The sequence below is a fragment of the Tiliqua scincoides genome, chromosome 1 (assembly GCF_035046505.1).
Source record: "Tiliqua scincoides isolate rTilSci1 chromosome 1, rTilSci1.hap2, whole genome shotgun sequence".
Classification (NCBI taxonomy): domain Eukaryota; kingdom Metazoa; phylum Chordata; class Lepidosauria; order Squamata; family Scincidae; genus Tiliqua; species Tiliqua scincoides.
The window spans coordinates 111,379,156-111,451,244 of NC_089821.1; the positions used below are offsets into that span (position 1 = coordinate 111,379,156).

General features: G+C 44.5%; 3 pseudogenes; 2 read left to right on the forward strand and 1 right to left on the reverse strand.

Moving 5' to 3' along the window:
* Positions 1–20,830: 20,830 nt before the first annotated feature.
* LOC136637584 (5S ribosomal RNA) lies at positions 20,831–20,951 on the forward strand (annotated as a pseudogene).
* Positions 20,952–32,803: 11,852 nt separating this feature from the next.
* On the forward strand, positions 32,804–32,920 carry LOC136637503 (5S ribosomal RNA; annotated as a pseudogene).
* A 12,381-nt stretch (positions 32,921–45,301) lies between these two features.
* On the reverse strand, positions 45,302–45,417 carry LOC136637653 (5S ribosomal RNA; annotated as a pseudogene).
* Positions 45,418–72,089: the final 26,672 nt, after the last annotated feature.

Sequence of the window (72,089 nt, forward strand, 5' to 3'; positions counted from 1 at the left end):
TGAGAGGAACCTGCACATATAGTATTTTGTATGCATATCAGAGCCCCAGCTGAGGTTATTATTATGCTGAAACAATTGGAATGTTACCAAGTAAATCCCTTGTAGCATACTGCATCCACATGACTATATCATACTAAAGAATTCTTAAGAGTGAATTCACATGACCATTTTTCCCCAGCAAGGTGAGATCTTGCTCTAAAGACTATCCTGTGAATCCATCTTACAGTGCAAGTCTATGATTGTCTACTCAGAAGTAAGTCCCATTGAGCTTAATGGGACTTTCTCTCAGGTAACCATGTATAGGATTGCAGCATTAAAATGCTGCACAGTGGGAAAATGATGTGATAGACAAATTTTAGACAAATCATGTACTTTTAACTAGTATTTATTCAAGGTGATGAAAGGATATTTACATCCCCATGAAGAGGAAATGGGATGATTAGCCTTTATACAAAATAAAGAATGAGAAATGATTGAAAACAGACAGATGGATAAAAACAGAAATTGAACAATAAAATTGAGCAAAGGAACATCTGGAATATTCTCCTGACAGGGCTACCTGGCTGGGATGTCAAATAGCATTTAAGGGAAGCCTCTGGAAAACCATCACTTTGGCACCTTGAAAACAGCTGTGGACAATGAATTTAAAAAAACCTTTACTATGTGGGCGGGGTAATTCCACATTATTGTGCAAGTTGGAACTGGATAATTTAATTGATGTTCCTTCCATTTCACCCCATCATTTTACAAAGCTGCTGCTTCTGTGGTGGGTTTCATTTGAAGTGAAATAGGATTGCACAGTCTGTTATTGTGTGTGTGCCTAAATATGAACGCTTATGAATTTCTATTTTTCTTCAATCATGCTGTTTTTCCGGCATGAGCAACAGACCGAGGTCTGCAACAGGTTCTGCCAAAAACTCCCCAGGACAAGCCCTCTATCTCAGGGAACATGTCCCTGAAGCTGTCACAAAGGTGACCTGGGCAACCTGACCTTTGGTGGAGAGAGAGGAGTACTCCCGTCCCCAAGAGACCAGCCCTGCAGATCCATTGTGATTGTGTCCACTGCCTGTGAGACTGCAATGAAATGGCTTAGACTGAGAGCAGTGCCAGCACCAGGTTGTTGGAGAACCTGGGGCATAGCCCTGCACCAGGGCACCCCCATGATGACTCCCCAAATAACCTAGTCCCAAATAGTACTACCACTGCCACCAGTATTTAAGTTTCAGGGCCAGTTGAACCCTCTGATGGGAATGGGCCATCCGCAAGTGCCCAACTTGACTGGCCTTTGATATCATCCCTATCAGTGGACTGGGATAGGGACCAGATTCCCACCCACCCCACCACTCACCCCCACATGGTCAGCTGAACCCATCTTCCTTCTGCATTGCTGAAGGTACTGCCTGAAGTTTAAAACTTTTTCCATCTTCTCCTCTATCATTTTACCACTGCTGATTCAGCCTAATTGTCTGCTTTGAGGGCTGGCACTGTTTAGTCTCCTAACCAGCAGAGGTCAGGTGGACTCTAGCCGCTCATGAGTGACTGATGTGATCATTTGCAAAGCTTCAGGGATCTGTGCACTTTTGCTTGGAACACGTGCAAGTCTTCCAGCCCGCTAGTGCTGAGCAGCGGGGGTGCTTGTGCATCTCAAACATTTAGCAGTGGGAGAGAGCCACAATCCTTCTTCATCCCTCTTAGTGACTGTTGCTGGGGTCTCTCTTGTGTCTTTTTTTTAGGTTGTGAGCCTACCTGGGTCAGGAAACCAGGTTTTGCAATAGAAAACTGCTTTTTGATGTTGTTGAATGGGGGTGTAGTCGCTCTGCTGGTAAGGATAAAGGGAGCAGAAGAGCAGGAACGAAGCTGGCAAAGAACTGGAAACCTTGGAACTGAATTTGGCCTGCGACTCCACTGCCTGAGTCCTTTATCTGGTTGATAATATATGCCTCTCAAAAGACTGCAGACAAGTTCTAGGTTAGGAATCATAACAGCTATCTTTTAAAAAATGCAAATGCATCTTCCGTTGCTCGTTATTACTTGCAGTGGCCAGTGACATAATTCAGTACCTTCAGAGTTCCACGTGCCATTATATCTTCTGACTTTCACCTCGATCATCTGAGTTTCTTTATGACTAAAAAGCTGCGGCCACAACGCCGGTTCTAACACACAGTTTTAATGAATGGAAATTTTAGCAGACCAGAAGCACTGAAGAGCTAATGAAAAAGAATCACGTTACCCACTAATCTATGTGCTCCATGACAAAGACCCAGTTTTTGTATCAAAAACCAGCAGGTACCAGACCCTTTGCTAAGTAGATTTCTCTTCTATCTGCCATCCAGTTTCTGGTTGGGTTGGGGTGGTAACAGGTTCATACTTGTAAAAGAGTTTATACTTTACAGAGTTTGTGCCCAAAGGTCCTCAGAAAGCTACTGCCAAAGCTATGACTGCTATTTTTATTTTTAAAAACAAACCCCTGGGGGCCTGTCTGAATGACAAAAGTGCCATCTCTTCCCTCAACAGTAATACTAAGGAAGTTTTTGTTGGGGGGAGGGTCTAAGACATGCTTGCATATGAGCATGGATGTCTTTTAACACTTTTCAAACTACAGTATTGTCCAAACTGTCCCAGGTTTATATTTGGTTTGCTCCTGAAGTTGCAAGACATCTAGTTGGCCACTGCTGGAAACAGCAGGATTAGGTGAGTCTTTAGTCTGACCCAGTAGGGCTGTTATATCTAAGGCCACATAATAAATTCCTATCTGAGATATGATTCAGACCAGGGGCTTGTGGCTTCCATTTGCCACCTGTACTACTCCAAGCATCAGTGCATGAAGGCTAACCGTTAGCTGGTTTCCTTAAGAACATAAGAACATAACAGCCTCACTGGATCAGGCCAAGGCCCATCTAGTCCAGCTTCCTGCATCTCACAGTGGCTCACCAAATGCTCCAGGGAGCACACCAGATAACAAGAGACCTCATCCTGGTGCCCTCCCTTGCATCTGGCATTCTGACATAGCCCATTTCTAAAATCAGGAGGTTGCACATATACATCATGGCTTGTAACCTGTAATGGATTTTTCCTCCAGAAACTTGTCCAATCCCCTTTTAAAGGCATCCAGGCCAGACGCCATCACCACATCCTGTGGCAAGGAGTTCCACAGACCAACCACACACTGAGTAAAGAAATATTTTCTTTTGTCCGTCCTAACTCTCCCAACACTTAGTGGATGTCCCCTGGTTCTGGTGTTATGTGAGAGTGTAAAGAGCATCTCTCTATCCACTTTATCCTTCCCATGCATAATTTTGTATGTCTCAATCATATCCCCCTCAGACGTCTCTTTTCTAGGCTGAAGAGGCCCAAATGCCATAGACATTTCTCATAAGGAAGGTGCCCCAGCCTACTAATCATCTTAGTCGCTCTCTTTTGCACCTTTTCCATTTCCACTATGTCTTTTTTGAGATGTGGCAACCAGAACTGGACGCAATACTCCAGGTGTGGCCTTACCATAGATCTGTACAATGGCATTATAATACTAGCCGTTTTGTTCTCAATACCTTATCTAATGATCCCAAGCATAGAATTGGCCTTCTTCACTGCCGCCGCACATTGGGTCAACACTTTCATCAACCTGTCCACCACCACAAGATCTCTCTCCTGATCTGTCACAGACAGCTCAGAACCCATCAACCTATATGTGAAGTTTTGATTTTTTGCCCCAATGTGCATTACTTTACACTTACTTACGTTGAAAAGCATCTGCAATTTTGCTGCCCATTCTGCCAGTTTGGAGAGATCTTTCTGGAGCTCCTCACAATCACTTCTGGTCTTCACCACTCAGAAAAGTTCGGTGGTGTCTGCAAACTTAGCCACCTCGCTGCTCATCCCTGTCTCCAGGTCATTTATGAAGAGGTTGAAAAGCACCGGTCCCAGGACAGATTCTTGGGGCACACCACTTTCCAGCTCTCTCCATTGTGAAAATTGCCCATTGACACTCACTCTCTGTTTCCTGGTCTTCAACCAGTTCTCAATCCATGAGAGGACCTGCCCTCTAATTCCCTGACGGTGGAGTTTTTTAGTAGCCTTTGGTGAGGAACCATGTTGAACGCCTTGTGAAAGTCCAGATATATAATGTCCACAGGTTCTCCCACATCCACATGCCTGTTGACCTTTTCAAAGAATTCTATAAGGTTCGTGAGGCAAGACTAACTGTTACAGAAGCCATGCTGATTCTCTCTCAGCAAGGCTTGTTCGTCTATGTGTTTTGAGATTCTATCTTTGATGAGGCATTCCACTATCTTACCCAGTATAGATGTTAAGCTGACCGGCCTATAGTTTCCCAGGTCCCCCCTCCTTTTTAAAAATCGGTGTGACATTTGCTATCCTCCAATCTTCTGGCACCGTGGCCGTTTTGAGGGACAAGTTGCATATTTTAGTCAAGAGATCAGCAACTTCATTCTTCAATTCCTTACTAACTCTTGGGTGGATGCCATCAGGGCCCAGTGACTTATTGATCTTTAATTTATCAATGAGGTCTGAAACATCTTCTCTTTTAACCTCTATCTGACTTAATTCCTTGGTCAGGAGGGGCCATTCGGGCAGCGGTATCTGCCCAAGGTCTTCCGCCGTGAAGACAGATGCCAAGAACTCATTTAATTTCTCTGCCATCTCTAAGTCTCCTTTTACTCCCCTTTCTCTCCCTCACCATCCAGAGGGTCAACTGCTTCTCTGGCGGGTTTCCTGCTTCTAACATATTTGAAGAAGCTTTTATTATTCCCCTTAATGCTGCTGGTCATGTGTTCCTCATAGTCTTTCTTGGCCTCCCATATCACCTTCTTACATTTCTTTTGCCACATTTCAATTTCCTTTTTATTCTCCTCATTAGGGCAAGACTTCCATTTATGGAAGGAAGCTTCCTTGCCCTTTACGGCCTCTCTAACTTGGCTGGTTAAACATGCGGGCACCCTCCTGGATTTAGTGGAGCCCTTCTTCCTTTGTGGTATATACCTCTACTGGGCCTCTATTACTGTTGTTTTAAGCAGGCTCCATGCACTCTGGAGAGATTGGACTCTTTTTATCTTTCCTTTCAACCTCCTTCTAACCAGCCTCCTCATTTGAGGGAAGTCCGCTTGTCGGAAGTCAAGGGTTTTTGTGAAAGATTTGCCCGTTATTCTTCCCCCGACATGCATGTCGAAACGGATCGCAGCATGATCACTGTTCCCCAATGGCTCAGTAACATTGACATCTCTAATCAGGTCCTGAGTACAGCACAATATTAAATCCAGAGTCACCTGTCCTCTGGTGGGCTGCATGACTAGCTGCTCTAAGGCACAGTCATTTAGCATGTCAAGGAATCCAGTCCTTTTTGTCACCAGAACACAAATTGACCCAGTTGATGTTCAGATAATTGAAGTCCCCCCTGATTACAACCCTGTCCCTCCTTGTCACCTCCCTGATCTGTTTCCTCATTTCAAGGTCCCCTTCCAGTTTCTGGTCTGGAGAACGATAGTATACCCCCAGTGTTACATCACTCCTCAGACCTGGTAATTTAACCCACAGACATTCTATGGTGGAGTCAGACCCACCTTCAATCTCTACTTTGCTGGATTCTATCCCTTCCTTAACATAAATGGCCACCCCACCTCCAACACGCCCCTCCCTGTCCCTCCTGTAGAGTTTATAGCCCAGGATTGCGGTATCCCACTGATTCTCCGCATTCCACCAGGTTTCCGTTATGCCCACTATATCAATGTTTTCCCTTGTCACCAGACATTCCAGGTCTCCCATCTTTGCTCGGAGACTTCAGGCACTTGCATAAAAGCATTTGTACATGGAATGCCCCAGGATGGGCTGCTTATTAGCTCCTTTATCCCTGCATCTGCTCATTGTGCCAAACCATCTATCACATCCCATCATGCTACCATTCCCAATTTCTTCTCCTACTCTGTCTTTACCTTGTTGTTCTCTAACCTCCCCATCCTCGCCCCATAGGGATGAGGAGTCCCGAACCGGATGCCCCTCGGCTCCTGTTGGCTCTTCCCCAGGGATCAGTTTAAAAGCTGCTCTGCCACCTTTTTAATGTTATGTGCCAGCAGTCTGGTTCCATTCTGGTTCAAGTGAAGCCCGACCCTCTTGTACAGGCCCCGCTTGTCCCAAAACGTTCCCCAGTGCCTAACGAATCTAAAACCTTGCTCTCATCCACGCATTGAGACCCCTGATCTCTGCCTGCCTAGCTGACCCTGTGCATGGAATAGGTAGTACTTCCGAGAACGCTACCTTTGAGGTTCTGGCTTTCAGCTTCATACCTAAAAGCCTAAATTTGGCCTCCAGGATCTCCCGGCTACACTTGCCCACATCGTTGGTGTCAACATGCACCACAACCGCTACCTCCTCCCCAGCACTGTCTACCAACCTGTCTAGACAAGAAGTGATGTCTGCAACCTTCGCACCAGGCAGGCAAGTCACCATGCAGTCCTCACATCCATCGCAAACCCCCCTCTTTATGTTTCTGATAATCTCATCCCCCACTACAAGAAGCCCCCAACCACCCTCCTGCTGAGGAGTATTCTGAGTGCGTTCGGATATGGGCCCGTCCCCTGGAGAAGGGGTCCCCCCTAGGGGATTGTTTCCCTCCTCTCCAGGATGACGTCCTCCAGCCCTGAGACTTCCCACCCAGGCAGCTGAGGAGCTGCACGCCTGAGGGTGGGACGAAGCCTGATCATCCCCGGAAGTCTCCCCATGGTCCTTTTCTGCCTGCCTCTGCTTCTACAGGTTGGCCACCAAGGCTTCAAGGGAGCGGACACGTTTCCTGAGTCCCTGGAGCTCCGGGCACCAGAGGCATATAGTCATACATGTTGCACTCAATGCAAAACACTGGATAGCCCCCACCCTGCAGCTGGCTGTCTGACTGCATAGCTTTTTTTGGTTTGTTTGTTTTTGTTTAGGGGTACTTAAAAACCCTACACTGGTTTGCTGCCCTCTTCTCAAGGGAAGAGAAAGGATGATGTCTGGGGCCCTGGCCCTGCTGCTAAACTTGCACAGATGCTAAACTTGTGGTGCCTTACCTGGCACTTTGTTCCTGAGGCACCTGGTTCCCAGAGGCCACTCGCGCTTCTGCAGAGAGGCTCACACGCTGGCAGGCGCTAGTTTTATACCCCTAGCTAGCTCCTCCTCCCTCCCCTGATTGAAAAGGGTCTGGCCTTCCCAGGTGAGATTTCAAAAGATCAGGAAGACAATAGGCTGCTGATGGGCTTAATCTACTCTGCAGGCTCCTGAATGGGTTGCTTGGATTAGCCTAATGGGGGTTTTATCAACCCCTAAAGGTCAATGACTATGACCTACAGGACAATGACTATGCTAAATTGCCCTGTCTGGTTGGGAACTGGCCCTTCCTAGGTTCTTACCCTCCTAATTCAGTTCTTTTAGGCGGGACTGTTTTTTAACCTCAAGCTAGTTTTTATTTGAGTTTGTTTATTTATTTATTGCTCTCACCTAGATCCTGTGTCCCAATTTACTGAAGCTTTAGATTATGTTCTAACTTAGATCAAATTTAACTTGGGTTAAGTAGAGGGTTGATTTAAACAAAGTAGAAAAACTTGCTTTCCACTTTAGGCTGTTTTATTTATTTTTCCAAATGCCTGACCCTTGGGCTCTTACTCACAAGTAGGACTCTGCTCCTGCTCAGAGCAGACCTATGTACACACTTACGTATTTATTTTTATTGCCCTCACCTAGCTCTTGTGCCCTAACTTGCTGGACCTTAGATTCCCTCCCTCAGGTTAGATTAGGTGCTAACTTAGGTAAAGCTTAGGTCAAGCTAAACTAAAGGTAAAGCTAAATTTCAATGCTGACTTAATTTCAATGCTGTCTTAAGGTTGATTTAAATTTCAATGCTGACTTAAGGTTGATTTCCTTCTTCATCTCATCCTGAGTCATCAAGGATGATTTGCTCCTTGCTTGTACTGCAGGCACCTCTGGCATGATGAACTTGGACCTTTTGGGGCTGCCTGCTTCATTTCTAGTGCTCTATAAACAGGGGTTTATCTGCAAGGAATGTTTAAGTGAGGAGGATCCCACATGCCTCAGTGAAGGGGGACGAGGTGAGATAGTGGAGAATGCTCTCCCTTCCATTCCTGGCAGTTCTCCGCTTCTGTGGAAGAACACAAATCACAGGGCATTTTGAGCACACCAGAGAAGCAGGTTTCCTCCTTCTGAGCATCTGAAAACATAATAGGAGTGGGGTAGGAAAGCAAGGGAAGTGTCGCATCTTTCGATTTTTAAAAGTGTGTTGCAAAGAAGCCACTGCTTGGCAACACGCCCTTTCAGCTTTACTCTCTTCCACTTAGTGAACATTCGAGTGCCATCTCACTAGTACCAGGTGTGCATAAAAGGTGCCTCAGTCAGTCCAGTGAGCAATGTTCAGTGTGTGAGTTCTTCTGGGTCTTCTTTATGCATGGTAGTTTTTGTCACCATTTTTAATCTTAAATTAATTTTTCTGTTTGCTTATTATCAGATATGGATCAGTGGTTGAAAACCAGCTTTTTAATCCCTTTATTGGATTTAGAGTTACAAAATATCAATCTGAAATAACAGCAGCTATATTAATTACAAACATTTTGCTAATATGGAAAGTACAATTCATGGGAATGGGCTGCCAAGTGGTATGCAAACGAACAAAAGGTTGGGAATCACAATGGACAGAAGCTGTCTCAAAAACCAGTGGAGATTTTCTTACAGCTCCCCCCCCTTTCTTACATACATGTGTAAATTAAAGATATTTTTGATGCAGAAATGGTTATTAATATGATCTGTTAGGTTACTTGCTAAGTATCATTACATTGCCCTACTTTGCAAACTAGGTACTATTTACATTGTTACATTCAGATCTGCTACAGAGGATTACTCTGCCCATGCAAGAAGTGTGCGATGTACTTTCAATTATCTGCATTTTTGACCTTGTATTGCACATGGATGTGCCCATGTGAGCACCCACACAGCAACTGAGTGTCCACTTATTCAGCTACTATCACACTGGAAGCATCTATGTCAGTCGCCACTACAACATACACTGTCATAAACCCAGAGAGCATTTCTTTCTCTTTTTTTATGGGTGCAGACGCACTGATTGCACTGCATTTATAGCAGCAATGAATTTAAATCTTGGCACGAGAGGCACTGTGCTTTCCCTATCACCAGATAAAACCCCTGCTTGCTTAACTGTCTGCTGTCTAATTGAAATGGCTGTTCTGCATCCAAAGGCATAGGCAATTACTTTTTAAAACACAGCCTTGCTGGTTGGCATGATGGCTAACAGCTTCAACTGGGAAGCCAAAGAATAAATGACCCTGGGCAGTGGAATGCCCTCTAACAGAAAACGGTGTCTCAAGGTTAAAGAGGTGTGTGCCAGAGGAAGGCTTGCCGAACGCTGGGACCCGATCTGAAAGTTTTGGTTCATGGTTATTTCTTCTGCTATGGGCCATTGTCAAGCTCATCTATGAGGCCAACTGAAGTGATTGCCTCAGGCAACCAATTAGTGGAGGGCCTACTTGCCCTGTTCTCCAACTTGCCACCACTGCTCCTCCTTTTCTTTCCACTCCTTGAACTGGAAAAGGAAGAGGGGACAGAGCGGAAGAGGAAAGGTGGAAGGGAGGGGAGAGCTAGAACATTGGAGAGCAGGAAAGAGTAGAGGCTGTGTACATCCATGGCAGGATCCCACCACCCCCCTGGGGTCTACTGGTGGTCTGGGGTCAACTTGCAATACGCTCCACTTAACACGCTTTAGCAGTAACCACAGGGACCAATGGCTGTCTTGACAAAGCCTGTTTATTCTGGTCAAATGCTTGACATTCATTAGGTCCCAGTTCCTTCACCGGGACCTGGACATTGCTCACAGGCAAGGCACAAACCCAACAGGTAGGGAATACAAAAGTTCACTGGTTATAGGCAAGTCCACAGCCTACAGGTTAAGTCCACAGTCCATAGGTAAGTCCCAGAATCAAGGTTCGACCAAGCAGCCTGAACCACAGTGCAAGCAGAGCCAGGTAAGAAGCTGGGGTTTTAGCAAGACCTTCGGCGTTGCTGCCCAAGGTTTAGGGGGCAACTCTGAGGCTGCTTGGGGGCCAGCCCCCCAGATGGCTGCCAAGGTGCATTGATGGTGCCCCAGCCCAGGTTGCTTGTTTGCTGGACTGGTCCTCCTGGTTGCCGCCACTGCACAGGGGCTATGAGGTATCCCAGGGCCCCTAGGGGGCTCCATTCTCCTTTGGTCCTGTGGGCAGCCCCTTCCCTGAGGATCCTTCCATGAACCTTTGCAAGGTTTGAGTCAACCCTCGAAACAGAGGAGCGACTCCCACCCCTCCTAGGCAAGGGTCCAGTATAGGGAAGGTAATTGGGTTACCTGAGTACTCCCTGGCCAAGCTCGTGCAGCCCAAGCCCCAAGAAAAACAACCTCTCTCTCTGACTGCTGGGCTCCCTAAGAACCCAGCAGCCAACCCAGCTGGTCCTGCCCCTTCTGGCCATGTGATCTCAGGCCCTACTCCCAAGGAGATCTCCTGCCTGGGGGCTGGAGCCAGGTAGTACTCACTCAGCTTCCCTACTCCTGAGGAGCCCCTTGCTCTCAAGAAGGCCTGCGTTGCTGGGGCGGGGGGGGGGCCTGGCCCTGGTGACAGGCTGGCACATCATGGGGTAAGGGAGGGCAACATTTGGCATGTGCCTCAGGTATCAGGAGGTCTTGGGCCAGCCCTGGTCATTGTGAAAGTTTGAGTATGCAGGATTACATCAAATTTAACTAATAACGCTATGAATCCAAAAGCAATGCCCATGATTGTCTTTGAGCTATCTTTGGTTAGCCATTGTCACGCCCCTGACTGGGCTACAATATGTCACAAAAGATATATCCCACAATGTGACGGTCTGGTTCATACTTACAGCAGCTTCCAGTCTATATGAATGTCTCTAGACTGCACAGAGGCCAGTAGGCACTCCTTATGATGCATGTTTGGAGAGAAATAGCACTTCCACCTGTAATTACAGTACTGTGTATGCATAAGCCACTTCAATCACACAAATTATAAGCTGGGCAAAGGTGTTCCTGGCCACTATCAGCAGCTGTACTATATTTCTAAACACAAATGCAGATTAAGGTGCGCACCAAACTGCAAAGCTAATATTATAGGGGGCGTGCAACTTCATACAAATTGAGTTGAACATTTGCAACTACTAGGATTTCCAAACAAGACCTCCATCTTATTTTGTTTTTATTATATTACTGATAGGGAGCTTCCTACTGTGCTGCCAGGGTAACTTGAGAAGCCCAGGTCCATGTGGGAAAATTTCATGCTGTGACATCTCCCCATACTGGTGTTGTCCTTCTTGGACATAAGAACGTAAGAACAGCCCCACTGGATCAGGCCATAGCCCATCTAGTCCAGCTTCCTGTATCTCACAGTGGCCCACCAAATGCCCCAGGGAGCACACCGGATAACAAGAGACCTCATCCTGGTGCCCTCCCTTGCAGCTGGCATTCTGACATAGCCCATTTCTAAAATCAGGAGGTTGCACATACACATCATGGCTTGTACCCCGTAATGGAAACTCACATAAATCTTGACAGGAAAGGAGCAGCAGCATGGACCCCCACCAAAATGGCCCAAGCCTTTTCAGATTACATCAGTAACACAGGAAAAAGCTGGGCTGCAGTGGTTCCATATCTCCAGTGTAATTTAAGAATTGAACTTGGTCATTGCCCACACTATGGTCCACTAGTAATCAGCACCTGGCTCTTATTGACTGCATCCAAACCATCAACAGGTTAAGGCTGCATTTGACCCTTACAGTAATGATGCTTGTTTGATTCTTATCCTAAGGAGCCTTCTGTTAAATCTCACTTAGAATGTGCTTAATCCTCCATATGATTTTGTAACCTAGACTCTGTCTTTCTGGATCCTTTTGAGAAAAGAGGATTTTTTTTTTTCAATCGCTTCAAGAACAGAGGCTTTTTTTGGAGACCTCTGTGTCTAGAAGTTGTCATCTTTCTTGTATTCATTCTAATATTCTCTTTCTGTCTGAGGCCTTTAATCTCTAAAAAATCTCATTTGGCATCAAAGCAGAATTCTAAGGTCTGTCAAGGATCTCATGTGGCAGCTCAGAAAGGTTACATGGAATGAACTCCAGCAGTTCCACAGAAGCTGTTCCTCTCTAAATCCAAATAATTAATCTCTTCCAGCTTGGCGGTAATACAACGGCTTCTGTTCACAGAAGCACAAGCTTAGATATCTAATATTGCCCTCGCAGAGTTTTGGCTAATATCTTACTGCTTTGAAAAGCAAAGGAGACTAATATCTGTCATTTCATTGTTCCCTTACTTGCTCTGCCATTTTAAAGCAGTCGTTTAGACTGTGAGTTTCTAAATACCACAACAAAAGGGCCATGAGAGGCCAGCAACAATGTTGGTAGTAGCAATCCCCTGGAAAAATCAAAATTTAAAGAAAGGTCACGTAATTATTTCAAGCCCAAATACTATACATAGAGCTGGTTTAGCGTGATACTGATTCAAGCAAAGGTCTAAAACTGTAAGCCCAATTCATATTATAGCATTGTTGAAATGCAGCAGATGTGGGTCTGATCAGCGTCTGCATGGGAGTCCAATGGGATCCTCAATGATCCTCTGGCCCTCTGGAGACTTGCTGGAGCCCATGCTGGACTGACGCAACTTTTCTCAGCATGATGACGACTGTTCAACCTCTCACCTGAGCTGTGGGGCAAGGACTTCCTCCACTGCTTGCTGTTTCACATCTGTGATGCAGCAGCGGCAGTGAATGAAAGGCCAGCCTTGCTTTGTGCAAGGTCTTTTATAGGCCTTGAGCTACTGCAAGACCTTCATTCATTCATATAAGTTTCATCGCTAATAAATTCATCTATGTTAACTTTTATGTTAACTATGTCAAATTTTGTAAATTAATTCTTTTTTTTCCTGGCCCCCCGACTCAGTGTCAGAGAGATGATGTGGCCCTCCTGCCAAAATGTTTGGAAGCTCCTGTTCTAAAGGGATAAAATGAAGGAATCTAAATAGCACGCCACCCATTCCATTGCAGTCAAGTCGAATCCTCTATATCTGGATTGGAAGGAAGATCTAACACAGGGAGGGAAATAACTTGAGGATGGATAGGGAAGAAAGTTGAAGAATGATGGAATAGAAGACTTGAGAATAATTTAGAAAATGTTTTTGTGGAGTATAGTAATAATGAATAAAGTGACTTGAGAGCAGTGGTTCCCAAACCTATCTGGGTCACGATGTCCCCTCAGCCTCTTCTTCCCTGCTGAGCCAAGCACTGCCATCTGGATCTCATGAAATCTTGCAAGATCCAAGAGGCAGCACTCAAATCTTGTAAGATTTTGTGAGATTCAAGATGGCAGTGCATCAGCACATCTATGGGTACAATCCTGACTCGCCGTAAGGCGTGTTTGCACCTCACCAAGAGTCAGCTGGGCTGGCATGCAAAGGCACACCAGCCCACAGAGACTAAATTCAGCCTCCGCGCCGACGGAGGGAGCAAGCCTTGCATTGGCTGAGCTTGGCTGATGCAAGACTCTGTGGAGGGTGGGGAGGAGGCGGCAGGCAGGTGTTCCGGGACAGATGAGGGTGGTTCTGGGGGTGGGTGGGCAGGAAGTGGGAGGCGGGGCTGGGGTCTGCCAACATTATTGGCCCCCATACCCAAGCAGTGTGGAGTGACTTCAAGCCGTTCTGCTCTCCTCTGACTTGTGCCATTTCAAGAGGTGGCACAAGTCCAAGGAGACACATAGGGGATGCAGTGGCTTAATCAGGGGTAAGGGGAAGAGTTTACCCTTGCCTTCTGCTGAGCCACTTTGCAGTCCCATCTTGTGCTGGATATAGCGCAAGCCTCCTGACTTGCCTGTTCCAGCGCAAAGTAGGATTGGGCAGCACATCTGTCTTACTGATAATTTAAACTCTCCTTTGAAAAGAGAAACTGCCACTGGCTTTTTATATTTTTATAAAATTTTTATTCAAATTTTTATATTTTTGATATAAAATGGGGTAAGAAAATCACCCCAGAGTCAGGACTGAGATATTTGGAAAGACCTGAAAAGACCAGTACATGGAAAATAGGTGTAAATAGGTGAAATTTTCAACTGCTTCTTGTAAAGAATTCGCCCCATTTAAATCATTTATACTCGTAAAATGCTGAATAGCACATGGCCTGAGACAGAGCCCTACGGCACTCCACTCAACACTTCTGTACAGATTTACATGGAAGCATTTAATAGCACTCATTGGGAATGGTCGTTCAACCAGCTTTGAACACACTCCATGATTGGTTGATGTTCAGAGACATTCTACTTATTAATATATTCCATGATTGTTCCGGGTGTTGCTATCAGACTAATATGACTTAGTTTGTTGGATTTTCTTTCCCCCCTTTTTTTAAAGATAGGGATGGCATTTGCTCATCTCCAGTCCTTCAGCACCTAATCTGTTCTCAGGCCTAGCCGGATTTTGACCTGAACCAGCCACAAAATGCCACTTTTCTCCCCCCGAAAATAAAAAATCTTGCTAGTGCATTAGCAAGCACCCATCTCCTGGGTGGTGGTGGGGAGTCCTAGCCTAGCCTCAGAGCCTCCTGTCCATTCCATTGCCTTCAGCTCAGAGTCCAGCATGCTCTGGTGTTCCGGATCATTTCAAACAGGACTAGCAGGGCAAAGAGAAAAGGACAGAGGGCTTTTTCCATTTTTCTGCCTACTTGGCTGCTTTCTTAAGGGTCAGGGAGAAGGAGAGACAGGCAGCTGTGGGCAGAAAGTATATGGCTATAATGGTGATTGGGCAGCACTACTCCCCACAAGTTGCAGCTTGTTTAACCCTTGATGCACATAGCCTAATCTGCACTGTCCGTTTCACAACCCACCAGAAATTGGGTCATGACCTACTGGAGCCATAGTGTGGGAAGCACTGGAGTATGTGATCCTTTACCAGCTCTTGACCTAACTTGAGTTGTGATGTCTCCAGCTTTTCACGAGTTGCTCAGTTTGGCGACCTTCCCCTGGGAGAAGACAGAAGCAAAATAAGAACTGAGCAGCTCTGCCATCTCTCTGTCATCTGTTACCACTTCCCCAACTTCTTTCCACAATAGGCTTACCACTTCTTTGACTTTCCTTATCTTTTGAACCAAAACAAAACAGAACCTCTTTTTGCTGTTTTTAGAATCCTTTGCCAGCCTCCGTTCATACGGTATTTTCGCTTCCTGACATCAACCCTGCAGATGTGGGATATACTTGTTCCTCTGTTACCTTTTTTCTTAACTTCCACTTCCTGTACATGTTCCTCTTGCTTCTCAGCTTTTCAGAAAGCTCTTTGCACAGCAACACTGATTTCCTGAGACGTATCTCCCAACTTTTCTTCTCACGTGAACAGTTTGTGATTAGGCTCACTTTTCAAAAAATCCCATCCCTTTTGGACCATTTTCTCCTTTAACAGCTCTAGCCATTGTAAACTACTTACAGTGCAATCCTAACTTGATATCGAGCCAGCATGTCCGTCCGCATATCGACCCAGAGTGTCGCAAACGTGCTGTAAGGCACATTTGTGCCTACTTGAGATCCCGCTGGGTGGGCACAGAGGCCCACACTGGCTCGGCAATGGCAGATCCTGACCACATGCCAGCAGGCACAGTTTGCGCCAGGTAGTGCGGGGGCTGGAAGGGGGTGTCAGTTCAGTTTGGAGGTGAGGAGGGGGTGTTTTGGGTGAGGGGAGGACAGAATGGGACAAGGGTAGGAGGATTGGGTGAGGGAGGGGGTAGGGTCGGTGGGAGCCTTCTCCACTGTATCCTACCACTGTTCCCAGCCTGGGAAGTCCTATTGGGTTTCCTGGATTTGCACAAGCTATCTAGCTGGTGCAGAACCAAGAACACCCATGGGGTGGCTGGGGCTTTACTCAGGTATGGGAAATATATCCCTATATTGATAACCTCCAGCTGCCTTCTAAGCTGCATTGGATGCTGCACAGGCCATGCGGCCCGGCAGCACCAGCGCTGTTTAGGATTGGGTTGTTAATTGTTCTCTGAGCTCATTAAAATCAGCTTTCCTGAAATCCAGACTATGTATTTGACTCTCCCTTAGCTTCCCCCCACCCCCGGATATCAGGAATGCCAATATGATGTAGTCATTTTCATCCAAAGTCCCTGCCACACTAACTTCCTTGACCTCCTTGTCTCTTCCTTTACCTTCTGAATGATAGTATTGTGTCAAGTCAAGTTAAGAATTTATGGAACCTCTTAAAGTTAAGCTTCCAGTAGATGTCAGGATAATTGAAGTCCCCGATGGCTTGTTGCTCAGAAAGCTTGGAAATCTTTTCAGGAAAGCATCATTCTTGATTTCTGCTTTGCCAGGTGGTCTAAAGTAGACTCCCATAATGGTATTATTCTTATTCCCCCCTCTTTTTATTCTTACCCAGACACCTTCTATCAGGCTTCCATGCGCAGATTCCTAGATTTCTGTGAAAGTGTATACATTATTTATTTATAATGCAACTCCCTCTCTGTTGGGCCTGCTGCTTTTGAACAAGGTAAATCCTTCCAGTCCTATACAGGTATAACCTAATTATCCACAGATTTTTCACCTGTGGTTTTATCTTAATGTGATGAGAAGATACCTTTAAATCAAAGAAAAAAAAAGACGATTAACAATAGCCTCACTAATGGAGGAGAGAGGAGGAGAGTAGACAATCTAACAATCATTCTCTCTCCAGGCACTTAGAACACCTTCACTCCCAGGCAAGCGACCCATCCCTCTCCCCCCCAGCACATGAAAAGAATGCAAGTCATTATCACCTCCTCCATTCTTTCCCTGTGTTGGGCTCCCAGGGAAGGGAGGTGTCGACGCCTCGGAGTGAAGCCTTTCTAAGCACCTGGAGAGAGACTGATTGCCTCTGTGTGCATTACAAAAGGTGAGCAAGGCTGCTTTTAAATCGCTGAGCAAAAGGACATTGTTTTTTAAATAGATTTGCTTTAGAGTGATTTTTGCCATCCATGTGAGTTCTGGGAACAGAATCTTCAGGAATAATGAGACTCAACCTGTATTTGCATCATGAATTGTATCCCACCAAGTGTCTGTGACAGGGCCTAGGAGAGGGGGGGTAAAGGGGTTAATATGTACCCAGGCCCAGGGACAGAAAGGGGGGCCCAGGAGTCAAAGAAGGGGGCCCTGAAAGATCCTGGGATCTTACATTTTCCTATCTCACCCAAACTCACTGCCTGCGCATGATGCTGGGGGCGCAACCGTGGGCATGCAGTGGCAACCAGGCCCAGAAATACATCTGTGACCCTCCTGAGCACTGTCAAATCTGGAAACTGGCCTGCTACAGCAGCTCTTTGGCTTGTGGATCCAATAACCATGAAGGAGTATATAAGAGCTCAGGGACACAGCTGAGGGTCTACAGCTGCCGCAGTAGCAAGTTTTGGTAAACACACCAGTGGCATCGCTACGGGGTGCGGGGGGTGTGGGCTGCACTGGGTGACACGCAAGAGGGGGGTGAAGCGCACTGGGAGGGTGACATGCGTGATGGTTAGGAGTAATACCATCATGTTATCTACTGTTGGATGCAGAATTTCGAGTGGAATGCAATGCAAAAAATGGAAGTGAAATGTCTCCTTTCTATCAAAAGTTATTGGCAAAAAAACGGGGGAAAAAATGCATGGAGCCCAATGGAAAGAGAAACCAAGGGGTATCACACGTTTACTCATGAGTAGGTGAACATGCCTTAGTCCATCTGAAAGGGCAGGCTGAGAGGAATCCAACAACACCAGAATGGTCCTGATCCAATGAATGTAGCCCCCAAAAAACACCCGAGAAGGAGGTCCGCTGTGGGCTGCTGTGAGATACAGGAAGCTGGACTAGATGGGTCTATGGCCTGATCGAGTGGGGCTGTTCTTATGTTCTTATGTCCCTCCCTCCAAGCTGGTGAATGTATTGAGCCCTATGAAAAGCAAAACTAAGCCACATGGTCACATTTACTCGCAAGTAAGCAAACGTGCCTTGGCTCCTGGGCAGGTCAGGCAAAGGGAAATGTGAGGCCAGCAGAATGCTCCTGATTTGATTCAACTAGAGCTCAATAAATGCTCCAGAAGGCAGTCCCCCCATAAAAAGAATGAAACAAGCTTGACAGGGTAAGGTGAAATTTTTTTCTGTTTTAGGCTGCAGTCCTATCCACACTTTCCTGGGAGTAAGCCTCACTGACTATAATGTTACTTACTTTTGAGTAGAGAGGCATAGGCTTGGGCTCTCAGACTTGCAAAGCCAGGTGGGTCCTGATAGTGATATGCTTGAAATATAAAAACTTAAATTGAACTGGGTACTGGGTAGGGGTGAAAATCTTACTGATTCTTTTTTTTGGGGGGGGGGGTGTTATTGCAGGCAGGCTACAGAGAAAATTCACCTGGTGGAACAGGGCTGGCTTTCCCTTATTTATTGATTTTACTTAATTTATTTATAATTATTTATTTTAATTTGCTTTATAATGGGTCCTGGACAGATTGTCATTCTAAGAAGTGGGTCCCAGTGCTAAAAGTATGAGAACTGCTCCAATAAGGTGTTAGTAAGTTGACACCCTGGGGGGAGATGACACCACTAGTGACCAAAATCACTAAAATCAGAGTTTGGAGGGAAAATACCATCATGTTATATATCAATCAATGTGTAATTTCATGCAGAATGTGATGAAACAAACTATGTTGAAATATCTTTATTCTATCAAAAGGTACAGCCAAAAAACCAGTGGGGGCGGGGCGATGGTAGATCACCATGCCCACCACCTGGAGTGTTGCCCCACCCACTGCAGGAGGGTGACGCGCTGGCCTCCCGCACAGGGTGACACGAACCGTAGTGACGCCACTGCACAGGACACTGTCCGTTCTAGTGTGAACCTAAATACAATGATGCTAATTTTCTGCAATGGATTTTTTATATTCCAAAGATTTTAGAAAGACTTAGGAGTGTGTTTGGTTTTCCATATTACTTTATCTAGCTGCCAGTGCTGCAAGGGCAGGTTGACCTGGGCGCCGCATCAAGAAGCCTGGTAGACTTGGGCTCCAAAGGCTATTCTGGCTGTTAGCACTCTCCCCCTGCCTTGTTTTGCCCCCCCTTCTGCCTGCCCGCATTGCCCCCTCCCCCTTTGGAAAGGGACCCAAAAGAAATTTTCTACCCCCTGATAAAATTCCTCTCAAAGGCCCTGGTCTGTGATGCCTTATGGAACATATCTGTCTTCTCATATTAGGATTTCAAGTTTATTCTGTTTCCCATACTCTGTGCATTAGGATGTAGACAGACATTGGATATCACAGATAACTTCTTCAACTATCTTCCCTGGTGCAATTCCTTGAGATTTCTGATCTCTGATCTCAATTTCCGATCGCCCACTCCTCTAGCCTGCTTCTTCCTTTGTCTCTCATCTTCTTGTCTTCAGTTCCTTTCTTTAAATTTGGTTCTGTGTTTTGTTTTTTTCTTCTGCTCTCTTTGTAATTAGTTTAAAGCCCTCCTGATGAGGCTTGCAAGGTTCTTGCCAAATATATTCCTCTCAATCCTGGTGACCCATCTCTTGCCAGGAGCCCTTCAGAGCACAGGCCATAGTCCAAGAAACCAAACCATTCCCTTGATATCAAGAATTCCCATCTTTGTTGCCAGCTGTTCACGGCCAAGATTCTGCCTTCCCTTGCTGTGCTGTGCTGTGCTTCAACAGGTCAATAGAAAACATCGCCTGTGCCTGCAATTTCTTTGTTTCCTTTCCCAGAGCCTTGTCACCTCATCTGGTCTGGCTTCTTCTGGCAATATCGTTTGTTCCTACATGGAACAGCAGGAAGGGATGGTGGTCATCAGATTTGATAAGTCTTGGCAATCTCTCTTCCACATTCTGGATACATGAACTAGGAAGACAATACACTTCTCAAGATGAACCTGTCTCATCTGCACACCATGCCGCTGTCCCTCTCTGCTGGGAGACACCTACCACCTCTGCACATTGCCTCCTCTTTGGGATGGACTTTGGGTTCTTCCCATCCATGTGTAACTGAGAGTCTTCCTCCCTGGACTGGGCAGAAGGACATAAATAGTCCTCCACAGAGAGAGCCTGTAATCAGCTGCTCAGCTCTAGTGGTACAGAATGCATCCTAATTCTCCTGCTCCTCTGTTGACCATGTATCCATACCTGCCATTGAGATTCCCTCTTTCTCAATAGGCACTCCTTTTCTGTCATTCCTTCTGCCTCTTTGTCCACCCTAATGTGACTCAATGGGGAAAGGGATGCCTCAAATCCTATCACCCTCTTCTCCAGCGTGAAAACTAGCTAGGACTTTTTCTCAGACTGGAAAAAAACAAAAACAACAAACACAAGATATATACCCTGCAGGTCACCACTATGCTTCTCTTGTTCTGCATGTTGTTTTTGCTGTTTAGAATTATAGACACCAGCAGCAATCTGTGGACTCCCCTGCACACCTCTTCACTAAACTCTCAAACTCCCTGGTCTTCCATGAGCTCCAGCAGCGTGGTAAGCTCAGGGTGGCTTGGGTGGGCCACCCCAGATACCAGCCAGCAGGGGGCTCTGCAGGGTCACATCACTTTGATTATCTTTGAACCTGACCTCCTCTTGTACCCACTGGGAATTATATTATCACTGCACACCAGCAGGTGCAGGAGGTGGCCAAGCCAGAAGACTGCCCAACAGAGGCTGTCTGTAGTTGGGCTATTGCATTTAATGCAATGCCATAGTCCAGAAGGATGGAAATGACAGGTTAATATCATTACGTCACCCCTCAACTTCCAGGTTGCTTAGCTGCAGTAGGTAAACAGCAACTGTTACCCTGCACATGCCCAATCTCATCTGATCTCGGAAGCTAAGCAGGGTCAGGCCTGGTTAGTACTTGGGATGGGAGACCGGCTGGGAATACCTGGTGCTGTAGGCTTATACCATAGTCTTTCGAGACTGAAGGTTGCCAACCAGTAGGTAATCCTGACACCAGGTGGCATTTTCTATTGAAAATTAGCCTCTGGTTAGTTCGCCTTGTTTGTGAACTCTGTTTGCAAACTCTCAGCTGTGCATATGAGCCCTCAGAGATTCGGTCCAGAGTAAGCTAGACTGAACTCGTTCCACCAAAGGAAAGTGACTCCTCCTCCAGCCTGATCAATGAGTCATTAAGGATTCACTTCCGCAGCAAGATAACACAGCATAACCATTTTTTTCACACAGTAAATGAGCCTGCATTCATTTTTGGGCAGAGACAGTCTGTTAGTTCTGAAACAAACACCAAAAACTCACTTTTTTTTGCATTATTTTCTTGCAAAAAAATTCTCTGCTGTGACATTGATAAGCTTTGGTACCTTAGAATTGCACAGGCAATCATGCCTAGAAAGTCTACATCATAAATGTAGATTATATCTTCAAGAGTATCTGGTAGTCTTTAGAATTTGGCCCCTTCAAAAGGTATTCCAAGTATTTATTATGATTTTCCAATTGCTTTAGGCTTAGAAATGCAGATTAGGTCCTAACTGTCTCTTGTGGTTAATCATAGTGATGTTAAATAACAATTAGCAACTCTCAGGGTCACGTTCAGTGCAAGAACAACTCCACTCTGTTGAAAATATAGCCTGAGCTGCTTTTTCACCCATCAGAAATTGTCAGTGTCACGGGGTGAAAATTCTACCCCAGGTATATGTTTATTCACAGAAAATAAACCAGACATGGTATCTAGCTGAATTTTGGACAGCTTAACAACCAAGGTTTGGGCGACAACGTCCTAAAAGGGCAAAATTGCAGTATGATTAACTTTCATGTTTCAAGAAATATGCCTCTGGAAATCATAAAGCATTTTGAATTTAAGATAAGTGGGCACAAACACATAAATAAGCAATTTGGAACAATGTGCAAAATAAAAGTCATGTATCATCCATTAGCTAGAAGGAAGCACTGCTGAACATGTCAGCTACATGGAGCACTGAGAGCCCAATTTTCTCATGTCTTCAAGAAAATAAAAGAAGACAGGAAGAGCCACCCGCCAGAGCATGGTGGCAGGCCAGGAAGCTACAGGACTTCCATAATATCACTTCCATGCAAGCAGTGGCGCTATAAGCTCAGCTCTCATTTATGCAAACAGATCCTGCAAATAGTCTCATTAAAGCACCTCATTTTGGAAGAATCATTCCATGTGAGATCCCAAGCCTATCCTTAACAATCTAAGTACATGACCCCAAAAATGATGTGGTTGCATTTTTTTCTCGCTGAAATCCAGGAAGTTAAGATTTAGTTAAGAGGGAGGTACCAGTTGTACAACAGGAGGCAGCTGCCTTCTCTCCACATTCTCCCCAAATATATGGACATTCTGAGCAACAAGTCAAACCAATTGAAATAACAGGAAAGCAATGTCCATATCTCCACTTCTGATAATTAGGCTTCCCAGTAATGACAATAGCTCTTTTGTTTGTTTGCTCTGGATGTTTTCACCCTTTCACCCTAATACACACTGTCTCTTTTGATTCAGTGCAATGCAATTCTAGCCCCCCCCCCTTTGCGGCATTATCATAAAGAGCATCTTAAGCTCCCCTTTTCATCAATGTAATGCTGCTATTAAAGAATCTTGTGTAACCTCACTGGTGGTATCAGGCCATGCAGTGAATATCTCGGGAATAATAAGGCTCAAGAGAGCTTTTTGTGCTTGGTAATGGATGTCAAAGTACTTTTTCTTAAGGATTTTCCCTCCCAAATGAAAAGTCGCTCATTCAGCTGAGAAATGGCCATGCAAACCACGTACCTTTCAAAGCTGATTATATGAGAAAGGAAGGGTGGATATCCATAAGATGATTCGACTAGTTGGTTTCTCCTTTTAGAGTGATGCGCTGTCAGTTTACAGATTAAAAAATGACTTAGTGACGGGGCAACACTGAACCAGAGTGACTGGAAGCAGAGATGTTCTGTTTTCTTCACTGGGAGATGGTGACGGCAGTGGAATATCTAGGATATGGCAAATCAAGGTATGTGCCCTGGGCACAACTTGAAGGGGGTGCCAGCTGCCACTGTGAGTGCCCATACACTCCAGTTGCTTCCCAAGTCAAGAAGCAACCGGAACACCTGCCACTTGGGCATTCACAGTGGAAGCTGGGACATTTAGTCCCAGCTTCCGCTGTGAGTGCCATGAGCTCCAGTTGCTTTGTGACTCAGGAAACAGCTGACAGAACCCAGAAGACATCGTGTGATGTCATGACATTGCATGTGTCACCACACTGCTGCCCTGCGCACCACAGACCCAAGTATGCCGCTAGGTGACAGGGAAGTCCAAGATGATCAACAGCTCAAATTCACTCCCAAATATCATCACCCTACCCCACAAGCACATCTGCATCAGCGCACTCCACCCCACCAGCATGCACTTTACCCTCTTCATTCTCCTGCTCCTGTTCCACCCAGGTTTTTCGTAAAGTAGCTTGGATGGGAGACTCCTGGGAGCAGAACCTCTCTTCTCCCAGCATCCTCTGCCGGTCACTGTGCAAGAAACAGTGGCAGAACTGCAGCAGGAAGTGGTAAGCCCTCCTCATCTTTTCCTCTCCGACTATCTGAGAGCACAAGTTGAGGATGGGGCAGCCAGATACTTGGCTGCAGGAAGCAACAGGTGAGTACAACGTGTAGGACATCCCCCACCAGCTTGCCCCCTTCCCCAGCCCACCACCTGACAAAGGGTTCTATTGACTTCCTGACTCAGCTGTTCCTGTGTAGTGACAAGGTTATATTCCATTCAATATTTCTGTATGTGTCAGGTAAGGCACTCCATCAGAGGGCAACTGAATGATGTGTTCTTGCAGGGGAGGAGACCCTTCGCATTAGGGCTTATCCTAAGTAGGCTTTTGAAGAATTGCTCCTTCTCTTTGCATTTCTGTCCACTGACCTGTTTGAACATTTGCTTCATAAACATGTAGGGTGTGACGCTGAGAATCCTCCCCACAATGCACACACAGCCAACACACACTGAGGTGCTTCTGTTTGTGATTCCACTCCAGCAACCTATTGCAAAAACCACAAACCTTGCCGGAAACACAGACAAACTGACATGTGGAATATTGACAGATGAGCTCCACCTAGCTGACTATGCAAAACTACAAGTCGCTGGGTATGAGCAGGACAGCAGCTGCAGCTCCGTGAACAGCACCGTGCTGGGAGAGAAGGGAGACAACCGTATATTGCCCTGCAGTGTAGCCCACAAGGCTCTCTCAGTCTGACCTAGCTTTATAGGTCAGTTGTAAGGCAAAGTATGACTCTGAGCTCCCTGAAGTAGGGTACCTGACACAACAAATAAAAATAAATACAAATAAATAAATACACAAAGAAACTTAGGGCCTATAGTATGTCTAGACCCTAGCCCATAGCAGGCAGAACCAGTGACAGAATGTGTGCCACATGCCATGGGAGGACAACCAAAAGGCCCAGGAGAGGACAATGTTAACCTTCCTTCCTTCCTTCCTTCCTTCCTTCCTTCCGTCCGTCCGTCCTTCCTCTCTCTCTCTCTCTCTCTCTCTCTCTCTCTCTCTCATAGACCACCTGGCCTCCAATGGATCTTCTCAGATCTATTTTTCTGAGGAGATTTAGAGGCTGGATCAGAGTTGGAAAAGGGGGCTAGGAACTTGGCTAGATTCTTCCTCCTCCACCTGCCTGAATCAATAGACTCCCATTGGAGTAGTGAGGCCTCTGCGGGCTAGTTGAGTGAGCATCATGGCCTGTACATGTGATGCTATTGTAATAAGCAACATGACACCCTTCATGGTTATTTTGTGACCTTTTTAAAAGGGTTTAAGGTAGTGTGTGTTTTATTTTAATTGTGTTCTATAAAGACTGAGCACTCCCTACTGTACCACTCAAACTGAGATTGTTCAGTCAACACTTGGCAAAAAAAAAAAAAAATAGTGGTGAACAATTTAAGACTTCCCACCTTCATATTTTCATATATTCATCCAGTTCACTACCTTTCCCTGACTAGATAGTAGCTCAGTGCTGAAACACAGGAATACCTTTTACTAACTTAGATCATTCACCCATCTAGCTCAGGTTGCCTGGGCTGACTGGCAGTGACAGGAGTTTTATTCTGTTCTACCTGGAGATAACACAAACTGCAATTGGAACCTTTCACATGCAAAATATTGCTCTGTTGCCAAGCTATGATCCTAACCCCTCTACAGTCCTTGACATCTTCCAGTAGAGCCAGGAAAGGCCCCTGTCTGAAACCTGAGAGAGTTGCCGTCAGTCAGCCCAGGCAATACCGATCTAGATGGAGCAATAAGGCAGCACTCTATGTTCACGCTTCATTTGAAAGTTGCACATTCCCCTTTCCGGCCTAGGAGCGCACAGCAGAAAGGGTACCTCTTCTGTCTGAATTCTAGGGGGCCAAGAGAGAGTGTGCCACTGACACTGGATCAAAATCAGTGCTACTTTAGAGCATAACCTAAAAATGGGTGCATGTTTTCATTTTACCTGGAAATGCTCTTATACAAGACAAAGCAATAGTTTTCTTTCAAGTGTTGTGGTTAGGCTATATGAACAGAAAGGCACTTGTTATTGCCTTGTTGCCAAGGAGCTGACAAGCATTAGCAGTGTGTGTTACCATCCAAACCCTGAAATAGAAAACAACTTCAGGCTGTGAAGGGGAAGGAAATGGCGAAGCATGCCTGCTTCTTCTAGCCTCCGTTGCAGGTGTTTATATGCCTCAGCATACAGGGCTTTAATTGCCACACCAATGCACTCAGGAGATAAGAAGCCTTGTCCTATTCTGTGCCCTGAGAAGCCATCCACTCTTACAGCAGTTGCCCACAGACCAGTTATCAGCCTCGCAAACACTCAAGGAAAACAGAGGGCATGTTATCTGAGGAGGCCAGGTTTGACTTCCAAACAACCGACTTACAAGGTTCGACTCTGCTCCAGGTCCAGCAAGCTGTGAGCAAAGGATAAGAAGCAGAAGTGAGTTATTATGGAGGTGTCACCAGCATTGAAGATGGCGGTGATTCACCCCTCCTTTAAAAAAAACAAAAACCACTCTTCTTCGATCCCATCATACTGGAAAATTTCTTACCAGTTTTTAACCTTCTGTTTCTGGGCAAGGTAATCTCTAGTAGGAATTGGCATTTGAGCTCTGGAGTATCTGGGACGAGACTGATCATCCGAACCTCTTTCAATTAAACCAAGCTTGGCTTTGGGACAGAAATAGTCTTGGACACCGTAGTAGATGATCTACACCAGGGACTGGACAGTGCATCCCTGTTGGTCCTGCTGGACCTCTCAGTGGTGTCTGACACCATTGATCATGGCGTCCTTCTGGGTTGGTTGGGTTGTGATTATGGTGGTTCCTGGCCCAGGACCTAGGAGAGGGGGGTAAAGGAGGTAATTTGTACCCAGGCTCAGGGTCCAAAGGGGGGCCCTGGTGCCAAAGGAGGGGGCCCAGAAATTTCCTGGGATCTGACATTTTCCTATCTACTCAGACTTGTTGCCTGCATGGGATGCTGGGGACATTACCATGACTGGGGATATTGGGACACTACTGATACCACATGGGTGGGTAGACCTGGGCTTCAAAGACTTTTCCCACTGAAAAGTCTACCCTCCCCCCTACCCTGTTTCACCCCTCCCTGCCCCTGTTCTGCTCACCCATCACCACCCTCCCCCGCTCTGCTTCACCCCTCCCTCTTTGCAAAGGGGCCCAAAAGAAACTTTGTACCCCCTGATAAAATTCCTCTCAGAGGCCTTGTCCTGGCCAATAGATTCCAGAAGGTGGTATTGGGTGACTTCTGTTTGGCACCCCAGTCTTTGGTTTGTGGGGTACCATAAGGATAAAACTTGTCGCCCACATTATTTAACATCTACATCAGTGGTTCCCAAACATTTATCATCAGGACCCACTGCTTTTTAAAACAGCATTCTACCAGGACCCACCTAGCTTAATGAGACTTAAAAAAATGTTTTTCTTTACCAGCCTCTCAAGCCTCTGTTTTTATCCTTTTCACTATGGTGGGGGGCGAACCATCTTATGGAGCATTTAATGAGCTCCGCATACATCAGATCACAACCATTCTGGTGGCTTTGCATTCCCCTTTGCCTGCCTTGAAAAGAGCCAAGGCATATTTGCCTGCTTGCAGTTAAACATGCATGTGCTGCTCAATTTCACTTTCCATCAGGCTTTATACATTTTTCCTTGTTATTTGCTTGCTAGACTATGTCTTATTTTACTGATTAGACTAGTTTCCTAAGAACTGTTATTTGGGGGGAAAAATTTGATATATTACTTTTCAAGGGAAAGTTCACAAAGTTTTATGGAGCAAAAAAAATGAGGTTGGTAACTTTATTCTATTGATACAGTGCAACGCATTGATCCCTTGATATTCTCAGTGTGGTACATATTTCCAGGTACAGTACTTAGAAACAGGCAGCTGAGGGTATTTGTTGCTTCAGTTCTTTAGACAACGCCTATCGCTCTCTATGTTTCCTGTCAAATGCATGTGTTTTTGTACCTGACCTAAAAAAGAACGTTGTTTGTGTATTGTGAGACTATGCATATACAACTATTTTAAAGACAGAGCTTCCTTCTGTCTCTGCTTGGGTAACCTGTTCGGCTTCATAGGTACAAGGACAGCATAAAGAGGCATGAGTCGTGTAGTGGTGAACTGTCCATAAACATTACATGTTTGGTCACAGAAATCTGCACCTCCTCCCACGCTTGCAAAAGAAAACCGGGTGAGCCACATGCACCAGAGTCATAGCTGCATGCAGAGATGGCACTGGAAAACATACAGAAGGGGCAAAGTTCACTTACGAGAATTGGATGAACTTTGTTCCATGTTAATTATCTGAAACAGAAATAACAGTATACTGATAGTTCACTTGAGTTGCCTCCTGCTAAACATAAATTGAAACGATCCTTGGGGAACTGCTCTCTCTCTCTCTGTCTCTCTCATGTGTGTGTGTATTGATGCCCTTTATATATACATTCAGGGAGTTTTTCTTTATTATTGGCTATACGTAATAACTGTAAGCATGTGAAAAATGCCTATCCCTCAATTAACATCAGTTAACCACAGGGCTCCAACAAGGGAGGAAAGAAAGTTAGGTTGAATTACTTGCCTGGTGAGCTACTTGCCCATTTCGTTCCCCCCCACACCTCAGCTCTGCCTATGGCTATAAGTGTCATCGGAACTCTGAAGCCTTGTGAATATTAATAAGAACAATCTGTAGTATTTATATAGCAGACTTGGTGGGTTCCATAGGATTCTCATACATTACCTTACAACAACCCTGCAGCAGAGGCGGAAAGGAAGTGACTTTCCTAACACCTCTGAACTCCCCTTAGCTCTGATTGACATTGGCTCAGCCATTATGCCCTTTCTCGATGAGCATCTGTGTACAAACTGAAAACCTCCGATGTTTTCTGAGAGGGACAGTTCAATCCTAACCAGGGCTGGAGCAGTGGGATCGCACAGCCCACACTGTTTCCAGGGCTGGGACTGAGCAGCCTGGCTGGGACTAGACATCTACTTGGAGTAAAGAAACATTTGTTCCCTTACCCTGTGTTGAGCGATCTGTGCCAGCGAAATTGCTGGTGCAAGTTCAAGAAGCCCTGTATAGGGCTTTCAGGCCTGGGAGGGGAAATAGGTTGCTGCATAGATTTTCTCTGCCCTCCCCTTGCCCTGTTACACCCCTCCCCATCCCAGTTCTGCCCTCCCCCTGCCCCTGTGTTGCCTGGTGGGACCTTACCTGCTTCAGGCATTGCTCCTGGATTCAGCACCAGTGGAATGGCGCAGACCTTCCCACTGGCACAGCCTACTCACTGGGTGCTGCAAACATGCTTTATTGCATGTTTGTGACACCCTAGGCCAGCGCAGTTACTGCTGCATCACCACCAGAAAGTGAGGTTAGAATAGGGCCGTTCTTCCTCAAGTCTGAAATGTTATCACTTGTCAGCACTCAGCATTGCCAGTTCATCACCCTTACTTGCCTTTTGGCTTAAGTCAGTGGTTCTCACGCATTTAGCGCCGGGACCCACTTCTTAGAATGAAAATTTGTCGGGACCCACCAGAAGCGATATTGTAACTGGAAGTGACATCATCAAGCAGGAAAATTGTTAACAAACCTAGGCTGCAATCCTACCCACACTTGCTCAGGGGTAAGTCTCAATGACTATCATTGTTAAAAGAATATACATAGTAGCTTGTTCAAAGTACAGGTCTGTAACATTTCCCCAAATGCAGTCACAGACCATGGTAGCATCAAGTCTAACATATTAAAAATAAAATATTGAAATGACACAATATTCTCAAACACAATACTCTCAAACCAACCCACAGTTTGAGAAACACTGGCCTAAGCCATTTTAGTGGGTGTTAGGATCAGGCCAGTCTTGTATAAATAGCTACTAGTCATGATGGCTGTGCTCTGCCTCCAGGGTCAAGGGCAGTGTGTCTCTGAATACTAGTTGCAGAGGAGAAATGGTAGAAGAGATATCTGCCTTTTTCTCCTGCTTCTGGGCTTTCCAGAGTCAGCAAATGAGCTATTGCAGGAAACTGAATGCAGGACTAGAAGGGCGTCTGACTTGATCCAGCAAGGCTTCTCTTCTATTCTGCCTGTGAACATGTATGTTCAGTGAAGCTTTCAGGGCTGATGATAGACTTTTCCTCTAAGAATTTGTCTAGTCCTCTTTTAAAGCCATCTAAACTAGTGGCGTATAGCAATTCAATGCCCCTCCTCCCAAAACAAGTATAATTGGGAATAAGAAAGGGGTTTAGATATAAATAGGGAGAGAGTAACCGCATAAAACCTTGTAAAGAATAATCAAGAGGACTGACCCAAACAGAGGAGATAGCTCCTCTCCAAACAAATTCCATTTAGGGCGCAATCCTAACCTGTGCTGGAGCAGGCAAGCCAGGAGGCTTGCGCTGCATCCAACACAGGTTTGTTGGCCGCAGCGGCTCAGCCACGGGCAAGGGGAAGCTCTTCCCCTTACCCGTGGGTAAGGGCTGCATGCCCCAATGGGTCTCCTCAGACCTGCGCCACCTCTGCAGGTAGCGCAAGTCCGAGGAGAACGGAGCTGCTGGAAGCCGCTCTGTTCACCCCAAGGATGGGGTTTGGGATCCAGCATAACTGCTGGGTCCCAGCCCTGGCCCCGGCTCCTGGCGCACCCGCCCACAGGCCTGCTCTCCCCCTGCCCAGAAACGGCCCCTCCTGCCCCCTCCTGCCCCTCCCGCCCCCTCCCCATGCCCCCCATGCCTACCTTTGCCACTTGTGTCAGTGCGCTCGCGCCGACACAAGCAGCAGTGCTGAAGCCACAGCAGAGGCTTCTGCCTCTGTCCGCCCGTCGGCACATCTGAATGTGCCGATGCAACTCCCACCTAAGGAGGCGCAAATGTGCTTTATGGCACGTTTGCAACTCCTTCGGGGCGCCTATACCGGCATAAGTGCTGGTTAGGATTGCGCCCTTAGTCATGCAAGTGCTCTGACCATCAATCAACATGAGTATCTTCGAGCATAAAGGGTAAACACAAAATACAGGCATGCCCGGTATCTGCAGGGATTCTGTTCCAAAAACCCCTGTAGTTAACTGAAACTGAGGATACCACTGCGGAAACTCGCCCCCATTCTCTGAAGGTGAGAGGAGCTCCACTCCTCTAGCCTCCAGAGGGTCCTCTGAGCCCAGGAGAGGCTAGGCACATCTGTCTGTGGCCTCTGCCAGGGTCAGACTGAGCCTTAGTGTTAAAAGAAAGGTCACCTTCAGTTTTTCCATAAAACTGGAAGTGACGCTTTTAATGCCTTATAAGGTATTAGGCGGCCCGGGGAAAGCCCCATGGCCCCAATCCACAGATAAGTGAATCTGTGGATATGGAATCCATGGATATTGGGACCCCCTATTTGCACATGAACCTACAAAGTGGCTAGCTTGGGGGAAGAGGGGCTTTTCTGTTGGAATGCTGACCACATGCAGAATCACGCACAATTGTTGAACCAATTCTTAATACAGTCAAGCAAAATGAGTTGGACAGATACACACTCCCAAACAGCTGCAGCAACATTGCTGGCAATGACTGATATTGTATATTGCTGAGCATATGGAAGCATGCACACTGAGAACCATGGCACATGCAAATTAGCCTAACTGAAGTTCTAGGAACTTCTACAAAGGTTTTCACATTCAGTCTGAGTGTGGAAAAGACTTCCTACCACTGGTCATCAGACCCTGAATGAAATGCTAGAAAGACGAAAGGCATTACATACAAACACAAAATGAATAAGCAGCCAGCTTATTAATTTTATGCTTGCATGTAATGCTGAAGTTATGAAAGCAGAAGAGAAAAGAGAATATAGATATTACAGAATTAACAGGTGTTGTGGGCATGAAACCTTTTGTTTCTTTTTAAGAGTTGAGGCAGAGTTTGTACAGTCAGAAGAATCAACTGACAACACTTTTCCTGGACTGTACCATGTTAAGCTGCTAGTGGGTTGCTGAGTGCTTGTTTCTTTATAAAACCTGGGCTACTATCTATTTTCTCAGATCAGGCCTGATATCTACACACAGAGAACCTGCCTGGGTAACAATTCTGTGGCAGAACTATTGCTGTTGCCTGCCTTGTGACTCCCAAGGAAGAGTTGGATCCGGGCACCATTTTGCTGGCGCCATTCATTTTTTTTTCTTCACATTTTTTTTATACCGCCCTTCCTCCAAAGAGCTCAGGGCGGTTTACACAGCTGCTCCTCCCCTCTTTCTTGTCCTCACAATAACGCTGTGAGGTAGGTGAGGCTGAGAGAAAGTGACTGGCCCAAGGTCACCCAGGAAGCTTTGTGGCTGAGGGGGGATTTGAACCTGGATCATCCAGGTCTAAGTCCACCTCCCAAACCACTACACAACCCTGGCTCCCCACAATGAAGATAGTGTCATTCCAGGACATTATGAGCGGAAAAAAAATGACACTTGACAGTGGAGAGGCATCATTTTTCCCTACAATAGGATTGGGCCCTCAGTTATCTGAATCTTGTTTGGTGGCGCAGGAATAAATGTGCACAAACCCTCTATTTTGCATGTTTTCTTGCATTTATTTTATTTTTTTAAAAACAGTTAAACTTTTAAAATCCCACCATTCCTATCACAAGGGACTTTAAAGCATCTTAAAGGCAAGGTTAAACCAACAACAAATAAATCCAAAAACAACATTACAAGCTAATAAGAATGCATGCAGGAAAGAAAACCTGGTTGCAAACAAGAAAGCCAACAAACAAAAACAATTTTCCATATGCTTAAGTGCAGCATGACCATCAGGTTAAATGTGGCTGCTTTTATTTTCTGTGTGACATTGCCTTGGTGAGTGTGAGAACATTCTCCCTGTCAGAGTAGAAATTTGCACTTTTCGATGGATAAGGCCCAAATCCTAACCAACTCTACAGCTCCAACATACTCTGCCAATGGGACATGTGCTGCATCCTGTGATAAGGGGACAGTCACGGAGGCCTCCTCAAGGTCAGGGAATGTTTGTTCCTTTACCACAGAGCTGCATTGCCCTTAGGTCAGTGCTGGAAAGTTGGTTAGGATTGTGCCCTGACTCTTGCGGCTTGCTTCTGCTAACAGGGCAGCCATTGTGGACTTCTGCAAAGCAAGTCTGGTGTCAGTTGCAAATGGGGAAGTGGGCTACAATGCAAAAGTGGGGAATTTCCCCTTCTGCCTGTGTGGCATTGGTCAGCACGAGAGAATGTGGTGTGCTTTACTTCTCTTTTACTATTTACAATTTCTTATGTACAACAAACCTTTAGGACAGCAACTGTTACCCTGCACATGCCTGATCTCATCTGATCTTGGAAGCTAAGCAGGGTCAGGCCTGGTTAGTACTTGGATGGGAGACCACCTGGGAATGCCAGGTGCAGTAGGCTTATACCATAGTCTTTCGAGACTGAAGGTTGCCAACCAACAAACCTTTAAAGCAAACCTCCATCTGATTTTCTTTTCCAACAAAATCAATAAAGACTTGCCAGTTTAAGAAGTGTCAATTTGTTGTCTTCCTTCTTTCACACAAACTTATTCCTTTTTATGTTATTGCATAAAATAGTCATAATAATCTTATCCATCCCTTGACTAATGGTACCTCTTCTTCTTCCTAGTGTTTGGCATGCAAAATCCTGGCTACCATAATCATACCTCTGAACTGCAGAAACATTCTTCATCTAATTGGGCAAAACAAATAGCATTCAGTTGGATCACATAGCAAACTTATTCATTCATTTTACAGTGGAGATACTGTATTGTTTTGCCTTAGGTCACCAACAGTAGCAATAAGCAAGAGTTCTGTTTTAATATGGGAAGCGGCCTTCTATCAAGTCAGACCACTGATCCACCTGCAGACCAATCCACCTGAACTCCTTGCAAGGTGATGCAGCTGCACCTGGAGTCCATGCAGTGTGGCATCTACTGTATCCTACAGGGGAATTTCATAACCTTGAGGCCTTCTTGGCCTCATGGTTTCATAACCTCTTGAGGCCTCCATGTTGAGGCCTTCTTGGAATAAGGGAATTTTTGTTCTTGCACCAGGGTAAGCCCCAGCTGCTGCCATGGGTTAAATTGGACCTGCACTAGCAATACTGTGTTAACCCATGAAAGTAATCAGGCCTGGGGAGGGGGTTAGGACTTAATGGGCACCCTGTACATTGCCCTGTCTCCTCCCCATTCTGCCCACCCCTGCCCCATTCCATTCCTTCCCACTTCTGTTCAACCCCATGTGTACCCTTACTTGCAGTAGCAGTTAGGCTGCTTACTCTTGTGGTGTTGCATTTGTGACAGCCACGAAGTGTGTTATGCTGGCAGAACATGTGTTCCCCCAACATAATGCACACATAGGATTGGGCCTACAATCCAACATAATGCACACATAAGATTGGGCCTACAATACTAGTCTAGTATTGCCTACACTAACTGGCAGCACTCTTCAGGATTTCAGACAGGAATTTTCCTCTGTCCTGTCTAGACACTGAACCTGAGATTCTCTGCACACCAAGGTGTGCTCTTTCATTGAGCACACCCCTTCCCCCAAATGCCTATTCATTCTGAAGCGCATGTGCTTTACTTCTAAATAGCCAATCAGCATTGGCTAAACAGTGGATCATCCACTGTATTTCTATTTAGTGTAAGCTGCTTTGGTTTCAGGTTACTGGAGGTGGTGGGATAAAGGCCCCCCCCCCCCATGAATTCCCTACATTGAATTCCCTGAATTCCCTACATTGGCACTACTAGTGCCACCACTACTAAAGGTTCATGGGTCAGTCAGACCAAGTGAGACCTCTCATGACCATAGATCGGGGGGGTTAGCAACCTTCTTCCACATAAGGGTCAGACACTGAATCAGTCAATAGTAAGAATGCATGTGTGTTCAATACACATGTGCAGACTTCCCAATTAGGCTATAGAGCTAAGAAAAAAGAGATGGGCGCAGAGAGACAGCATGGAAAGATGCATACCTAGACAGAGAGAATGATGCTCAAAGGAAGTCTCTGCCTTTGATCTGCTTATACTGTAAGCCTTATAGAGATAGAATTACAAACTTGAATTCTTTATTAGGACCACTGAGGGTTGGGTGGATATATCTTTTGGGGATTAACAGGCTGAATGATTCTGGGCAGTAGACCAGATCTGATCGTAGCTTGCCTACCCCTGCCATAGATTCTTAACTAGCGCCTCAGCAAACCAACCCCTGCTTTTCAGGAGTCATTGTCGGAAAGCTATTGCAAATGGCAATTATGCCAGTAACAAGATGAAGATGTGTGATATATCTGGCAAATATTTTTTCTTCCTTGTCATATTGAATACACAGAGAAATGAACCTAGAGTGCCTTGTCTTGTAATCTCAATGAGCCATTATTATTCCTGCTGCCCTCCTTGTCTGGTATTGTTTAGGACAGAACTTCTAAATTCAGAATGAAAAACCATCTCAGGTTAAGACTTAATCTTTAGAAAGTATTTACAACAACTCTTTCCCCCTGGAGTAACAGAGGATGGTGGACGTGCCAGACCACAATGTAGGGGAAACAATAAAAGAGAAAGGCAGCAAGAATTTAAATGTAATTTTGGGTGACTCACATCTTCTCACTGAAGGCAATAGACTTCCAGTTACCAGACAGCTAATCTGTTCAACAGGGGTGTTTCCCCCCTCTTTTTAATCAGATGTTTGGCATTATCTGCCACTAATTACTTTTTCATTTCCACTTGTAATTATTCCATTGAATGTTTGTGGTGAGAAGCTGAAAATGAAGCAGATCACTAAGAAAGAATTAATTGTTAATGAATAATCAGCAGTAGGAAGCCAATTTCATTATCTTCAAAGAGGTGGCCAGAGATTAACTACTAACTGGGGTTTCTCATACTACTGTGTGTGTGTGCAGTACACGCCTATGCACACTTGTGCATGCATGTGCATGTGTGACTGTAAAGTCACCACCAAATAATCACACCCTCCAACTTCATCAATTATTTTCTACTATGTGGATAACAAATTTTGGTCTTCGTTGGTTAATGTTCATGGTAGAATTCCTGCTGCGGAGGGCTAATTGGAAGGTGGTACATTCAGCAGGCTTGAGGACTAATTATTAGTACATCTTCATCATTAGCATAAGATCCTATGAAGATTGCACAGAGGAAGTCACGGTCAGGATACAACCGTACTCCTGATGACTAAACTCAAGATTTCATTCCAGGAATGGCTAAACTGCAATGGACTAAAACTGCTGCTTTTGACACTACAAGGTGCACACATGCACAAAACACACATTTGCCTGCCTCATTAGTAATCAGTTGAGAACATCTTTTTTAAACCAACATACTGAAAATAAATGTGCTTCTTGGGATTTAAGCAGTAACGAAAGAAAAAACCTCACCCCAGCTCACTATTACACAATAAAGCAGAAGCTTCAAGAATCCAACATCTGTCTCATCATTATTGCATAGATTTTGCCTCCAGAGAGAATTCTTGTCACTTGCCTTTTCCTTCCCCTTTGCCATGGAAATTTTGTTCAGTCAGTTGAGTTACAAGAGGCCATTCTAAAGGTTTGGAGTAAATGCAATTAACTTGCTAGTCCCGGGCCCTGCTCTCGATATGAAAGGAGAACTGCCAATGAAATTCATCTGCAGGGCTGGAGGCGTGTGCATATGGTATCATGTGGATAATGGATTTCCCAAGTGGGGCATCAGCCATAAGTCTCTTGTTGAGCAGACCAGGGCAACTGAACGGTTAACTCAAATTTGAATGTTCTTTACTTTGACGTTTAGCAATGAGTCTTGAAAAGGAAAGATGTAGGTGGCATAAAGCAATGATTCCCCAAACGGACATACCAATGACTTCCAAAAGCTATACATTTTAGGTGATGTTTTGAGTTCAAAATACTGCTCCTCCACTGCCATTGTGAGGCAGGAGGTCTTTGACCCATCCCTCCCTCTCATAAGGCAAGGTGGGAGACCTGCAGTACCCGATTGGATGTTACCGCAGTTAGGGAAGGTCCCGGTCAACAGGTAGGTTGGCTTGTCCTCATCATAGACAAAAAATATATCTCCTTGGCCCCATTTTGACATTGATCTCCAGAGCAAATAGCTGCTGTGGGCAGTAGCAGACCTCCCTAGCCCCATCTCCAGGGCAAAGGTCCACGATAGCGCCTCCTTAGTCTATCGCTGCCCCCCATGCAGAAATCGCCCCCCCCACTCACCTGAGGCTCACGGATACTTGCGCGACCCAGTAACGCATCGGGGAAACCTCTGTGAGGTTCCCTGATGCTATAAACTGTGCTTCTGGGAAACCGTAAACTGTTGGGAGCCTCAGAAAGGCTTCCACATGGTCCTGGTGCCTTGTGCCTGGGGCTTTTGCCCCATTGGACCTTATGGTACGTCTGCAACTGGCTGCGGGGGCTCCATTCAGACTGGGCCTGTGGCAGAAGCAGGGGCAGCCCAGCTCCCACATGCCCTGGGTCCTGATCCCTGAGGGTTCAGTCCAGCTACTATTAACTAACAACATGTGCACTGCTACCCCCAGTCCCAGACTGAAAGTTAACACCTGGCCTTACTGTAATGCTAAGTCACAGCACTGTTAACTTGAGCCCAGTACATTCTGTACGAACCAGCAGCTGCTCTCTAATGCTTCAGGCAACAGTTTTTCTCAGTTCAGTGGCTTGAGAGATCCTTTAATGAAAGATGTCAGGGATTCAACGCAATACCTTCCACATGGAAAGAAAGTGCTCTGAGCTGCAGTCCCTTCCATTTGTGCAAACTGCACTGTAGATGAAGGGGATATGTAGCAGAGAGGCAGCTAAGCAAGATCCATCAGAGTGGGCATTTTAGACCATTCCAGTTGGTGTCCATTCAGAAATAGCTACTGCAGTGGTTGATAACAGTTCTCAGCCTCCTTGGGCCCTCATCTCTCTCTCTCTCTCTCTCTCTCTCTCTCTCTCTTTGTGTGTTCACACATGCACACACATACATGGGGCCGGCTTTAAGCCAATTAGACTAATTACTCCCAAAGGGACCCTGCACTAGGATAATCTAGTCCTGTAAACCACTTTGTGAACTGGTGGTTGGCAACCTTCAGTCTCGAAAGACTATGGTATAAGCCTACACACCTGGTATTCCCAGGCGGTCTCCCATCCAAGTACTAACCAGGCCTGACCCTGCTTAGCTTCCTAGATCAGATGAGATTGGGCATGTGCAGGGTAACTGTTGCTTTGTGAACTTGAAAAAGTTGGTATATAAATATTCTTAATAATAATACTGTAATAACAGTGGACACCTAATACCACATTGCAGGTTTCATAGAGAACAGCAACGCTTTTAAATTTTCTTCTGAATTCTGTTTATACAGTATTTTGAATATTTTTACTATACTTGACAGCCCAGTCCTAACTAACTTTCCAGCACTGATGCAGCCATGCCAATTAGGTGCACGTTGCATCCTGGAGTGGGGGCGGGAGTTATGGAGGTCTCTTCAAGGTAAAGGAGTAGTTGTTCCCTCACCTCATGGCTTCATTGCGGTTGATACTGGAAAATTGGTTAGGATTGGGCTGCGAATTACATAATATGTTAATTATAGAACATCATAAAAAAATATTTCTCTGGAAGATGTTTTCAATTGGGTGCCACAGCTAAGGCTGGCCCTGTGTGAATGTGCTTTCAGCACTTAAAGCACTGTAGTCTTTAAGAAAAAAAAAACTGGATGAAACTTTCATCGCCAAACATTCAACACCGAAAGCAACTTGCTTTTGCAGTTGCTATTGTTATAGTTTTCCTTCAAATGCACTCCCCAACCAAAGATCACCAGCCATCACTGAATCAACAATATAATGTGAAATAAGAATGTATACCATTGAAATGCACCCAAATCCACAATTTGAAATTGTCATGGTGCTAATTAACACTTGGATTTTATAGCTTGCAACTAGTGTCACAATCTTCCCAGAACAACTTCAAGAGAGCCATTATTATTACTGTCACATTGAAAAAAAAAATCCGCTCAACATAATTTCATTTGGCAACATGAACTTCACATCGGCTCCTCTTGATGCAAAAGGAATTCAATAATGAAAAATATGTAGTCATATTTTTGCATTTATTTTTAGGCTCTTTTAATTCCAAAACAAATTTCAGTGTAGCATACATAATTCTGTCTGGTTTTAGGGGTTTTCATTAAGCTATAAGTGAATTGCCCTTCTGGCTGAAAATCTGTTTTGCTTTGCGCTCCCTTCTCTCCCACTTACGATATTCCATCTTAAATTCCACCAGGAGTCTATAGATTTTATTTAAGCAGGGCCAAACTGCACAAAACACATCTGCCCTAGAGAAGTTTGCCTCTCTTAACATGCAACCCGTTGCTAATGCTCCCTTTTTCATTTAGATTCTCAATTTGGATGAATTCCAAATTACCATTTCTTCCACTAGAAACACTACTAATTACACAAAGCATCTTAATAAAGAATGGAAACAAGATTAAAAAAAACAAAACAAAAAACCTTCTGCTGTTTCAATGTGAAATGGTTTTAAATGGCAATGTTAGGCTGTCTTATATTTGGCATTCTTTTTGGTTTAAAAGTGAGAATGACTTAGAATTGGGAGGTAAAATAGAATTTACGGAATCTTAACATTCTCCATTCTTGTATATATTGGTTCATACCTATCCCTAAAGGTGAAGCATCTCTGGATCCAGAACCCTGAGTTGGGCCTCCCAGCCCAACATGGGGCCGCTTTGCTCTGCGCTGGTCAAATAGCCAGACTTAATTAGCCCCATTACAAGGCCTCCTCCCTTACCCAGGCTGTCCAGCAAGCATGTGATGCAGTGGCAACCATTTTGGCACCATGGCTTCTCTGGGCACCAGGCAGCTCAGGATTGGGGTGCCTCTCTTTGGCAAAAAAAAAAAAAAAAAAAGGCTCTCCTTGCAGCTGAAAGTCTATCTAAGCTGACTGGTAGCAGTGTTCCAGGACTTCAGATGCACAGATCTTTCCCAGTCATATCTGGATTTGCCAGGGATTGAAGATGGGAGCTTCTACCTGTAAAGCAGGTGCACTTCCACTGAGCCACAGTCCCTCTCCCTTCTATATGGGGTGTCTGCCAGGTGGGAAAGAAGAGAAAAACAGCAACATTCAAGCTCCTTTGCCTTACTGGAGATACATTTAACCCCTAGGAAATGACATGCTGCCTTGTACGCATGTTACATTAAACTTTGCATATGATAGTGCCATGACATAACAACAAAATGCTAACAACAAAAGCTAACAATAAAAAAGTTAACAACAAAACATAACATAACAACAAATTATAACATATTTTGCATTTTATAACAACAAAATGCTAACAACAAAAGCTAACAACAAAAAAGTTAGCTCTTTGCTAACTCATTTCAAAGGACAGTAATTTTGATGGCTCCATTGTTTGTGAGAACCAACCAGGGAATATTGTAAGTCAGCTGGAACCTGTAGCTCAGCCCAAAATGGTTGGCAACCTTCAGTCTCGAAAGACTATGGTATAAGCCTACAGCACCTGGTATTCCCAGGCGGTCTCCCATCCATGTACTAACCAGGCCTGACCCTGCTTAGCTTTCAAGATCAGATGAGATTGGACATGTACAGGGTAACAGTTGCTGAGTTCAGTCCACAATTAGCAACATCCACAGCCTACAGAAAACTGCCACGCAGACAGCCCAATCCTTACTAAATGCTGCACCACTGGAATGAGTGTTCCGCTGGCGTGTGCTGTTGCAAAAGTACCATAAAGTACTTTGAGACAGTGCAGCGAGCCGGTGCACCGGCAGAAGACTGGAGCCTTGCTGTCCATGCTGGTGGTCATCAGGATGCACACTGGGCCGTATGTTCAGATCAGGGGTAGGGAGGAGTTGAACAGGGTGGGGGAGGGGGGCAATGGGATGAGGTGGGCAGATTGGGCCTGGGAACGGGCAGCAAGCACCATATCCAAGCCCCCATCTGACGCCTGATCCATGTGCATGGATCAACTCAGACTTGCAACATTGCTGGCACAGGACCAAGTTGACCTATAATGGCAGCTGGGGCTTACCCTAGGACAGGGGGACAAATGTCCCCTTACACCAAAGAGACATCTAGCAGCCATAAATCCCCCATGGGATGCACTGTAGCCTGCACCAGTGCCACTGCATCACTGCACATGGATTTCGTTAGGATTGGGCCATGAGTCAGACCATTGGTTTGTTAATACTTCCAGGATTTCAGAGAAGATTTTTCATTCCCTGTGCCAGGAATGGAAGATAGAACTGCCTGGATACATAGCTGCTGCTTCACCACTGAGCTACAGTCCCACCATTAGACTCAGCTGTTCTATAAGGGAGGAAGCATATGCCTTCCCTTGAAAACTCCCTTGGCATATTGGAACACTTGATTTAAAAAAGTAAGATGATGGGCACATTTGTTTGTGATTCGGGTATCTGAAAAACCATTGTTGAGCCCAATCCTAAGCAGGTCTACTCAGAAGTAGTATAAAGTGACCCCTGGTATAAAGTGACCCCTACTCCTCGCCTTCAGAACCAGTCCCATTATAATCAATGGGACTTACTCACAGGAAGTGTGAATAGGATTGCAGCCATTGTCAGTCAACTTTTGTTTGACAGTGTCAAGGAGGAAAAGAAATGCTTGAATGTCAAAACATGATTACTGTAACATTAAAAAAAAATATTTGCAAAAAAGAATGCTGATAATAAATACTAGGAGACAGTTTGGTGGGATCTTAACTCATTTCTCTATGCTTGTTGGAAAATACTGTCCTAACCATATAATAATTATCCCTGCTGGAAAACTTTAAAAGACACAGACAAAACTAAGCAGGGAATTTATCTAGGCAAAGCACTGTTGCCTCATTAGAAGCACATTTATTTTTAAAAGAAATAAATTTAGTTGTGGATATAAGTGTTCAGGAACTGGAACTAATCAAGACTGGAAATTATGCTTTAGTAAAACATGCCAGTACAGTATTCTAGCTTTTTAAAAAAAAAAAAAATGGATGTGATTCAGCCCTCCTACGCATGGAATAAACAGCTTGTGGGTATAGCGGGTTCTGGAACCAGTTTGGACAGAGATGCCAGGCACAAGTACCTCAAGAGAGAACAACAAATGTCACAAATGAACAACACAGTTCCCCACTTCTATGAATATTCTTGGTAACATTTGTGCTTGCAGTAACTAGTAGACTGTGCAAAGGTAAAGTCCTGGGTCAATGCCAGCACGCGATGCCACATCAACATGGCAAATCAGCTATGGACCAAGTTGTTAACTGTGCCCTGTCCTAACACATCTATAGATTCATTTTATCGTGGCAGAAAATCCTAAAGGTACAGGGTAGTCATATTCTTTCTTCTTATTTTCTTTTGGAGACAGGGATGGCGTCAAGAGGACGGTATCATTAGACATCCGCTGAGGGCCTGGGCTGATCCCTGAATTCATCTCTGTGACTAGGGCTGTAGCATATAAAGGGGCCCTCTGCTGGCCCATGTGGAGCTTACCTGCTCCAGTGCATGATGGTCTTCCGCGGGCGCCATCAGGCTGGCACAGGCATTCCCACTGGTGCCTCAAAGTCTTCTGCTGTTGCAACTTGCTTTCTGGCATGTTTGTGACAACCAGCATCAGCAGAGCACACACTCCACTGATGCTGAGGCACATTAGGAATGTCCTCGGAATGAAGTTAAATCTGAACAAAATAATTTATTTGTATCATGTTTTTAATGACATCTGTAATGATTACCTACCTTGCAGCATGCAGCTCCCCTGACATGTAAACAATAGGGTTGCCAGGTTATGAGATACCAGATGCCGCTTTCAAGCATTTAGTACAGGGCCCTCCAAAATGTGGGGCCTGTAGCATATCTATGTTGGCTACTAGGTTAATCGGGCAGTGTCTGTGGCCGTAGCCTTCATATACTGGTGACAGGATGACTCTGTCCATGTGCACCCAGGAGGAAGAAGGCTGCCAAGAAGTACCATTTGTAAAAGACCTGCTATAACTTGGAAATAGCCCTGTTTAGATGTTACACATATATTTCTCAAACTTCCTCTTCTGAAGACTAATAATTGATCATGTCCTCAAGTTTGTGCTCCATTGTCATTCCATTTTATTATTTGGAGGAAGACTGAAATAAGAGGTCACAAGTCCATCGATGATGCCACCTTGTGACTTTCAATATAGAACTACAAACTATCCACATCAATTGAACAAGCACACCTTGGATACTTTTGCAGGTAAATACACAGCCAGAAAGCAAACAGATGGCTGATGGCTTGCCTCAGTTCACTCTGCTCTTCAGGCTGAATGTCAATATTCCAAATCACCATTCAAACATTAATGTTGTGGGTTGACCAAATGTGCATTTCGAGACTGTGACACAGATTGCCACTTGTCAAATGGTGGTCAAGTGTGAGTTCCAACAGGCACAAATTCTAACTCACATGAGGAGTCCAAATGGATGGTGGCCAGACTGATCTTGTCTCCGTTGATTAAATCTGGAGGGCTGGTGCCACAACAGCCACAGTTTCATCTGTAGGAGGGCAATGAGGCAGAGCTAGACTTCGTTTCTCATACGCCACTAAATCTTAAGGGGTATCCCTATTATTTATTTAAATGCTTTATAGGCTAGTCTATGCAGACTTACAATGGAAATACCAGAGCCATAGATACTAAAAGTCAGGATTCAGGGCCTTTGAGAGGGGGTACAAAGTTTCTTTTATGCCTTTTCCCTTCCCCATTGGATCATAATTTCATACGACCATTGGATTATAATTTCTATGAATTATAATAAATAAAACTATATGTAGGTGTACACCGAATTTGAATGTTAGTCTTCACACATAACTTGTATATGCATTTTCTGAGATCCCAGAAAATTTTCAGAGGCTCTGCTTTGGCTCCCTGGCCCCCTTTTTGACCCCGGGCCTAGATACAATTTACCTCCTGCTTCCCCTTCTCATGGACCCTGTCAGGATTTGCCTGGCAAGTGGGCCATGAGCCTTTGGCTAGTGCCAGACCTGCTAGCCGCTCACGCCAACCCCACTCTGAAATCAATGAGACTTGCTTCTGAGCAATGACAGTGACATAAGGAAAGGACAAACAACCAGGTGCTTCAAGTAGAAAAAGAAACATTCTGGTGGGCCTCTGAAATTTTGCAGAAATGGAACTGAAATCATGAAACCTTCCAACATGCTCATAGTCTCCTACATCCCTTGGTTGACAATAATGTGGTTTTGTCAACGCCAGCGAAAAAGGATGATGATTCCATTCCAAACAGGCTCGTGCACACACAGTGTAAAAAACAAACACAGGTGAGGTTGTGCAGAATCTGGGTGGTCAGACATGATGGATCCCATCTAAGGGAAATCATTCCTGAGTAACTCTTGGGACAGCTCAGCTGGGAGAGAGGCTATCGGTTCTTGAAGCAGGAATGCAATGGTTGCAGCCTTGCCCAGTTAAGCTCTTTGAAAACAGAACTGCACAGAATATCACTGTGTAATGATTATCAACACAAATTGCAAACAGTGTGCGACAGTGAACTCAAAGCTGGGGATTGTTCAGTCTCATGGCAATGGCATCTCTGCCTCAAAGCTACCATTTAGTGTGAAAACAAACAAACAAACAAACAAACACACACACACACACACACACACACACACACACACACACACAACTTCCCAGTGACACTAATCATTGAAGAATGCCATTAACTGGCTGAATTTACCTAGGACTCTTTGCACTGGAATGCATTCACCAAACTAAAATGTATCTACAGACATACTGAAATGTAGGATGTCTCCTGACATCCTGCAGTTGTGCTGACCTGGTGCTGCAGATTCTGCAGGTTTCAGTGCCCTCATCACTGAGGTTGTTTCCATTCAAGTAACAGTCCAGGGCTTAGTTATTGAAAAGCCCTTTTCCAACCATGGCAGAAGAATCCAGTGGGAGCTCTCAAAACAGGATGACAAATTGGTATCCTAGAATCCTCATTCATGGATGCAGATCTGGGAAAAGATCTTGGACATCTCTGCTGTCCTTGGACACAGCTCTCCTTGGACACAGTGTGGAGTGGGACACATACTGCAGTAAAAACCACAGAAAGGCAGATATTAAAGGAAATTGTTGATTGTGCAGAAGCTTCCATGGCAAACAAGCATGGGGAAAGCCATGGGGACTGACAGCCAGAATGCTTGAGCCGTCTGCAGTAGTCAAGAGTTGGTTGAATTCCAAATTCTTGGTAATTAGATCACAAAGGGAAAGGCCATCAAAATCATTTAAACTCTCTGAATGCAAATGGACGGCTGCAGCTGAAACAGTAACACAGGCCTGGGGGGAGACTGCAGGCCTCTGTGTGTTTTGAATGTCTGCAGACCCATTTTTTATCACTTAAGAGGGTCATGAGAGATGAGAGTGGCATCCCAGTGGTTTTTGAGCATATCAGTGTATGGCAATGGATGGGTGTGCATTCAAGCTAAAGGAATGCAGGCATTTCAAGTGCCATAGAACCAGGTTTTTGTTGTTGTTGTTTTTTTAAATCATGATTCAGTATGTAATAGCTGAGTATTGGAACAACATATTTAAAAACTACCACCACCACCACAACAAAAACCATAGCTGACAAGAAGTACCGAATAGAACCAGATACAGAGGATAATGGGATCCTTGCTCTTCCCATAGTTAGTTAGAAAAAGGATCTGTGGGCACTGCTGCTTCTGCAGGAGCAAGGAAAACTGGTTGGCAACCTTCAGTCTCGAAAGACTATGGTATAAGCCTACAGCACCCAGTATTCCCAGGCGGTCTCCCATCCAAGTACTAACCAGGCCTGACCCTGCTTAGCTTCCAAGATCAGATGAGATCAGGCATGTGCAGAGTAACAGTGTTGACTGAAATGTACTTTTCTGCACAAGAATTAAAGATTCAGAAGCCCCAACCTCCTGTGCACCTTACCATAGGCAGAGGAGGCCAGTCTGAAGTTGGCCACAGGAAGCACTACCATAGACTTCTGTCACAAAGTTGGCCATGTCTGGGGGCCAAATTTGCTCTGCGGGCCTTATGTCTGACACCATGACTTAGCCACTTACTGGCACAGTCAGGTGTCAGAGGCAATCTATTTATGACAAAGCACCTTTTTTCTACATGTTCTTGTAATCTTCTTGATCTCCATAGAGTAGTGGTTCCCAAACATTTTAGAGGCCTTGGAGGTTGCTGCTTGTTTATAAATGTCAAGGGGTGTGACGATAATGGTGATTGGGCAGCAGTGCTCCCTCCCCAGTAGCAGCTTGTTTAACCCTTGATGCACATAGCCTAATCTGCCTTGTCAGTTTCATGAACTGTTTCCCTGAGCAAGGGAAGTTCTGATTTATAGCTCCATCTATTAAGCTACTATCCAATACACACTTACTTTGGAATAAGCCCCATTTAACCCAGTAGAACTCTCCTCTGTGTAGGCATGCATAGACCGCATTGCTAGCCACTATGCTACACCAGCTCAGATATGACATAAATTGGAAACTATATGAACTATATGTTCTCTCAAACCCCTGGGGGCTGGGGGAATAAGAATAGGCCCTCAGTTTGGCTGCACTTGTCGTAAGAGACGACTAAACAGCCACCGGGTAGATGGGACTCGTTAACCTGGGAAGGCAGCTCATCTGAGAGAAGGAAAACTCTGATCCCAAACCTCCAATGCCTTGTGGCTACATCCAGTTATGGAAAAGGCTTCAGGAGTCAACCTCAAGGCAAAATCCGGAGCCGGAGTCCCTGAGGCAGTTCATGGCTGAACACAGTCACGTTCTGGCAACTCCTGCGACGCCGCTGGAACCAACCGTATTGGCTTCTGCCTTTCCATTGGACCATTTCAGCGACGTGGAGAGGGGGTTTTGCTGCATGGGTAACAGCCTATCCTCCATATCTACTTTACCCAGGCTTTGTGCACTGGAGAGGACACTCTGTTCCAGAACCACCATTCAGAGCGCGATACCATAGTCTTTCGAGACTGAAGGATGCCAACATGTTCTCTCAGGTTCTCCTAGCTTTCTTTGGGTTTAGTTATCTGTTGTATCAGAAAATAAGAGGCATAGTCTAGGAATGATTTTTCAACAACTGTGCCATGGCATACTGGTGTGCTGCGAATGGTCTGCAGGTGTGCAGCAGGAGTTTGGGGGGAGGGGTTATTTATAAATAGGGCCATTGGGGGATGAGAGCCCCCCACCAGCAGTGCAGTGTGCCTTGTCAATTGTCAAAAAGACGATGGTGTGCCCTGAAAATTTCAGCGCCTTGTCAGTATGCTGTGAGATGAAAAAGTTGAAATTTGCTGATCTAGGATCTAGAGGTCAGTTTCCAGAAGAAAATAACAAGTGGAGCACAGCAAGCCAGATGTTCTGGTAAGCATGAATAAGTTATCTTGCTGATTTCCTTTTGGTTCAGAATTTACAATATTGCATCAAATAAGCAAGAAAAGTGGTTGGTTGTTGAAAGAATTGAATTTCAAATTTAAAAGCATATTTCTTATTAAAGTCTGACATAACACTGACCCCACTTTTTGCCCAGAAAGGTTCCACAAGTGGGCATTCTGGTCCATGGGCATTCTGGTTCATAACCATGCCTGGCCAACCCCTTGGAGAGTGAGGATCCACTGCTGCTCCCCTTCCCATAAAGCACATAAAATACTTGCTGCATCCTAGCTCATGAAGTATATTTAATAATATTTCCAGAGTGTTTAAAATATGTCAGCATGAATGCATTTTCCAAAGTCTCTGCTGTTTTGTCACTTATCTTTTTACATAAATGCACCATGACTTTACTATGAAGATACCAAGTGACTTAGCCTTGGGTTGAACATAGTAAAGTAGTTGCTACCAGACTACCAGGCTTTCCTTTTTGTTATAAGTTTGTTATGAGTCATTTGGGATTTTGAAATGGAATAGATGTTAGATCAGTGGTTCCCAAAATGTGGGTTGCGACCCACCACAGAGAACAAAAACTGGACCATTCTCTCTTAAGGAGAGTGGCCCAGTAATAGGGGTCCTGATGATGCTGCAGCAATTGTGGTGCCATGGGAACCAAGGGGCTTCACCTGGGGGGTCATGTTGGTCTGAGGAATGATCCAGGAAGCCTACAGTCCCCTCTGCGGGCTCCCCAATGCTAAAAATTGCTCAGTTTGGCAATTGGAGCTCATGTGATCACTGCAGCGCCATCAGGGCTTTCCCCCGCCCCACCCCCACCAAGACTTAGAGCAGTCCCAACTCCCTTGTAGGAGTTTGGGAACCGCTGTGTTAGATGAATATGGTAGAGTATGTGTGTGAGAGTGTTTCAAAGAACATGGCTGAAGACAGGCTGAGCAATTCTGACGATCTGAGATTCTCCAGCTAGAAGCAAGACTGAGGCCTGAAATATAGCCCTTTTGAATTTGGATGCCCTTTATTTGGTTCCCAGGAAAGACCTAAACATCCCTGGACAATAAACACCAACAGACAATAAACATCCAGCACTATAGCATCTAGTGCCATAAATATCTCAATGGCATAAACTATTTGGCCAGGGATAAGTGAGGTAGTGCAATATATGCCCCAATGTGAGGCCTTAGAATTAGGGGGGGGGAAGCCCAAAGATAACTCTGGACTGACAAAGATCAAGAGGAAGAGAAGAGAGTGAGATAAGCTGGCAGGAAGAAGGGGTCTGAAGAAGGGGGTAAAATATGGACCAGAAAGAACCAAAGATGAAGATGCACAAAGGAAAAAGAAGCCCTCAACCCAAATACAACAAACTCTACCTTAAATGTGCCAAATACATTTGAGGCTGACCACCTGATTGTTGGGATGGGGTTTCTTTGATAACAGAACAATGGAGCAATCTAATAAGTCTCTACCTTTTTTCACAATAAATGTTACCCTATGTGGGTTGTGACTGATTCTGGATTCTGGATTACTGAATTACTGATTCTGGATTACTGAGGCCCACTAGCATAGCTAAGGGTACAGGGCCCTGGGTACGACACCTGAGGGGTACCATGTCATGAGATGCAAATGGAAGTCCACGCATGGCTTCCCTGAGCTTCAGTAGGCTTTCTGGAGGCCTTAAAAAGGCATTTCCACTTTTAGGTGATAACTAGAAGTGCCTTTCTAAGGCCTCCAGGAGGCCTTCTGAGGCGCGGGGAGGCCATACTTTAAAAGACCTCCAAAAGGCACTTCTGGTTTTGGCCCTTTTGGAGGCCTCAGGAAGGGCTTCTGAGGCCAAGGGGTTGTATGGGGGGAGGTATGGAGGTGCCAAAAACTTATGTGCCCCCGAGTGCCAGATGCCCTCGCTATGCCACTGCTGAGGAACACTTAGAAAAGATTCCAGGCTGGGTTTGAGTCTGATCACCTCTGGTTCAGACAAAGCAGTCCAACTGTGACAGGTTCCTTTTCTTTCACAACACCTGTGTGAATTGCTTTAAGAAAGCCAGCACAGTGACAGGGTACTCTCATGTTCTAACAATCACAAAACAAGAAGCTTGAGTGAATCAGACTTCATGTTTTTCACATTTTTGTGACATTTATCCAGAAAAGCTCCTTTCCATACTGTCCCCCACATAGGAAGCTCTGAAAGGGAGATGTTCAGTCACCTTTTCAATGTTACAGAATGGGGAAGACTTCCTGCTTCCTCAGCATTTGTCGGAATGTGTGAAACTAGTTGGTGAAGTATAGCACTTCAGGGAAGAGCTATTTCATTTGCAGTCCAATCCTAACCTGCTCTGGAACAGGCAGGCCAGCTGGCTTGCACTGTATCCAGCACAGGATTGGAGATTGACATGGTACAACTCAGAGTAAGGAGACTGTCTCCTTACCTTGGGTAATGCCCCAGCCACCTTAGTGGGGCTACTCAGATTTGTGCCAGCGAAATCACTGGCACAGATTCAAGCAGCCCAGTATAAGGCCGGGCTGCTTGAGAGGGGGATTAGAATCCAGCCAAAGTGCCGGAGGCTGGTCCTACCCCCTCCAGGGCTAGCCCCACCCACTGTTGCCCCACCCGAGAAAAACCCCCAAATGCCCTCCCCTTGCCTACCCCAAATGTCCATGCCAGGCGCCCTCAGCTGGTGTGAACTCACTGGCTAAAGTTCACCATAGGGAACAAAAACTGGACCATTCTCTCTTAAGGAGAGTGGCCCAGTAATAGGGGTCCTGATGATGCTGCAGCAATTGTGGTGCCATGTTCTTGCACTGGCCTCCCTGATTTGAAAGAAGGCACAGAAGGGCCTTATGGCATGTTTGTGACATTTCTTGGCTGGTGCAAGGGACTTGTGCCGGTCAATTGAGCACTCAGCATTGTGCTCTCAGTGTCCATATGTCTAGTAGTGTAATAGTATTAATTTCACTGGTTTTTAAAAAAATTATTTTTGAATTACATGGCTACCCATTGCCTGATATTCGTCAACTGGCTCTACATTTACTAGAGAAGGCCTTCTTATCATAGCCATCACGTAAGACTCATGCACTCAATTTATGTCACACATGGGCTAAGTAGTCAACTGCACGCAACTTTATTTATTTCCTGCAGTCCCAATAAGTCCCTATTACGTTGTTTTTATAAATGTAAATTAGAGCCAAGTGCTACTGAGGAAGGCATAGGTTATTTTTTTTTTAAGTGATGCGTTTAAAGCAATGTCTTCATGTATTTGTACTGGATATCAGTGCATTTTTAAAGCAAGTTTCTTGTATTACCTCTTTTAATCTCAAAGATGCATACTCTGTTTTAACCACCTCCTGATTCAAAGTGTCCACAGGAGTGTTCTGTTGAGAGGGAAAAAAAAATCCACAAAGGTATCTTATTAAATAATGTCACAAACATGAAGTTCATTATTATGCAAATACCATCCTCAGAACAGATTTGTTAATTGCAGCACATTTGCATAATTAATGAACTCTCCGATGAATAATGCCTTTGCAGATTTGTGCAGCATTGTTTTAAAATAAATTATAAAACACATGTCAAATGAGGAGTGCTTTTTAGAATCCCATAGCATTGTTGGAAAATTAATTACCAAATGCTTGTCACATTAAAATGAGTTTGTAGTTTTTATACTGTTAGTCTAAAATTAATCACAAAATGAAATGTCAGTAGATTAAAATAAACAGCTTGGTTTTGCCAAAAAAAAAAAAAAAAGTGAAATTGAGAAAACTATAGTTAAACTTTAGATACTTTTTGGTCTATGTTGTTGCCTGTTTTTATTGAATAAACAGTCTCTGTAACTGTTAACATATTTATTTAAGGATATAAGATTGATTGATTTAATTTTTATTATGTTGGACTTATAATCTCTAATAATGCTAATGATGAATGTAGTACATGAAACAGCATTATCAGAGAAATTCCGTAATACTGTGTATTAATTGCAAAAGCAAACAGAAAACATTGACTTGAAATAAAATAACCTTGCATTACAACTAGTACAGTGGTTCTCAAACTTTTAGTACCAGGACCCACTTTTTAGAATGAGAATCTGTCAGGACTCACCAGAAGTGATGTCATGACCAGAAGTGACATCATCAAGCAGGAAAATTTTTCACAATCCTAGGCTGCAATCCTACCCACACTTACCCAGGAGTAAGTCCCCTTTAGTATTATTGTTAAAAGAATATACATAGTAGTTTGTTAAAAGTACAGGTCTGTAACATTTCCCCAAATGCAGTCACATCCCATGGTAGCATCAAGTCTAATATATTAAAAAATAAAATATTGAAATGAATGGAGACCCACCTGAAAATTGGCTCGGGACCCACCTATTTGGTCCCGACCCATAGTTTGAGAAACACTGAACAAGTATATCTGCACATGCACCAGGATGTCCTATTACAGTCACTGCCCCTTGAGTTGTGTCTGAGGTCACTGCCAAATGTGGGTATGGATTATTGGATAACAGCCCAATCCTGAGCTGCCTGATGCCCAAGGCTGCAGCAGCACTGAAATGGTTGCCGCTGCATCCTATGGATGTCAGGCTGCTGCCAGTGGCCCCCAATGCCTCCTCAGGGGAAGGGGTCATTAGTACCCTTCCCCCGAGTGGCCACACAATGGGGTACTCGACTGTATGCCAGATAGCCACAGAGTAAAGTAATTCCATGTTGGGCTGGGTGGCCCAACGTGCTGCTTTGGATCCGGCAGAGCTCCACCGGTTCCACCTCCCTCCCACCCCACTCCCTCCCCCGTCACGCTTTCTCCTCGCCCCCTCCTCAGAATGCCTCCCCCCCATGCCCCCACTCACATCTTCACCTGGTGCTTGCCTGGAGCTTGCCTGGAGGCAGCTGTCTGTCCTCCGCCCAGCGCTGGCTCAGTGCAGGCTCGTGCTGAGCCAGCACCCATGCTGACCTGGGGGCAAGTGTAGTCCCATGTTGGGCTGGGTGGCCCAATGCAGGGCTTTGGATCTCGCAGAGCTCCACCGGTTCTGCGTCCCTCCCACCCCGCTCCTTCCCCCACCACACCTTCTCCTCACCCCCTGACTCAGAATGCCTTATGAGGAAAGGCTACGGCGTTTGGGCCTCTTCAGCCTAGAAAAGAGACGCCTGAGGGGGGACTTGATTGAGACATACAAAATTATGCAGGGGATGGACAGAGTGGATAGGGAGATGCTCTTTACACTCTCACATGATACCAGAACCAGGGGACATCCACTAAAATTGAGTGTTGGGCGGGTTAGGACAGACAAAAGAAAATATTTCTTTACTCAGCGTGTGGTTGGTCTGTGGAACTCCTTGCCACAGGATGTGGTGCTGGCGTCTAGCCTGGACGCCTTTAAAAGGGAATTGGACAAGTTTCTGGAGGAAAAATCCATTACGGGGTACAAGCCATGATGTGTATGCGCAACCTCCTGATTTTAGAAATGGGTTATGTCAGAATGCCAGATGCAAGGGAGGGCACCAGGATGAGGTCTCTTGTTATCTGGTGTGCTCCCTGGGGCATTTGGTGGGCCGCTGAGAGATACAGGAAGCTGGACTAGATGGGCCTATGGCCTGATCCAGTGGGGCTGTTCTTATGTTCTTATGAGTCTGCGCTGGCTTTTTGCCAGCACAGATTGTGGAACCTTCATGTAGGACTGCAAAGCCTGACATGGAGGATAGGATCTGGTCCCACCCTGCTCCTGGGCTGATTCCTCCACTGTCCAGCCTCACCTGCCCCAGAACACTTCCCCTGCCCTGAAAACCTGCACCACCACCTGGCGATGCGATTCACCCCCAGACGCTCCTAAGGCATCTCATTTTGGCACTGAGGCCCAGTGCCAGATACCCCTCCTCCCCAGGTGATGTGGACTTGCCTTGTACGGTGACACCCAGTGCCAGTGCTGGAGTTCACTGCTGGCAGTAAGGGGATTGGGTCCTAATTCATTTTGAGTCACATCCATGAGCAAAAATGCACAGAAAAAAGGGAAGTGGGGTGGTGTGTGTGTGTGATGTTCCCATCCCATCTGCACTCCAGACAGCTATGTTCAAAGAACTGCCTCCCCCATGGTTTGCCTGCCTCCTTTTGCCCCTCCCTGGTTTGTGCAGAAAAAAAAAAACTGAAGCTGTTTGTTCCTATTGCAAGAACCCACTCGCCCCATCCTTTTGGCACCTCCTTTTCTCTCCTCCCTCATCCAGAAAAAAATAAGCTGTTCATTCCTACATGTAAAAAGAGCCCCCTTCCCCCATGTCCTGGCTGCCCCCACCTTCTGGTCCCCCCCACTGTCTTGTGCAGCAAAAAATAATAATAAAAAAAAATTCAAACCTTCTCTCTCAACCCGCCCAGCCCGCACCTCTAGGAACCAAACTACCCTATCCTCATGTTCGCTACTGCTGTCCTTTTGAATGCTGGCTTCTGGATCACCCATGAGGTCTTGCAGCTTGACTTGGAAGTGGCAAGGAAAAAAAGTAAGCAAGAAACACATACACACTAAAAAAAATAGGGACTCAAAATCATTTCAAGTCAATAGTCACTTTTCGAGTCAAGCCAGCAAGTTGAATGCAAGTCAGTGATGGCTCAACTCGAGTGCCTAGGGAAGCTCGACTGGAAATACTGGAAAATGTGCTCACTGCCTCCCAGTCCTGCAGCTGTTCAAAGCACAGAGCTTTATGGGAGGGAAGGGTGGCAACTTCACCATGGAGGTATTAGTATCATGGCTCCTTTCTGATGTGGGATTACTAGGCCAAGGAAAAGAAGGAAGTCTCTCTGAGCATTTTTCATTACGCCATTGTCCTTTCTTCCTAATGACTGCCTAAATCATCATCATAATTTTTCTCTTTCACTTATTGTATCGCACATGGATTCCCATAAAATAAGAATCAGCCATTTCAAACTGCATTTACACAAAAATGCTTTGGCTTCCTTTAAAGGATTGAGAATAAAATGTCAGCTTTAGAGCCCAATCCTACTCATGGCTACTCAGTCTCATTATAGTCAACAGGGCTTACTCCCAGGTAGACTGCAGCCTTACGGACTGCTGAAAAATGAAATTCCATTTCTGTGTTTTCAGGATTAGACATTTATGGCCTGAAGCACATGGTGTTTAAATCCCTACAATGAAAATAGATCTTGCCTCACTCCCCTATAGACACTTAAGAACTTGAAGGGCCATGCACAGAATTGCATTGTACAAATCACACAAGAAGCATGCCAGTCATCAGGAAATGAAAACGTAGGCATTTTTGGCATGGAGCTCCCTTCTTAATTCAACCAATGAGAACAGGCCAGCAAACATTGAGGACTTTTCAATGAGAAAGTTAAGTCAATGGCTAACTGATGCAATCTATGGAACTTTTCACTGGTTAATTTTTGCTGGATTTTGTCCAATACTTATGCATGGAAATACCACTTTATTAACTACTCCTGTTAAAAAACGGTTGTTTATTATTATTATCATTATAAACCACCACCACCACCACCTCATAGTTTAAACAAAAAAACTGTGTGAGTTTACCCTGAAGCAATCTTTAGTACCCAATGCATAGTGGACCCAACTCTTTCTAAGATCCAGTCCATATTTGTTCCTGCCCCCATACACACTCTACACACACTCTAACATTCTTGCAGTATAATTCAATGGAGCTAAGCCTATTGGGTGAAATTCATCCCCAATGAATTCTAGTGAAATTACTGTGGTTGCATCAGAGATTAAATGGCCCCCTGAGCTTAATAGTTTTCAAAGCTAATGAACACTATACTGAATGTTAGAAGCAGAAGTTTTAAAACACCAAGTGATTGCAAACCAGTCTGAAATGAAAGAGATGGTAAAGATCTGCATTCAAATGTTAACAGCTTCTGAGTTGTTTGTGCTAATATGGATTCTAAATTTACTCAGTCACGGCAACAATGTAAAACAATTTTTGGAAATTCAGAGTTTTGCTTTGAATGCCTGTTCACATAAGATCCAAGTTTTACATGAAAACATAATTATTTTGTCAGGCAAATTCTTTCTTTCTTTTGGAAATTATGTAAGCCTCTGAATATAGCAACAGAGCATTTCATACAAGTATGATATTTCTGTCTGTGGCCCTGCAGTTATTAAATATCCCTGTATGCATTCCCTTAGGAGTTTTGCAAATGGGTCTTTCAAAATCAAAATACCATAAAATTGACTGAACTAGATTTATGAACAATGCCCAAGCACTAGAAAAACAGAAAATTGTTGTGTTAAAATAAAAATAAAATAGACCTGTCTTCGGAAAGTCACACATCACAATGTCAAGTATAAAAGGCTTACAGAGGACTTACTCTGCTGTAATCTCCAATTCATAATCACGTAGTTTCTTTTGGATTAGATTCCATCCATTTCATTAACCTGTAGAAAGGGTATTTTTCCCCTTTCTTGTTTTTTTTTTTTAAACCACTCTAGTCTGATTTCCAAAGATTAACTTTTAGATTGAAGTTCTTGAGACCTACATCTCAACCAACCAAAATGCAGATGACAAAAGATGTCTCGGACAATGGCTAAAAATTGAGCAATGTTTTTGAAAGGGACTGATAATACATTTCCAGTTTCCTGGAAATACTATATTACACCATAGAGGTGGGGAGATTTCAGACTTGTGGGTTCTACTAAGGTTCCCCCCCCCCCACCTCTGCTGGAGCCAAGTGGAAAATAACAATTCAGGGAATGAACAGACATGTGCTTAGAATGAACAAGCTGCCTCTGAGCACATATGCAGCCCTAGAATTTATTTTGAACTAAGCCCATAGTCCTTTTACATAAACATCCATTCTTGGTTTTCCCTCAAGTTTTCTTTAACAGAAATGGGCAGGGTGGCAGAGCCCCTCCTTGCTGCCAAAGCTCAGGGCAGCCTCAATTTCAACCTTACAGTGGCTACAGGAAAGACTCCCGCCTTTGTATGTCTGGAGAAAAAAATACTTCACAGGAGACTCTAATAAAGATTGTCCAAGGGTAAAATTCTCTCCCTGTTCTGGGGATGAAACTTCAACCCTCTTCAAGTGACATAACATCTGAAATAGTCTTTTGCATACACAAGTTGTACATGCAGACATGGGCTTGGTGGACATAGTCAAAGACCTGCAGAAAGAGTCTCCAGTGGGTGGACAAGCCTACCTATGCGCAGTTTGTTCAAGCATAGGATCTGCTCAGGCAACAAACGGAATATACATAGGTTGAAGGAAGGGCCCATGATCTCACTTCCTCATCTACACACATCCTCATCTGTGACCTCTGAAGAGTTCTTACATATGATGTGTCATTAAGTGTTCTTGTTTGTTTTTGCAAGATGCAGCAGCTGAGGTTGCATTTTGAAGAGGGAAACTAACTTTGGGGAGGGGTTGGGGAAAAGGACATCATAACTTTTTCCCTTTGTGCTGTTTCCCTGCCAAAGATCATCCCACTGATTTTTTTTTAACTCCTACTGAAGAAGAAGAAGAAGAAACCCATATCTTTTCTGTTGCCAGGGGATTTTATTAGCATATGGGGAAAGGGAAAGGTTTAAGAAGTCCCTCTTCCCCTTTCACCCATTCCAGCCACAGCCTCAGTGGCTGCATTGTAGAATAACGTTCTGTGAAGTGTACGTCTTTTTAGAGAAGAAGCATTTATATATTAAGGTGCCAAAAGGACAGCCAAAAGGTGCCAAAAGGTGCCAAAAGGATAGTAAAGAAAGGAAGCAAATGGTGAAATATTGCAACCTGCAAATGTTTCATATGGTTGTTAAGCCACAGCATGAATGGATTCTCCCAACTTAATGATATTTTTCCTTTCCTTTACTGAAGTTTTAAAGTCAGGCACTTCATTTTAAAGAGCTTCCATTTCATGATAGTATTTGGATTTCTAAGTATTTTGAAATGAAACAATGAAGAAAATATAAGCCTTTAAGCCTTCCTCAAGTATGATTGACATTTGCTTTTCAATCCAACCTGCACTTTTATTCTGTAAGTCCTATATTACATTTCATATAGGGTGGGGTGGGGATTGGCTTGGAGAGTACTGTTAACATAAATTACTATAAGAGTAACAGACTAGCACAACATCCAGAGACGTCAAACACATTTCATACTGCGGGCTGTCACCCATTCATTCTGCCTGCTGAGGGTTGAAAGTTATGTCACTGAGGAGGAAGTTACATCATTAAGCTGGCCCCTCCCTTTTCAGTTTTTGTGCCTCCAGATCAGCTTCCCCAAGTTTCGGGAACCAATTTGTAAGGGACACACCAGGAATAACTTAGACACTTTCTTACTGAGGAACCATTAGCTGCTAATGATAGAAGAGAAAATATGCTAATCCTGACCACATTTTTATTATACGGGAGAGTCCAATTATCATGCGGGCTGCCCTTTCAGCAGTGACACCTCAGCACAGTTTACCAGCTGAAAGCAGCTGATGGTTGTGCTGGGAGAGTCTGAGGGCCTGATAAAGAGCTTCTGTGGGCTGCATCTGGCCCGTGTGCCTTTTGTTTGGCACCCCTGATTTAAAGCAAGAATTGGTTTTTATATAAATAGATGTACTGGAAATGTCCTTATATTGGAGATGTACAAGGTTATATCCTAAGAACACCTGCTGCAAATGCTCTTTATGCAAGGGGAATGGATTTTTTTTTAAATTTTTGCTAATTCCCCTTCTCTTTGCAGTCCCTGTGCCCTCCAAATGTGCCTCCCCAAGCCTCAGGAACCAATTTGCAGGGGCCACACAGAAAGTTGCAGAGCAAAGAGTGGATCAACAAAACAGCCCATCTGCTTTGTGCAAACACATTTCTCTTCCATAGAATAAGTTCTTAGGATGCCAACCATAGTTCCTTTTCTGATAAACTTGTAGTATGCATGCCTCTGTGTGTGTGTGTGTGTATGGGCATGGCCAAATGTACATGTTGAATAGATGTAAAGTAAGCACATATGCAGACAGGAATCCCAAAGCAGTATTTACCCCATCTCGTCAAAATTGCTTCTGCTGACCCAAATCCTCTTAATGACCTTTCCCAGCAAGCTCCAGGCTCTTATTTTTCTTCTCCTCTACCAACCCAGCCAAAACCCTCCCCCACCCAAACCCTGTTTTCCACCTCCCACCTAAGCCAGTATGTAACACAGAACCCAGTAGCTTATTGTAGCTGCCAGAAATTAAAGGCCATTTATCACACAGACATGACCTTGCCCAAGTCCCTGCTCTGGTAAAGTTAAAGATAGGTCACTACAACATGTTCTATATAGGGTTCAGAACAGAGTGGCAGGGTTGGTAAGGAGGATTTGCCAGACCGAATACGTATCAATATCAAATTGTTTTCCAGAGGCTTTGGGGAACGATTAAAATGCTGGCATAGACCTATAAAATCCTAAATGGATTTAAACCCTGGAATCTAGGTCCCCTTCACATCACTACCAATTCCTCTGACTTCCTTTGCACAGCAAAGGGATCCCAGGTCTGAAGCCAGAACCACATAAACAATGATGCCCTGGTGCCTCTTAATTCTGTACTGCCTTGAAGAAAGGGAGGCAGGGAGGGCAGATCTCATCAGCAAGAATGGCAGGCTCCCATCTCCATCTCTCTCTCCTTACAAGCTGGCTTCTAGAAAATCCAGCTGGCTCTTAAATTGTGCAAAAAGGTTGGCATCCCAGACTGCAAACCTGACAGTTTGGCAGGGGAGGAAAAAACGTAAAAACACAGGTTAATTAGGTTACTTATTACACAGTTGTAAAGCATTGGTTGGTACCTCTTCTCCCTTTCGTCTCCTACTTTCTCATTTTCAAAGAGGGGGTTTAATTATGGTTTCATTATATTTTATTATTTATATCAATGGTGCTTTGAAAATAAATTAATAATTGTGAGATTATAATAGCATTACTTACTATGATGTTTTATTGTATCTTTGAAATAAAAAGACTGCTTACCACTTCTGTTTCTACATGTGTAGGTGTCTGGTGATGGCTTTAGCACATAGGTTGGCTACCATGACCTGAACCATGAGTGAATGGTGAGTGATTGTATATATGCATGCATAATTTGTGATCACAGTATGAACAAGCCTGTTGTATTCAGCACCAAAATGCTTAAATTAAGCACAGATGCAGCATGAGATAGCTCAAGAGATGTGAAATGAATTGCTGTCAGTATCAATGAATCCTTTGTCTCTTTGTAATTCCACAGGATTGTGGTTCAGACAAGTTGGTTTTGTTCCCCAGACTGACCCTGGAACCTAGGTCAGTTCTCACCAGAGAGCGACACTTAAACTCATTGTTCCAAACTCTTGAGTTTTGTGTCTAGTCACTGGTGCTATAAAAAGCACTTATAAAAGTGCAAGAGCCCTGACGAAAAGAGAAGATGTTCATAAATGGTGTCTGAAGGACTCAATGAAAAAAGAGTGTACATTTTAATGCTGGCAGGAGTGGAATTATGTATTGCAAACAACATAAGGATGTCATTAAAAACTGCACCCCCATATTTAGTGGTCCTCCTCTGCAGCATGTAGTTGTGACATGACATGTGTTCCAACCACTTGCGCAGGCACAGTTTTCATTCCACAAGTTGAAGGTGTTTTGGAGGACATCACGCCAATGTGCCAAAGGGTTGGATGCTGCTGACTTGGGACTTTATTCACTTTTGGTTTTTAGACAGCTGATGTCCCAATGTCATATCATTGCAAACTGCTTTTGATTGTCTTCTGGTTTTCAAAGTGATGTGCCATCTGGCCTTTTACTGTTTAACCTTGAATTAAACAGATTTACAATCTTACTCAGAGACTTCTCCCCCTTTACTATCCATCACTGAAATCTGAAATGGTGTCTTTGACTACTATAGCAAGTGAGATAAACGGCTGTTAAATATTTCTGGATCTCAAGCTGCGATTAATTCTCAACAAAAATTATTTTCAGGCCTCCTAAACACCAAAAAGCCTTTATAATAAGATGCTGGTTAAAGAGATAATTGTTGGTGTTGTCATTTACCTGGAGCACCACTTAAGCACATGTTGTGGTCTTCCACCGTGGTATAATCTTTTATGGAAGAAGTCATTAGTCATATTAATTCTGTAATATATTAACTCTGTATTAAAGAAAACACTGATATTTGTTTATATTTATGTTCTTCCAAACTACCTGCCCATTTCATAGTGATGAACTGCAGGACCGTGGAAATTGACTTTTTGTACCATTGCTGTAACTAAAAGACTATTACAACACTGGAAGGGCAAGCGTCCCTCCTCTATTACTCAACATTTGAATGTATAGCAACTACAAACAAACAAAAAGTGAGTTAAATGGCTGCTTTGCTTTTCCAACAACCTGCTAATGCAGCAATTTTCAACCTTTTACACCTTTTACACCAACAAAGTGCTTGAACGGTCAAGGCACATCATCGGTTTTTGACAATTGACAAAGTACACTGTGCTGCCAGCGGGGGTGGTCGTGGTGGTGGTGGTGGTTCACAACCCACATCCCAGCCCTACTAAGAAATGTTCTTGTTGGCAACCTGTAGTCTCGAAAGACTATGGTATCGTGCTCTGAAAGGTGGTTCTGGAACAGCGTCTAGTGTGGCTGAAAAGGCCAATTCGGGAGTGACAATCCATTCCACACTGGGAACAAGTGCAGTCTGTCCCTGGTCTGTCTCCCTGGCTATGGCCCTTCCTTCTTTGCTTCTTAGCCTCAGACTGTTGGCCAAGTGTCTCTTCAAGCTGGGAAAGGCCATGCTGCACAGCCTGCCTCCAAGCAGGCCGCTCAGAGGCCAGGGTTTCCCACTTGTTGAGGTCCACTCCTAAGGCCTTCAGATCCCTCTTGCAGATGTCCTTGTATCACAGCTGTAGTCTACCTGTAGGACGCTTTCCTTGCACGAGTTCTCCATAGAGGAGATCCTTTGGGATCTGGCCATCATCCATTCTCATGACATGACTGAGCCAACGCAGGCGTCTCTGTTTCAGCAGTGCATACATGCTAGGGATTCCAGCACATTCCAGGACTGTGTTGTTTGGAACTTTGTCCTGCCAGGTGATGCCGAGAATGCGTCGGAGGCAGCGCATGTGGAAAGCGTTCAGTTTCCTTCCTCCAAATTCCTGCGGGACACCCTCAGACCATTCATGGCACACCAATGTGCTGTGGCACAGTTATGGAAAATCACTGTGCTAGTACCACAGTCCCTGCTCTGGTTGACATGGGTCACTGCCCAGATATATGCCCTTCACATTGAAAGCTAAAAGGAATGCAGGTGGGGGGAGGGAATCAGAAGCAAAAGCACAGCAGGAGCAAACCACTAAAGCCCTTTACCATAGTTCTACTCTGTTTTGCTGCCACCCCGGTTGCTATTTAAAAAATAATCCATCCAACCGGTAACATTGTCTGCTTAGAGGCATATGTGACTAGGCCTCAAAAAAGTACTAGAAATGTATAAAACTTGCACTTATACAACAGATCCCAATAAAGGTTGTCACCTAAAGAAGAAGGGAGGCTTGGGGTTGATCAGGTCTGCCCTCATCAGCAGAGCTGATAATCAGTCATTTATGCACTATTTTGCAGCTGATACCCCCTCTTCCCCTGCCTTCCCCCTCCCCCCCAAAAAAAATTAATTGCAAAAGTTTCACAGATGTCTGCAGCAGTTGACCAGAGCTCTTGGGTTATTGCTTGTCAGACTATTAATGGGTTTGGCTAACCATGACAGTCATTACGTTCCCCCTCCTGTTAGCTACTTTCTGTGTAATTTATGCATCGTTTTTGCCAAGATTTGACAACTTTCAGGGCATTAACATAAAATTAGACTTCGAAGCTGAACAATGGGTAGCATTAAAATTACCAGCAGGGGAAACCAATCAGGGAGAATTTATTTATTTTGCCCTTTCAGCTTTCAGGATTTGGGTTTGGTTATATTTGTATTTATTTAGCCTCGGAAAGAATCTCCTGCAGTGAGGTGAAAAGGGGTGAATGCTATTGTCTGTCCTGAATGCCTCTAGGAACTCTTTAGTATTTGCAGCGTGTGGGCCTGAACAATATCCACTTGACAAAATGCTCGAAGGTGGCTCCTTAAAGAAACTTAAGCTCACAACAGCCATCCGTGAAGACAGTGATAAAGAGAGATGTCTGAGAGGTACTTTTTGTGGAGGAAGAGTCTGTGTTAGCACATATTGCTCAGTGAATGCCATTACAGAATGCGATGTGTGTGCTAATAAGCTGGGACATCTGGTAACCAGCTTTTTTCTGATTCATTAACTGACTCTGCTCCAGTGGCCAGAGGCTATGATAGGAAAAGCTGGAAGGCTTTTGGCTCCTTAGCAATGGGGCCTTGATGTATGCCTCACTTCATTGACCCAAACGTTGCCTTTTAAATTTCCTCTAATGTCTACATTGTTAGTATTTAAATGGGAGCACTGGGAAAATCTCTGTCACCCATAAATGCTGAAATCTCTGGGCCCAGAGAGATATGTAAATAGCTTTATTCAAAGATTGTTTCAGGTGTTGCTTTTTAAAAAAATTGCTAGCAAGATATTGCTTAATGCTTGAGTCCTGCTCACATTTGGCGGACTTCAGCAAAATGTCTTCAGGCATTTGAGTGACGTTTATAATCTTTGGGTCAGCACTCAGACAATGGACTAAAATATTACAGAATGCAGAAAAATACCCCAAGGCTTAATATGTATCTAAGTAAGAGGACTTTATTCTGTGTGAGATAATCACTTAGACTGAAATGAGAAATAAAAGTACCCAAATTATTTCTATCAAACCATCTTTTTTTCCCTCCTCCCTCCTTGAAAGTGAAAGGGCTACAAATGCTCCAGAGAACATGATTGAGCAAAAGAAATCTGACTTGATAGTACATGTTGAGGGATGAAATGGACAATGAAGTTTCCATATGTTCTTTTTACACAGTAATTAGAAACTGTCACACACTGTTTCACTTTTTAGTTTCCTCGGGCTTATTTGCACGGATGAGGCTTTCCTCTGAGCAGAATTGGAGGCATCAAACTGGCACCCAGTTTAAATCTGAGGCAGTGACACGTGGGCCTCTTCCACCTCATGGACAAGAAGCCAGCGGCAGGTACTGGAACAGCCCTGAGCACTGCTTTGCCGTAGCCAGATGCAGCCAGGTTTTGTCCTATTTCCAGGATCTGGTATTTTTGTCCACAATAATAATAAAAGAAATTCAGCAGTTTTTACACTAACCTTTATTTCTTGTATTGGGCCCAAATGGGATCCATTTCACAATTCATATTAGCTTTCTAATAAACCAGCATAGTTCAGCAGGCATGATCCTAGACATACAGCTTGGAGATCAGAGTTCTAGTCTCTGCTTAGTGAATTAAGAGCGCAATCCTGACCCGTAAGGCACATTTGCGCCTCCTTGAGAGGAAGCCGGGCTGGCGCTCTGAGAAGCACTGGCCTGCTGAGGCTAACATAAGTCTCTGCACCGGCTTCCTCTTGGACGCTTGCATCGGCCTGGCTGGGCCGACGCAAGCAGAAAAAGTAGGTGGGGGAGGCGGAAGGGAGGCATTCCTGGGCGGGGGGAGGGCGGGCAATGGGCGACCCTGGAGGCAGGTGGGCAGGGAGCAGGAGGCGGGGCTGGGATTCAGCAGTTATGCCGGATCCCAACCCCTGTTCCCAGGGATCACGGAGCAGCTTGAAGCTGCAAAGGTGGCACAAGTTTGAGGAGACCCATTGAGATCAGGAGTCCCTGTTTCCCCTTTCCTCTGGCTGAGCTGCTTATGGCCACTATCCTATGCTGGATACAGTGCAAGCCTCCTGGCTTGCCTGTTCCAGCACAAGATAGGATTGCGCCCTAACTCATTAATTATATGCCTTTATTCAGGATTAGATCTTACTATATTTATTGGGCTTTCCAACTGACTTTAGGCTTGTCACTGTAACCTCTGAATACTCTAAAGCAAGCATCGTAGTGACCTGCCTGACAGAGCTGCTTTAACGATTCAGATGCCGGATCAGGCCAAAGGCCCATCCAGTCCAGCTTCCTGTATCTCAGACCTGTATCTCAGCACCTGGCATGCTAAAGTGCTAAAAGAATTGAATGATGTGCAAAACCTGCAAAAGAAATTCTATGATGGAATCTGCTTTCTTTTTGACATTAAATCCATCATGTCATGCCAGCACAATTTTGCTCTGTTAAATTACAGGTTCTAGAATGATCTTGCCCACACATACTGATTTTGCTTACCCTCGCCTTGAGGGTTGTGTCATACTAAAGCTGCATGATAACTATTTCTTGTGTATTTTTGCTCAAAATAACCGAGAATGAATTTTATTTTTGCCTTGCTTTTGGACAATTGAAAGATGGATTCTTTTTTACACCCTAGTGGGTTAAAGCTGAATCAGTAGAATAGACTACAAATGCAAGGGCACATTGGTGCCTTGATCAATTCCATATCTTCATACACAATTCTCTTCTGTTCTTCTATCCTGCTTCCATATTTGAAAAACAACTCAAGATGTGGTCTTACTCCTATAGAATAATGCCTCTAATAATGCCACTTGTTTTAGCACTGCTTTGTTACAGTGCCTTTATCCTGGGTTGACTGTCAGCTATTATAGCCAATTGGAGCAGCAGATTCTGGCTAATCAGCCTGAGTTTCCTTCAATGATGTCTCCTGTAGTACTATTTGAGACAGTACTTGGTTTTTCAGGACAAAATCGATTGCTGGTGTCAACAGAGCGATTACTGTATTTGGTATCCAGAAAGTATTTTCAATCAGAACACATTGTCTTTTGACTGCAGGACATTCCTCCCTTAGCCTGTAATTGTTCTTTCTGTTTTCCGAGGACACTCACCATACCATTGTTTGCACTTTTGACTTATTCGTATACTCATGTCTGGTGCTGTGAGCTAATCTGATAAAATGGTTTTGATTATTCCCCCTCCCATGCAAGAAGGGAGGAAGTTCCTTTAAGCCTTCTAGAGAAGTTCCTTTAAGCCTTCAGTTGAACATACGAAGCTGGTTTGTAGCAAGTCCTCTGGGCCACCTAGCTTTGGATTGTCTAGCTGACTGGCAGTGGCTCTCCAGGGTTTCATACCTGAAGGGTTTCAGGCCCATTCAAGTACTCCCTGGAAGCATGAGGCACTGACCCTAGTACCTATGGCATGCAAAGCATATGCTCTACCAACAAGTTCTCCCAAAGATCAAGTGGTGCCACTGATCCAACTCCAGCCATTTACAGGCACTCAGTACCCAACTGAAAGGCCATTCGTGACTTTGAAGGAAATGTGGTAATTCCTTTGATATTTTTCTGTTGATGACTTGGTGAGATTTACTTCTGGGTAAACCTGCTCAGGATCACGCTATTGTAAACCCAAGGATGAACGAGGTGCATTATAGACAGTCATGTCAGGTTAGAGTGGGTTAATGGGTCACAGCACAAAGGAACACACGACGTTGTTTAGAGCACGGCTGCTGGAGGTGGCTGTGTTGGTATCTGTAGCATGTTGATGTTCAGAGTGCAAAAATGAATCTTATTTCTCAAGAGAGTCCTGCATATGTCAAGAATATTGTCTCATTAAGCCAATCCATTTATCAACCCACTGAATGCCAATTAAATTGCACAGGATGGTGTAGGTATATGGTGGGTTGTTGGTGCCAAACTTTCTTACAGCTGAGCTTTCCTGGCTCAGCACATTCAGGTGCAGCAACGTGGCAGGAGATTTCCCCAGCCAAATGAAAATGTTCTTGAAACAATCCCTTTAAAAAGGAGGAAAGGCTGCCACCTGCCCAAAAGAGAGGTGGAAATGAAACAGCGCCATTCTTAACACTGTACATTTCATTCAGATGAAGACGTCAAGGCTTGCATGCCAGCCCATGCCAAATGTCTTCACAGCGTGCAAATTAGATCAGTGTAATTTCATCAGGCAGAGTTGTCAGGAGTTAGAGGGCTAGTTTCACAGCTTCTGCTGCAGGCACAGCTGAGCTAATGTAGCCTCCACTGAAAGGGACAGTCATTGATTTTACAGCATTCTCTTCATGCCAGTGTTCAAAGGGCACTGCCAGGTATACTGCCTAAAGTGCCCATGGTATGAATGCCAGCAATATAAACTGGATAAGCCCACCCATGGAACACTCATCCAGTTCCAACAGCAATAATATAGATATACATTATCAGACGATTCTTGGAGGCGAAGCAGAGGGATACTCAACTGCGGAGCTGTCCAGCCAACATGGATTATGAAGGAGAAAGGGAGAGGTCAACAACACTTTTTCTTAAGCCAAACTTCATCCAGGCATGCGACATGCGAGCAAACATCTGCAGGTTTGCTCTCCTATAAAGGCTGAAAATCAATAGTTTTCAGCCTTTATAGGAGAACAAATCTGCAGATGTTGGGAAACCCACATTCCAAGGCCATTAAGTGATATCCAGTTTAACATGTAACCAACTAGAAAGAAATGTGAGTCAGGAAGAATAGCCTTGCTTTGTGCGCATATGAGGGTTGGGACAGTTGTGCTGCTGTCTTCCAAGGTTGTGCGCCAGCGCATGGGATGGGGGAACACATCGCCTGTAATGCAAGGGTTTTGTGGTATTAGAGCTGGAACTGACTAGTTTCAAAGACAAGTCTGAAGAAACCTCTTGTCTGTTTCACATCAATAAATGCTGCTAAAGTTTCAAGGCAGGGTTTGACTATTGGCAGATAGTCAATTGGCTATTAGACAGATGATGATACAGCTGTAGAGCTGCCAGTGACAGCAGCAACCCGTGCCTCACTCCATGTCATACTGAGAAACAAAATGCAGACATTATCATGCTTTCCATTTCCCTACTGAGAGTGTGATGATATCATACACAGTGTGATTACTTTCTCTTATGCAGGGCAAAGAAGAGGGAAGAGAAGAGACCCAGGCTACAAACCTATGCACACTTTCCTAGGTTTAGCCCCACAGAACACAATAAGACTTACTTCTGAGTATACATGCATAGGATTGGGCTGTCAGGCTACTGCTGTTGATGGCATCCCTGCATCCCCTGTGGAGCAGTGCAGTGGCTACACTATAGTTCCACCCTTTGCTGCTACACTAGAGCACCATGAAGCCCATATTCAAGTGCATCACCACCATTTACATACCTCTTCCCCCAGCTTCTTTAACATATAGTACCATAGATGTCAATTCAACTGAACTGCATTTTTGTGGCACACACATGAATTTGATACAGATGATTTCTGCCATTTATTTCATTGGTTTCATAGACATAATTGAACTTTTTAAATTAAAGGCTCTACTGTATATTTCATAGATGATACAATTTATTGAGTAGTTATGGAAAGTAATTTGTTTCTTCATCTGCTGCTTCCGTCTCCTTCTGCACCTATTTCAACAATGGGGTTAGCACCTCAGGTCTTTCTTCAGGCAGGCTGGGCCCCAGATGCCAAGCTCTGAAAGACTCTGGCAACAACATCTGGTTATGTTGTGAGCCATACAGGCAGTTGTGCTCATAGATCTGGAATGCCTCTGGCTGTGTCACATGGTCAAACTATTAATCTGATATTAGGAGCTCCCTTTCTCTGTTTGGAAACATCTCTTTTCTGCTCACCTTTAGTTGTCAAAAGGGTATTTGGTTTATTAAAATATACACTGAGTTAGCCAGAAACCCTTTGTATTTGCAATGAATATTCTACGTAACAATGACACTTTTTTTTTTTTAAACATTACTCTAACATGAATTGAAATAGCATCTACGAATCCTCTTTCTCTTGTCTAGTGTTACATTTATCATAGGAGAAAATAAACATACCCCAAACTGCAGGTTTTCCAGGATAACTGCTGATTTTAAGCGTTTGATACTTGTAATAAGGCATGAAAGTTCAAGCCTTTGTGAGTGGTTGATGTCAAATGCTTGCAAAAGCTCAAAACTGTGGCAAAAGCTTGAGCCTTCTATGAGCTACCAAATCAAATGAAAGCATTTGGCATTGTGGGGGCACTGCCACCTCCCATTTGCCCTCCCCCTAAAGGAAAGTGCATATCTTTGGAGGCAGAAAAGGTGGAGGCGGCAAGTACTTCCACTCCAGACTGGTAGACTCAGTCCAAAATTGCCCAGAGACAGAACAATAGTAATCTTTGCCCTTGCCTCTCTCCTCCACTGGTGGGACAAGTACTACATTCCGAGCCATTGAGATAATAATTGCCTACCTCATGTAAGGAATTGCAGTATTTAATAATGCCTAGCATTTGTAGAGTGCTTTATACTTCATGACTGGTCTCCCATTCTCACTGGGATACTGCCAATATTAACTATGTGAAATGAAAAACTGCTATTTTGGGAAGATAATCGGCTTCCTTTAAAATCCATGCAGTAGCTGAAATACAAACATCCTAGCACATATCTGAAAACTATTTTTATCCAAAAAAAGGCCTAATTAACACCATCTCTTTTGAAACATATTTAATTGCTCACCATCTCATAATCCAGATCTCTTGCATTATGAAATCTGTCATGTTTTCATGGCACATTCTTTCCTGCCAGATTTATTTTTAATAATTTGTTTGCCAGTGTTGCAGGAGGTGCCATTCAATGTGCTTTCTTAATGGCCTGGATCAATTAGTTGAACTGATTTTACTCACCCATCTAGATCTCCTAGATAATCTCTGCAAGTGCAGTTCTCTGTTTTGAAATGAGGACATCTCCACCAGATACGGTAATGGCCAAGGATTTAGATATGCAGTATTTTAAAAATATTTGACAAATGAAGCCTAGACAGATCCATTAAAGCTTGCTGACCATGGCACCTAGAGTGGTATTTCATGTTCAAAAGATGTTAAAATAACCTGAATATATGCGGAGGCTCTGCATCACCTTTATGTTTTGCTTGTGTACTTGTGAACCAATAGAGGAAGTCACTATTGGAAACAACAATACTCTTAGGCTGCAATCCTGACCACACTTTCCTGAGAGTAAGCTCCATTGAACAAAATAGGACTTACTTCTGAGTAGACCTGGTTAGGATTGTGCCCTTAGTCTGACCCTGAAAGTTAACACAGATTCCTTGTAATACAATGCTAATTATAAAACATTTTCATGCACAAATGTTCCTAGGGGTGGTCCCATAGCATTGTCTGAGGGCACATGATACAATCACCTGGTTGAAGCTCAGCAGATCTAGCTTGATCAGTGCCCAAGTGGTCAACCATGTGGTAACCCCATGTATGTTGTAATGTATTCCACTATGGAATAAAAGGTGGGATATAGATGTAAAATAGTAATGAAAAGATGGACTAGAACTAACCACTCACCTTGACAATAGCTAGGAGCATACAGGTTGAGTCTCATTATTCTCAAGGGTTCTGTTTCCAGAACTCATGTGGATGGCAAAAATCAAATTAAAGCAAATCCATTTAAAAAGCAATATCCCTTGGCTGGGTGATTTAAAAACAGCCTTGCTGACCTTTGTCATGTAGGACAGAGTGATTAAGCAGACAATCCATCAATCAGTCTCTCTCCAGGTGCTTAGAAAGTCTTCACTCTGAGTTAGCAACCCCTCCCTTCACACAGAGCAAAGTGATTATCTTTCTTTCACGTGCTGCGGGAAGGGAGGGTTCTAAGTGCCTGGAGAGAGAATGATTGATGGATTGTTAGCTGGCTGCCCTCTCCCACATTAATGAGGCTATTGTTAAATGATTGTTTTCCTTTAATTTAAAGGGCGCTTCTCAGATAGAAAAATCCATGGATTTTTTCACGGGTGAAAAATCCGTGGATAATTAGGTTATACCTGTAATTGTTTGCATGCCTGTCTCTCTACAACAGTAAGAAAAGCAGTTTGTTTAAACTGTGATTTTAAAGGGCTGCATTTTTCCCCTTATCCAGGGATCAGCACTTTCCTTCTCATTTGCAGGGGCCATTCGTGTTAAGTCAAATCCATGTATAAAAAATCAGTGTATAACAAGGTTGGACCTGTAATTGTGAAATTTTGGAAAAAAAACACACTCTACCACCTGTTCCAGGATGGGCAAAGAAACTTTGGAACATAGCACAAATGTTCCAAATACTGTAAGAAGACAAAAAAATGAAGACACATTGGAGACATTTGTAGGACAGCTCTTTTTTATAGAGTATTGGGAAGAGGAATGTATAGATAACATGTATATTTTATGACCCGTTTTCTCTTTTTCCATCTGAACACTTGTACTTGATTTCTTTCTTCTTTGATTTGTGCAAGAACAAGAAAGTGTGTGTGTCTTTTAAAAATAGAAATAATTAACCCTAAAAATGTAGCAATAATAAATAATAATACAACTGGATAAAATCCAGTTTCAAAAAAGACTGGGGTGTTTACTGCTTAGAAAGAAGTATGCATATTTTATAGATTGTACATTTCTAAATGAAGGAGGATGATCCCATTACATGAAGGCCTTGAGTTCATGGACATCCACATCTAGTTCATCACATCCTGCACATAGCAATGGGCTGATTTTTATTGACTTGAGCAGACTCTATTGAATGGAGCCTGCAAATGTAATAAGGCAAACATTTTGGCAGGCCAGAAAACACAACACAGCTCAGCAAACAGCAGGTAGGAGTGCCTTGATAGATGCAGCTTAAATCCAAGGAACTATTGTAGCCTTGATCAATGTAATGCCCTCTTTTTAATTAATGCCATCTGTAGAGCACAGCTAACTAATTAGGCTCTGGGGCATTTCACTGAGTGGAGCTAGTATGCCCCATTTTTTATGTGACTTGAGCTGGCATATCTTTGTCTTACTATACTTGGGGTATCAAAAAGGCAAGAGGCTCCCAAACAGAAGGAGAGAGGGAACAAATGAGCAGAAGTCTTCAATCTGTCCTGACCATCAGTGCGGGGGCAGAGGAGCTAATAGGCCAATCCTATACCTCAGAAATGCCATTTTAAGTGCTAGAGAATATGGCATATGCTCTCAGACACTGGCACAATTACAGCCCCAACCACAGAGCCAAAGCTCCACTGGCAGTTTGAGTTTCATGGGAACTGTGAGGAAAGGACACTTTTCATGTGAACAGTGCACTCTGCACAAATAACCTGCTGTTCTCACAACATTTCTGTCAAAATACTTTAATGCATGTCATCTCAAATTCTTATTGCAGGTACCCTACCTCAGGATACACACAAACACCCCAGGGCAGTGGTTTTCAGACTGGGGCATTTTGACGCCCCAGCCTGAAGGCCCCCAGCCTCTTTCCCCTTAAGAGGTGGGGGCAGGGGGAAGGCAGGGAGGAGGGATTACGCAGCTCAGGAGGACTGCAGGGACTGGGATGCACTCACCAGTCCCTGCAGCAGCCTGTCAAGGGTGGGGGGGGGGAGCCCTGCATGAGTGCCTACAGGGCTCCCCCGCTCATTAGAAGTGAAAGTGGAGCAATTACGCTCTACTTCCACAAAACCACTTTCACTTCCAACAAGATGGGGAGCCCAGCAGATGCTCGTGCAGGGCTCTCTGCACCCCCCCCCCCCAGGCTGCTGCAGGAATGTGCTGATCCCTGAAGAAGGGAAAAAATGCATCCCTTTAAAATCACAGTTTAAAAAACTGCTTTTTACTGTTGCAGAGAGACAGTCATGCAAGTGATTACAGGTATAACCTAATCATCCACAGATTCCACAGATTTTTCTATCTCAAATAGGATGAGAAGGGCCCCTTAAATTAAAGGAAAACAGTCTTTTAATAGTGCCAGAGAGGGCAGCCGGCTGACAATCCATCAATCATTCTCTCTGCAGGCTTTTCTCTTCCCTTCCCCCTGAGCACATGGAAGAAGGTTAAATTGCAGCAATTATCACCTCCTCAATTCTCTCCTAGCTGGGTCTCCTGGTGAAGGGAGGGATTGCTGCCTCCTAGTGAAGCCTAAGTGCCTGGACAGAGACTGATTGCCTCTGTGTGCATTTCAAAAGGTCAGCAAGGCTGTTTTTAAATCACTGGAGCAATGAGACTTTGTTTTTTAAATTGATTTGCTTTAGTGTGTTTTTTGGGAATAATGAGTCTCAACCTGTACTTATGAAACCAGTTACAGAACTTTAAATGGTTGAAAGTGGAAGAAATACTTGTGAATAGCTGTGTTTGGAGCTATTAGCAGGAGTTAATTGGTGAAGGTGACTGAAGCTTGGAGGGGGGAGAGAAGGAACTGTTATAAGGATCATTGTAAAATAGCTGGCATAGGTCTGAAGAGACCCACTGATGGCCTGGTTAGTTCAAAATGTGGCA